The sequence below is a fragment of the Martes martes genome (assembly GCF_963455335.1).
Source record: "Martes martes genome assembly, chromosome: 3".
NCBI lineage: Eukaryota > Metazoa > Chordata > Mammalia > Carnivora > Mustelidae > Martes > Martes martes.
Window position 1 is genome coordinate 56,490,938 of NC_137890.1, and position 72,089 is coordinate 56,563,026.

Genomic DNA, 72,089 nt, shown 5'->3' on the forward strand with positions numbered 1-72,089 from the left:
TATTCCCCAAGCACTAGGAAAATCAATAGCATTAACTTCGGGGTGCCTAAGGTTGCTTTTGCATAAGCTTTTATCTCATTTTTAGCAACATTAAAAAAAAAAAAAGCACAAAAACACAGGATGTATATAACCTTGGCTCACCATTGCTCTGGCTTCCTTAATACAATCTGCTAAAAGAGCCAAAGTGTTGTGGTTTAGTTTCACAAGCTTCATCACATGGTTCTGCCAAACTGCAAAGCTAATGGGACAAATAAATAGGCTGACCATACTGCACAACAGGTAAAACAGACCCTTAAAATCTAAGACAGAGCTTTAGTCCTTAAAGAGACATGCGTTTTTTTCTAAAAGGAAAAAAAAATGAGGTAGTAACATTTTCAAAAATAGTAGAAAAAAAATAATTGAAATAAAAATACTAAAATAATACAAATTGAATGTAATTTGTGTTTTCTAAATCCAGTCTACATTTGTACATCGTTTCCATATTAAACAGCCCAAGGTTCTGCCTGGTACTTGCTAGAAGAGATCTGCAGGAAATGAAGTCGGGTGCCTGATTTCATATGTGACAAAGCACTTTTTTTTAAAATTATTGATAAGGACATTGCCTTGATTGTGACCATGAGTCACTAAACATAAATTTTAAAGGCCAAGCATTGTTCAGTAAAAGTATATCTCAATAGTTCTCATGGTTCCAGCAACTTTTGAGAACACAGGAACCTGACTAAATTTAAATATTGAAACACAGATTAAGTATGCAAAATATACATTTTTGCCTAAAAACATAAGCACTTTTCACGCTTACAAAATAAACACAACAAATATTATTTGAGACAAAACCTAGCAATCAGATCTGCCTATTGCTGTCAACTTTCTTGTTTTTCTGAGAGGCTAATCAATCTGCGGAGTAGACACAGGCAAAAGTGGTATAAATCCACACCAGCCGCCACAGTCTCATTGGGACTCAGTAATCCTACAAGGAAAAAGAAACCACGTGCTAATAATACTCTAAAGAAAAACAAGCTGCTATTTCCCAGAGTCTGATGAATTACTTATTTACTTGTCCACTTTTTTCATTAACTGCTTTAAAATATATGCTCGCTCCTAAGGAGAAAAAAAGGAAGACTTGGTTAGGGAGTAAATCTTTAAAGATCCCCAAAGCTAGGGAGATTTATGCAGAAGTCTCTCATCTTCCAACACCTGTTCCTAAAGTTCCTACACTTGCACTTAAGGGGGAAAAAATGAGACCGGGAGGAAGCTCCATCTGCTTTACTTTCTGAGCTGGGATTTACACACCTACCTGATGAGTTCTCTCTCACACTCGTTCTCCCTCCAATCTTCAGAGACACACGCACACACATGCAAACACAGACGATGTACCGACCACTGGATGTCCAGGTTCATCAACACCGTGACAGAGGAGACAAGCCATACTACGATAATCACATCACAGTTAACAGTGAGAAACGGGGTTCTTTTAAAACCCGTTTGGTCCCTTCATGTCCCTATTGCTACTCAGTTTCTCTTCATCCAGGAATTTGAAAGGATCGGAAAGAGAAAACAATTTGCATGAAAGGAAGAGAAAGAAAACAAGAGCGTTCGCTTTTCGGGGGTGGGGGGGTAACTACAAAATCAGCAACGGGACCGGCTGCGCCCAAGGACAGCATTAAAGACGGCCAGCCCAGCCCCTAGATACGTCGTGTAATCCAGAAGAGTAAATAAGTAAGAGTGGTCATTGTCATTAAGAATGAAAATAGTAATAACGATTGTCACCACGGGGTTCCGTACAGCAGGTGCACACGGAGCGGACTTCTCCTCCAGCCCCCACCGCGCGCAGCCTCCCGGCAGCCGGACGCCGCGGCCGAGAAAGGCCAGTGGGCTCCGCGCGCGCCGAGCCGAGTCGAAGGGCGGGACCGGCTCCCCGAGGCTCCTCGGGCACGCGCCCCGCCCGGCCCCGCCCGGCCCCGCCCTCCTCTCTAGCGCGTGCGAGACGGGCGGCCAGGGCGGCTTTATCGCTTCCGGTTGCTAGGGCCAGTCGCCGCGGCCTCTGTCCGCTTTGCCAGGGGACGAGGGTAACCTAGGGGCTTCCCGCGGGAAGACCCCCCACCTCCATTGACCATTACCTTGCTGCCTAAATTCCGAGGCAAAGAGGAAAGAGGAAAAGCCAGTTATTTTGAGAAGCAGCTGATTGCCTTAAAGGATGGACCGGTATTCTCCGATAATATGGAAGGAAAATTACCAGCATCAAGTGGACGTACTAACAGGGATAATACCTTGAGCCCTTGTGTGCGAAGTTATCTATTAGGGATAAAACGGCCCATTTATGCAGCTCCAAAGCATTCCCTTTTGGACTGTCAACGGAAGAGTGATGGGTCAGGCACTTTGATGCTGCCCTGAAAACTAAGGTCATGATTTGGGGGTCCATCTTCTGTCATCGTTTCTAAATAGTACTAATTGGAACAGAGATCCTGGAAAATCTAATTAGATTGAAGATCATCTTATTTTTTGATTAAATAGTATAACCCAACTAGTAGTGGTTGCAGTTTATAACAAGTCATTATTACAGAAAGAAAACAACTTACTTGTGAATGGTTAGGTATTGTGGGTCTTAAGAGGCTGTCATGGAGGGACTTCCTTATCTTTTTGACCAAATCTTTTTCCGAATATGTGAAGTGATAACATTTTGAAGGTAGAGGAAAAAAATGAGTGTTGTTTCTACTGCTCTGGAAAATCAGTATTCACTAGATGATATAAGACCGGCAGACTGAATATTTTTGCTAACATGGGAAATTTTAGAATGATCCTGATTGGTAATAGTAATTGTATGTTAAGATTCTGTGTGAATTGTAAACCTAAATTTTATCTAGATTCTTTCTAGAAGTTTTAAAGAATTTTCTTTCTTATCCTCTCTTTTATAGGAATTCTGCTTGGACTCAGTACAATATTAGCACAGAATGATTTTCACTAAGATGTAATCTAGACTCTAATGAATGATTTTTCAGCAACAGTTTAAGCATAATCAAAACGTTTGCAATTCTCACTTGATTAATAGCTGTGAAAAACAGTGCTTATTGTTCATTAAAATGCAAGAGCACCCACAACTACTTCGAAGACCTTTACCTCCCAAATTCCCTAAGCTGCCTTTAAGTAAGAAGAAAGTCCATACAGGTATGTGTATTAGTCAGACATGTTATTAAGTTTATTTAGTTTTCATAGAAATTCCTCAACCTGCACAGTTCAGAATCACCATAGTAAAAGAGACACCCACTAATAACCAGTAACTTACAAATGTTTGTTGTGAGATGATTACATCCAATTCAATTCTACAATTACAGTTGATCCTCATTGTTCATGGATTCTATAGGTGCAAATTTACCTAACTGCTAAAATTATTTCTGACCCCCAAAGCAGTACCCTGTGCTGTACTTCACCCTTTTGTAATTTTATTTATTTGTCAGAGAGAGAAAGAGGGAGGGAGAGCACAAGCAAGGAGAGATGGAGGGAGAAGCAGCCTCCCTGCTGAGCAAGGAGCCTTGATAGGGGACTCGATCCCACAACCCTGAGATCATGACCTGAGCCAAAGGCAGATGCCCAACCAACTGAGCCACCCAGGTGCCGCTGTAGTTTGTCTTTTTAACTCAATGATATGGGGAATACTTCAGAGCCGTAGAGAGAGCTCTTTCTCCTTTTATAATAGGTGAACTGTATGCAGGAGAGCAGTATATAGGGTGACTCTTGGTCCTTATGACCAGGATGGTGAAAACACACGCTCCCAGTGGACATCCAACAAGGGATATGCTCTGCCTTCTTATTTCAGCTCTCATACTGTAAACAACATCCCCTTGCTTAGTCTGTTTTCAGTCTTTTCTCAGTGCCACGTTTTTAAAATTTTTGTGCTTTTTGTTGGTGATTTTGCTGTCTAAAAGAGCCCCCTGGTGCATAGTGCTTTCTTGGGTTCCTAAGCACGAAGAAGGCCTGTGCCTTATGGACAAAAAACATATATGTTGGCTAAGCTTCCTTCAGGCATGAGTTGCAGTGTTGTTGGCTGTCTGTTCAATATTAAGGAATCAACAATATATATTAAAGTGTCTTTAGGAGCTCCTGGGTGGCTCAGTGGTTAAGCATCTGCCTTTGGCTCAGGTCATGGTCCCGGGCTCCTGGGATCAAGCCCCGCATCAGGCTCCCTGCTCAGCGGGAGGCCTGCTTCTTCCTCTCCCACTCCCCTGCTTGTATTCCCTCTCTTGCTCTCTCTCTCTCTCTCTCTCTCTGTGTAAAAAAAAATAAATAAAATCTTTAAAGTGTCTTTAAATAGAAACATGTATAAAACAAGATTGTGTATTGATTGGTTGCTGATACTGTTGAGAGCAGAGACCTAGAAGAACCTAATCCTGGATTTTTCCTAGAAGCAACAGCTCAGTGTTGGATAATTCAGTGTTCACTGAGATTTTTAGAACAGAACAGTCAGAAATAACAAGAATTGACCATACTTTTGAGCACAGTGCTAGGAATTGAGGGTGTAATAGTGAGCGAAAGAGACCCTGTCCATCCTCTTCATTGATTACCCTCTGGTTGCATCAAATGATCATATAAGTAAATATAAAATTATCCTGTGATAAGTGCTATGAGGTGAAGATGAGCCACTTGAATAACTATCACTTTATATAATATACCCGTAATCCTGTACTTCCGTGTGCGGTATATTGACTCCTTACTTATAGCAATGATAAAAGTAGCATAATTCTACTTCTTTCCCCTTTCAGTCTCCTCAACCATCTGATTTTCATTGATTGTGTTCATTATTTTATAATGTATTTCCTTATTTTAGTGTCAACATTTATACTGTTAAAATATGTCTAGTCCGTAACTTGATTTACAATGTTAAATTACTACCTTTGAATCAGGCTATTAAAGATGTATAAATCAACATGCCTATACTACCTCCAATCTCCTATCCCACTGTCCCTTTCAACTTTTGTTATGTTCTTTCTACATTTCTTTAGGTGTTCTACATTTCTACATTTACAACCTGTTCTATAAAAATAATACCCACACAGTTATGTGGATTTACTGCTCACCACCAGTTCTTTTGTTGTAGTTTTTTCATTCATCTTTTAGTTGAAGTTTATCTGCTGAGTACAGGACTGACTAATTCTTTTGGGGGGGTGGGAGGGGCCTCTCCTGCTTTTTGGCAACTCAGAGGTTCTATGACCTTGGCTGTTACTAATCCCATGTTTCCAAAGGCTTTTGGTAGAGTACTTTGCATATAATAGGTGTTTAAAATATTTGTTGAATGAATTCATTAATACTTAAAATGACTCAAGTACAGTTTATAAAAATGAATATTCAAACACATTTGAAGTAAAACCCTGAAATAAATATCTATAATTTGCATATGATTCTAGATACTATAGGGAATTAATAACCTGAATGATCTGGTGCAAGCCTTTTAGCACATTTTAAGACCTTTAATCAAGTTCTAAAGATGAGTTACACATAAAATCAGAACCTTAAATAACAGTATAAGGCAACATAGAATTTATGTCCAATTAATGGTACAGATAGTACTACATAGATATGAGAGAGCATTGGGGCAGGAATGGGGCTTGAACTAAGACTTGAGAAATTAGTAGAAGTGGAATGAAATATGTTTTATAGAGGAGACCTGTATAGTTTCTGATGGCAGAGGAGTCTTTTAGAAATGTAGAAATTTAATATATTAGGAAAAAAAAAAAGAAATCATGGGGAAATGTATCAAAAACTTGGGAAGTACAGAATTGAAAAGACAGATAGCATCTTCACTGGGAGGATTTTCCTCAGCATCTCTTCCCTCCTTGAGTCAGAGTACCTTCCTTTATGCTCGCATAGTATTCTACCATTACCCCACCAAGGACTTATTCTCTGGTGTAACAGTTTTGGTTTTGTTTGTTTGTTTAGTTGGTTGGTTCGGTTTGGTTTGTTGTTGTTGTTGTTGTTTAGATTTTATTTATTTATTTGAGAGAGAGAGCACACAAGCAGGGGGAAAGGCAGAGGAGGAGGGAGAAGCAGACTCCCTACTGAGCAGGGAACCAGATGTGGGACTTGATCCCAGGACTCTGGGATCATGACCTGAGCCAGAGGCAGATGTTTAACCCGCTGAGCTGTTCAGGTGCCCCCTCTAGTGTAACTGTTTACCTGCCTAGTTTCTATACTAATTTGTGAGATGTTTGCTGGTAATATGGTCTGTGCTAGGTGGTTGTACCCTCAGCACTGTGTACAGCTGGCATATGGCATGTGTTAAATGTTTATGGAATGAATGAAAATGGTTAAGTGTGGGCTATATTAATCAAGAAAAATGGATTGAATAAGGCTTAATGTAGACTTTGAAAGAAGAAAATGATTTCAGTTGGTTCATAAGAGAAGGTATTCCACACGGTGTGATCAACCTAAGAAATGAAATTACACATGAGTAGTGTGGGCTTTGTGGTTGTCAGTAATAATTAGAGTATCCGGAGGTTTCCACTGGAAGTTAATGAGTCATTACCCAGCAAGGTTAGGTGAAGTGGATCCAATTCACATAGGTTTTATTCACCAAACTAAGGAATCTGAGTTATCACTGATAAGATTCAGATAATTTGATGGAAATGTTATCAGGCTATGTCAGAAAATCAAGGTTGAAGTTAAATTGATGTCAAGTAAGATGATGGAAGTGAAAAATAGAAGGGAAAATCTGGGTTTAAAAAAAAAAATCACTTAACTGCAAGAGAAGAAGTTTAAAATGCAAGAGCCTGTGTGAAGGCACTTCATAAACTTTAGTATATGTGCTGCCGAAGCGAGCACGGCACTTCATAAACTTTAAAATCATTGTGTAGTTGTGAGACGTTACACTACTTGTAATACTTCTTACTTGGCCTGCAATTGTTTACTGACTTGCAGCAACTTGGAAAGTGCAGAAGGCCCTAGAGTGGGAGTCCAGGGATCTGAGTGCTGGGCGTAGTCCCAACACTGATATAATGCATGGCTTTGGGAATTCATTCAGTGGGTGGGTCTTATCTTTCTATTCTGAAACAGCAGAACTTAATTAGGTCAATGATTTTTCAATCCTTTTCTCCACTGTAAAACAAAGGAGATGGGACACGAATCCATCAGAACAATAGCTCACTTCCTCTTTGATTCTCATGATAGAAAAGGAGAGGGAAGTGGAGTGGGGGAGGAAAAGAAGTAGAGTATTAGAAGCTTTGGAGCTGACATATATAATTTGAGTATAGCCTGGAGGTGATTAATTGGGTGTGTTATATGTGAGGACTGAGGAATTGGAAGTATGTGGACTGAAAATTAACCCCATAAGAAGATATCAACATCCTAATCTCTACAGTTATCTTATATGGAAAAAAAAAAGTTATATGGGGTTACAGATAGAATCAAGTTAAGGATCTTGTGATGAAAGATTATTTTAGATTATCCAGGTGGGCTCAAAATGCAATCATATGTATCCTTATGAGAGAGAGGCAGAGGGAGATTATGCACACAAAGGAGAAGATGATATGAAAATGAAGCAAAGAGAGATTTGAAGATGCCGGCCTTGAGGATAAGCATGATGTGGCCACAAGCCACAGAATGCTAGCAGCACCAAAAGCTGGAAGAGGCAAGGAATGGATTCTCCATAAGAGAATCCAGAGAGAACATGGCCATGCTGACACCTGGATTTTTGGCTCAGTGATAAAATTTTGGCTTCTGGCCTCCAGAAGTGTAAGAGAGTCAATTTCTGTTGCTTTAAGCCACCAAGTTTGTGGTAATTTGTTACAGCAGCTAGAGGAAGCTAATTACAAGAGGAATCCAAGAATCCAGGATTCCAGTGTGTGTGTGTTGTGTGTGTATGCACATGTGCATGATGAGATAACAGTTGTACCTCTATGAGATAAAGAAGAACAGAAACTGTTGATGACTACACATGAGACGTTTGAGGTGCTTAGGGCTTCCAGACCCAGACTTAAGAATTACTGTATATAGAAAATTAATTAAAGTCAGATGAGGGATAATGATAGAACTTTTGGGAATACTAAATGGTAATTTGAGAAAGAAAGATTTGTCTAGAGAAAGATGAATAGCCAGGTGGCATTAATGGAAAAATGATGGTGTCCTCATGAGAGCCAAAGAAAGAGTGAATTTCATGGAGAAGAGAGTAGATTAAAGTATCAAATGCTAAAAAGAGGTCAAATAGTAATAATGTGTATCTATTAGGTTTAGCAACCAGGCATCAATAACTTTGTGATAACAGCTTTGGTAGTAGAGGTGGGAAGTTCCAAGTCATAATGGTTTGAAAAGTAAATGGGAGGACACTTTGAAAGGACAATAAAAGAAACTTTTATTATAAATTAAATATCCTTTCTAAATGCAGCACATCAAACTTAGGTTGTCTTGTTTTTTTGCATATCAAGGTAGCTGAAATTTAAAGTACTAATACCAATCAATAAAGTATATATCAACTAAAAATAAAAGAAAGTAGACTCAGATGAATTATCAGTGTATATCACAAACTTCAGGGAAACCCCTTAAAATTTTTTTTAAAAAAGTCCAATTGATATGCTAAGAGAGAAACTGAGAAACTGAATCATAAAATGCTCAGTTGAAACCAGAAAAAGAAGAAAAGGACGGGAAGATTTAAAAAAGCAGTAGCAGCAGCAGCAAAACAATAGTAAAGAATAGAAGACTTTATAAATGTGGCAGATATTAAGCCAATAATGTCCATAATTCATTACAAATTAATGGTCTAAGTATACCAATTAAAAGACAAACTGTTATAGCAGATAAACAAGACCCAACTCTCTGTTATCTATAAGAAATTTACTTTAAGTATAAAAACACAGATAGGTTAAAAGTAAAGGTGAAAAGAAAGATATACTGTACTAACACTAATTTTAAAAAAGCTGAAAAAGCTATATTGATTTCAGACAGAGCACATTCAGAACAATAAAAATTATCTGGGATAAATAGAGGTAATAATTATAAAAAAGTCAATTCTTTAAGAAGACATAATAATCTTTGACATGTATCCAAAAGAGGGAGTTAAAATATCTGAGGCAAAAACTGCTAGAATTGTTAGGAGAAATAGATAACTCCACTATTATAGTCTAAGAGTTCCACACTCCTTATCAGTAATTAGTAGATTTGCAGGTGGAAAATTAGTAAGGATATAGTTGAACCGAATAGTACCAACAATCAATAGGATCCAATTGTCTTCATCTAACAACAGCGGAAAACATCTTCCCAAACTCCTATAAGACACTCATCAAGCTAGACCACATTCTGGGCCATAAAACACACTTCCAAAGAACAGATATTGTACAATATTTGCTCTCAGAATACAATAGAGTTAAACTAAAAATTAATAACCGAAAGATATGTGGAAGTCTCAAAATATTTGGAGATTAAACAACACACTTAGCTAGGACATGGGTCAAAGAAGTCACAGAGATACTTTAAAATTGTTTGAACTAAATGAAAATAAAAATCCAACCTATCAAAATGTGTGGTACACAGCAAAAGTAGGGCTCAGAGGGTATGTATAGCCTTGAATGCATATATTAGGAAAAGAAGATTAATCTAAAACAAATACTCTAAGCTTTTACCCTGGGAAACTAGAAAAGGAGAAGACTAGGTACCCTAGTCAATCATTCAGAAGGAAATCTAGATGAACTCTAGAAGCAGAATGCCAATGCTGATGGATGCCTTCACGGGCACATTTCCGTGAATGATACGAATTCATTAAAAGATGAATAACTATCATACCACCCTCAACATGAATTTTCAGAAGTATCCAAAAGGCAAAACAATAACACAATAAAAAAAAAATGTCACTGGTTGCCAGAAGTTTGTTCAGGGAGAGGAGAAGTGTCGAACAGGTGAAGCACAGGGGAATTTTAAGGTCGTGCAATTATTTTTTAGGATATTGTAATAGTGAATGCATGACATGACGCATTTGTCAAAATCCATGGAACTGAACAACACAGAGAATGAACCCTAATGTAAACTATGGACTCTAATTAATTGTATGCCAACATTCGTTCATCAATTGTAATAAATGTACTACACTAATGCAAGATGTTAATAATAGATAAAACTGTGTGCAAGGGAGGGGAATGTATGGGAACTGTCTTCTTGTTTGTTTTTTTTAATCTAAAACTGTTCTAAAAATAAAGTCCATTAATTTAATTAAAAGTTAGATTAAATAAAGTGAAACAATAGAGAGGAGAAGAAAAGACATCAAACTGAGTGTAAATTACTTCCATTTGCCATTGAAGGGAAGGATAACTATGGTGAGATGGTGGTGTTCTGGAGTTTGTTGAGGATTTTGCTTGTGTTACCATGTTTGTTTTAATATGGGAGAGAGGGAAAAAAGGTGAAGATAGTGGTATAACCATTTTATTGAATGAGCTTGTTTTTATTAGTTTTATATAAGGAGGAAGGAAACATTCTTCTCCTCCTCCTACTGCCTTTCATACTCACATGGCACCGATCTCTCTTCCCAGGCTTTTCTCATCACTGTCCTTTATGAGCCTGGTTTCGTTTTCATATATTAAACAAATAGTTCAACCTAAATCATTACTTTTAACAAGCATGCACTCAAACCTTGCCCCTTCTCCCAGCTCAGACTAGGTCTGCTAATTTCTAAACAAGTCAAAGGAAACAGGGTCATAATAAGTTCTTCCATCTTGCTCTTTACTTCTTTTCCACAACTGATAGTTTCTGCTCCTCCATAGGTGGGGTTAGGGGTGGGGAAGAGTTAAGGAATGAAGGTAAGAATCACGCATCAGTCTCAGCACCCCCTGAAATGCCAGGAGATACAGATCAAGTAGTTTCAAGGATCCTCTTGCCTTGCTCCAACTGGAACACAGCCCTGGAAGGACTAATATTTTTTTTTTGCTACTCTGTATTAGTGGGGGGTGTGAGTAGGGGAGTAGTAAGATGTTATATTCTCCTTGTGGCATACACTCCTCTTTCTCCATAAATGCTTCTCTGAGAATTCCCCTCACATGGTTTGAGGTGTGGGAAAAATCATCCTCTTCCACCCTCCACAGGGAGGGGAAGGTCGGGAAAACACATACCACCCCAATAGTGCTATTCAGAAGTCCTCTCTCTGAATTCAGGCCAGTCTCCAGCAATCTCTTAAAAGGGTGAGAGTTGAACTTGTTTTGGCCATCTCTTTGCAAGCCTTGCCTTAATCAGTCTATCATCTCTTCCTTGGAATGCAGAGGTCCTCATCATTTATTGTACTCAACTGAGACAATAGAAAAAAAAGTCATTTCACATTCAGTCACAATGGAAAGAGAAAGCATATTTGTATAGTGAGGTACTGAAGAATGCAGGCACAGTTTATTTTCTGGACCTAAGAGAGAAAAGAACTTTTACCATTGTAACCTAACTGAACTTGTAGTACGTTGTAGCCAATATCAGGATGTTATCGTGTTTGGACATTGGTCTGCCATTTGGCATTGAAAAGAAATGTCTTTGCTTGAAGAAGTTTCAAATGAGGAAGAGAGAGATAAATAGCAAAACTTCATCCAAATCATTTTTGCCCACCCATGCTTCAGTTTTAGTAGTAACTGCTCAAAAACAAAACAAAACAAAACAAAACAAAAAACACCTCCCTTTATGTCCCATTATTCTATCAATTCTGTTGATAGAATAATATGTCCCATTATTCTATTCAGTTCCAAGAGTTTCTCCCTACCCTTTCTAAACCTAATACAATTTAGTCTTTCCACTTCTCCAGCTGATAACTCAAACTTAACCCCAGTCAGCTAAACAAAAGTCCTGATAGCTGAGCAAACATATACAGAAAATTTTAGAAGGCGAAAGAGGGGTGAGTAAATAAAGAAAAGCTATGAATGCTAACACATTAATAGTTTTGCCCCTGATACCTTGATAAATATAAACTAATTGTGTTTTCTTTTCTTTCTGGTTTAGCCAAGACTGGTAAAACTGAGCCAAAACATGTAACGTTCTTTCAAGATGAAACCACTTCAACTGAAAGAAAGAAAACTAGTTTTCCTGATGTTGTTTCAAGAAGTCAACCACAAACCCTTGTCAATATCCAAAATCTCTTTCTTGATCATTATATACAAGAAAGAGTGACTACTATTTCAATACCCAGAAAAACTTCTAAGAATGTGTATTGGCACATTCCAGAGACTGCTACTGGTTCCTTATTTTTTCCAACCTGTCATTCAGCCTCAAGTCGTGTTTTTGGGAAAGAAATAAGACAAATGAAAAGGTCAAGAAAATCCAAAGAAAAAGCATCAAAAATAAAAAATACGTATTTTGGTGACATGTTCAAAGACATTGTGATTTTCTCCTCAGAGTTCTCCAGACTTCCAAGTACCACTTCCCCAGCTATTTCTCCCAAACCCAAGGAAGTTCTATCTGCATCTACCTACACTTTTAGGCAATCTCTGATAGGTGCAAGAGCAACAGTGCCAAGCCCTATAACAAGATTTAGTCGTGTTAAAGGAGGAAGACAGTGGGCTAAACGTTTAAAACAAGATACTGCTATGGTACTAAGTATTACTCATTTTCCAGGTCCCATCTCCATACCAACACCAGTTTTGCCAAGAAAACCTCGAAGACAGTCTTTGTTAGGTAAATCCATCCTGAACATGGTTTGTAATAATGGGGTCAAGTAGAGCAAGGGAGAGAGATGGCATGAAAGCAAAGGGTGGTTATCCCTTGCGTTTGCAGTTTGGATGATGGGATCACTTTTGGTTTATACATTCAATGTATGAGCCAGAATTCAGTAGCAGAAATACTGACTTTGGAGGTCTCCCAAGGTCAAACTGGGTGCTCTACCCAGATGGTGGTAGTGGAAACCAGATGAGGAAGTTCAAAGAATCAGAAAAGTCAATATAAAAGAGCAGTGGGAATGAACAATCATTCAGAAGGTAATCTAGATGAACTCTGGAAGGAGAATGCCAATGCTGATTGATGGATGCCTTCATGGTCACATTTCCATGCATAATAGAAATTCATTAAAAGATGAATAATTATAATGAAATCACAATACCCTTAACACAAATTTTCACAGGAATCCAAAAGTTGGTTCATTTTTTTCTTTTTTCTAGAAACTCAGGTAGCAGAATCTGAAAATGTAGAAAGTACTCTGAGGCAAAGCACACCAAACCTGCCTGAAGGTAAATGCTATATCATTCTTTAAAAAACTGTGTACAAGTTTATCTCTCTATAAAAATATTCATGACTTTGTGTGTTAGTGTATGTGTGTGTGATTCATAAATATGTCTCACCTCATTTTTAGAGCCCAACTCAGCTCTTCAGGCCATTTACTTAGCAACTATTTTTTTTTTTACATTAACTTTAAACCAAACAGTCCAGATGTTGGGATCCTTAATAAAAAGGATCCTTAATCTGGGTGGGGCAGATAAACATGAAATAATGAAAATTAACTGCTTACCACATGCCAGTCACTGTTCTAAGTACTTTGGCTTTAGTTGCCCAGCAAAAACAAATGAAAAATAATCTTTAAAGAAAATTATATCATCCTAGACTCACATTATTTCTACAAATAATTTCACGAATACAGTGTGTAGTAAGCAATTCATAATTGTGAGGCACACAGAGAGAAACAAAATGAATGTGAACTAGCAAAAAAATAAACATACCAACAGGAGAACCAGATGTTAGAATTATCAGATACAGATTTTAAAATAACTTGAAGACTTTTGGTCTGTCTACAGTTGAGTAGCTTGTATTGGACAAATCCTCCCACCAAAATCAACTATTAAAGCTGCCCAAAATATAGAAAAAAGCTATTAAAGTATTGGAAAGTAACTACTATAGGCCTGACGTGAGTGACTACCATCTTTGAAATAAGGGAAGCTCATAAGTCAGCTCTCCATTTACCTTGGCTTTTGCCTGAGGTCGTTTGTGGTGTTAGAGTATAGAGCACAAGTAGAAAGGGGGAGTATAACAGAGTTGAGGAGATAGCCATCAGACTTCAGAGCTGTCAGTATAGCTGGGGCTTGATGCAAAATCTCAGAGAGGAGAGAAGTGAATCCAAATATCTGCATACATATCTGCTAATTTCTAATCTGTGCATGCGCAGGATAAAATGCTAAGAAACACAACAGAAAATACCAGCTGAGATGCAAAGGAAGTGAACATATATTTTCGTAGTGGCTTGGAAGACAATTATTGAAATTAAAGCTCTGCCAAAATGTAGGGGCCTTGTAAATACACTGAGCTTTTAGTTGAAGACCCAAAGGACCCATGTGTTAGAAATAAGGATGATGTTTTAGAAAAAGGCACAAAACTAAAGTAGATTATTCTAACAAGGCTCAAAACCAAGCCTTAATGAATCAAAGTGATACTTTTTGCCTAATCAAAGAAAATTTAACACTTGTTGGAGAGATATAGCATTAACCTGATCCTTTAAAATTCTCATCCACAATGTCCAGCATTAAATTTAAAAGAATCACAAGACATCCTAAAAACAGGATTAAAGTGAATCAGTAGAAAGGAACAGATAATAGAAACAGGCCGATAGAATCAGATACTGAAGTTTTCAAATGAGGATTTTAAAATAATTGTGACTACTGTGTTTAAGAAAATAAAGAATAGGGGCACCTGGGTGGTTCAGTTGGTAAGCGTCTGCCTTCAGCTCTGGTCATGATCCCAGGGTCCTGGGATCGAGCCCCACGTCGGGCTCCCTGCTTGGCGAGAAGCCTGCTTCTGTTTCTCCCTCTCCCACTCTCCCTGCTTGTGTTCCCTCTCTCACTGTGTCTCTTTCTGTCAAATAAATAAATAAAATCTTTAAAAAAAAATCTTAAAAAAAAAAGAAAAGAAAAGAAAGAATAAGTTGGAGAATTTTACTAGAGAACTAGAATTTTTGTTTTTAAAACCAAGAGTCAAAATTCTGGAACAGGGGGCACCTGGATGGCTCAGTGGGTTAAAGCCACTGCCTTCGGCTTGGGTCATGATCCCAGGGTCCTGGGATCGAGCCCCTCATCGGGCTCAGCAGGGAGCCTGTTTCCCTTCCTCTCTCTCTCTGCCTGCCTCTCTGCCTACTTGTGATCTCTATCTGATAAATAAAATCTTAAAAAAAAAATTCTGGAACAGAAAAAATAATATAATAAATTAATGATTCAATTAATGATTAAACATAGAACATTCCAACTATAGAACTTTCTCTTTTTTCCTAGTTTAATTTACTTATTGTGAAATGATTACCGCAAGAAAGTAATATCTATCACCCTACATTTTTCTTGTTATGAGAATTTTTAAGATTTCAAATATACAGAACAGTATTGTTAATTATAGCAACCATAGGACTCTCTTAGTGCGTTATCCCTCCCAATAGTTCTGTACCATTATCTGTGACATCAATTAACTTCTCAGTCTCCTCCACATCATAAGCTGAAACGAGTCATGCTGCTACTTCTGATTTATTGAGATTGTCCCACTCTGATGGTTCCTTCCTTGAAAAGTTTCAGGTGTGAGTTTAATGGTCTTCAGATCCTTCAGAGATCCATCAGGGAATTTGTACTTAATCTCTCCACCTCCATTTCCTTCATTTCCACTCAAAAACCAAAGGTTTGGACTAGTCCATGAGGATAGGTGAGCTGGGGGCAGGCCACAGACTTAGGTCTTAACTCACTCTCCTTTCCTTCTTGCTCCACTCTCTCCCAAAACAAGGACTCTATCATATCACACATCTTTGTGCTGCAGTTAACTTTCACACCTATTGATCTGAATGGGCACACAGGGCCCATTTTATAAATAGAAAATGAACACTGTTTCTCTGGTCTAAGATGCATTATTTCCTCTTGCTGAAACAGTGGCATAAGAATTACTGAGATTGTAAAATATGTTGCTGCAAATAATGCTGCAAGAATGGCTGTGAATATAAAATTTATATTACAAAATTTCAAAATATTTTCCTGCTGCACTTAGGTGCATAGTTGGATAGGACATTTTTGATAGAAAGTGAAGCCCACAAGGGTCATGATAAAGTAAATTTAGATGATCTCTGTTTGGCTAACTTCTGAGTTGTTCGGATTTTTCTTCTTGTATGGGGTCTTCAAACTGAGAGAAGGAAACTGAATTACATATGCACTTGAAACACGCATCAAGATGGTATTAGGAGAAAAAGCAAGGTTGTTCCTTGGGAGGTGATCTCTATCTGACTTAGATTATATGATGTCCTTTATTAGTTTTATGAAGCAAGAAGCTCCTTATGTAAATTAATAAAATTTAAAAAATACATTTTTACATACAACACAAAAAGACTGAGATTGGTGCCTTTCTTTTTGAAAGGCAATTGTACTATCTAATATGTGGAAAACATACACACACACACAACAACAACAACAACAACAACACCCAGTTTAGCAACAAGGTGAGATTGGGTGGGGGAAGGTTATGAGGAATCTCTTCCAGAGGATTTACACAGCTAACCTATTTATGATGATTCACTGTTATTATATCATCAATACTTTTTAACTTTCATTCTAAGTGCTAACACAGTTGAGTCTTGTGTTTTCTTCTGTTTACTTAGGTATTGTTAAATCTAGAAAACAAGAGGAATCACAGGTACATCTCATACGTGGTGGAGGTCTTAAGACTATTAATGCAACACGATATGAAACAATAATAGCCATGACCAACCTTGCCATAGTAAACTGTCAAATATATGGAAGAAATGCACTTAATCTTAAGGTATGCTAGATCTTTTTAATGGCAACTTCTTTTTGTATTACCTATTATTTTTACTTTAGGTTTCTTAATTTAGGTTAATTTCCATGTTATTGAAGGGATCTTTCCTGTTGCAATAGAGATTCTCCAGGAACACATTCAGATTTATCTCTAAACCTGTGTCTTAGTTTGCTTTCATTCCAGTTTCTTAAAATGTTAAGATCCAAAGCAATTATAGTGTTTTTTCATTATCTATCATGATTAAAAAAAAAGTAGGATTCAGAATTATCATATTTTAAAGTTATCAGCAATCTTTGACCCCTGTGCCAAATCTAGCAACAGGCTGACTTTTTGCTGAACATGAACCTGGTATGATGAATAGCAATAATAATAGTTACCATTTATTAAGCACCCACTATGTGCAAAGAAAATGTTACTCTTAAAATGGGTATTATAATCTTCATTGTGCAGATAGAAGCACTGAAGCCCAATGAAAATAGCTTGTGAAAGACTACACAGCAAACAAGTAGTAGAGCTAGGGTTTGAAGGCAGGCCTCTTTGACCTCAAAATCTATGCATTTTATTTTAAATTTTGTTTTGAAATAAGTTCAAACTCATAGAAAAATTGCAAAAATAGGAAAAGCTATAAGAGTTTCTTGGGGGAAATTAGGGATTCAAAAATGCCTCTGCATACTGGGGGATTTAAAAAGCTAGGTGCATAGGGCACCTGGGTGGCTCAGTGGGTTGAGCCGCTGCCTTCGGCTCGGGTCGTGATCTCAGGGTCCTGGGATCGAGTCCCGCATCGGGCTCTCTGCTCGGCAGGGAGCCTGCTTCCCTCTCTCTCTCTCTGCCTGCCTCTCTGTCTACTTGTGATCTCTCTCTGTCAAATAAATAAATAAAATCTTTAAAAAAAAAAAAAAAAAAAAGCTAGGTGCATGGCCAGCACAGGATGCATTCTCAGAAAGACCCAAGAAGATTCCAAGCTTTCACCACCTTTTAATGGTCTAGCTAAGCATTGAAAGGGTGCCCCTGAATAGAGCCAATCCGAAAAGACCAGAAGAAATATTATTCTCTCTCCTCCCAGTCCTGTTGTACAGGACTCTTTCAAAACACTAACTGAACACAAGCTAAAGGAGCACAGATTTCAAAGACAACATGTGAGAATGTAAAGACAACAAAAACAATTTAGAAAAATCACCAAACTAACAGCAACAGCCCACAGCAAGCAACAAAAATAAACACCGAGAAGGGGGATAGTATAGTTTTTGGAGTTACCACATTATAATATTCAAAGTATTTAGTTTTCAACAAAAAATATGTGACATGTGAAGAAACAATATGGCCTAGTCATTGTAGAAATTAATAGAAGCTGTCTCTGAGGAAGCACAGACATTGGACTTGCTAGAAAAAACCTTTAACTCAACAGTCTTAAATATGCTGAAGTAGCTAAAAAATGAAGAAGAGGAAGAATGATATGTGAGCAGAGATTTATCAAAAAAGAGATAGAAATTATAAAGGGGAGGGGTGCCTGGGTGGCTCAGTCATTAAGCGTCTGCCTTCGGCTCAGGTCATGATCCCAGGGTCCTGAGATCAAGCCCCACATTGGGCTCCCTACTTAGCAGGGAACCTGCTTCTTCCTCTTCCTCTGCTGCTCCCCTGGCTCATGCTCTCTCCCCTCACCACCCCACCCTGGCCCCGGCAAATAAATAAATAAAATCTTAAAAAAAAAAAAAAAGAAAAAGAAATTATAAAGGAGAAACAAAAAGAGCTGAAAATTATAATAACCAAAACATTGGAAGCTTTCAATAGTAGGATTGAGCAGGCAAAAGAAAGAATCACAGAACTGGAAGATAGGTCAATTGAAATCACCCAGTATGAGGAACAGAAGAAGAGGATGGGGAAGAAGAAGAAGGGGAAGAAGGATAAGAAGGAGAAAAAGGAGGAGGAGGAGGACGAGGGGAAGGGGAAGAACAAAGGGAAGGGGAAGAAGGAAAAGGAGAAGAAGAAAAAAAATGCACAGAGGCTAAGAGACCAGATACCATCAAGTGAGCCAAATAGAGGTAATGAAAGTCCTAGAAGAAGAGGAGAAAGAAGAGAGCAGAAAGAATATTTGAAGAAATAATGGCCAAAACCTTCCCAAATTTGATTAAAGCTACAAATCTATAGATCCAAGAAGCTTAACAAATTCCAAGAAGGGTAAACACAAAGAGATTCACAATGAGACACATTATAATCAAATTGTCAAAAACTGGAGAAAAATCTCGAGAACAGCAAGAGAGGAATGATTTGTCATGCATAAGGGATCCTAAAAATTAATAGCCAGTTTGTCAACAGAAACCACAGAAGCCAGAAAGGAATGGGATGACATTTTTAAAGTAATGAAAGAAAAGCAATTTCTCAGCCAAGAATCCTATATCCAGCAAAACTATCTTTTGAAAAACAAATGAGAAATTAAGATGTTCTAAGGTAACCAAAAGCTCAGGGAGTTCTTCAGGCTGTAATGAAAAGACATTAGACAGCAACTCAAAACCTTAGAAAGAAATAAAGGAATCTGGTAAAGGTAACTACACAGGTAAATATAAAACTCAGTATTATTCTATTTTTGGTTTGCAACACTTCTTTTTATTCCCTATGTGATTTAAAGATAAATACATAAAATAATAATTATAAATCTATGTTAATGGACACACAATGTATAAAGATGTCACTTTTGTGGGGCACCTGGGTGGCTCAGTGGGTTAAAGCCTCTGCCTTCAGCTTAGGTCATGATCTCTCAGGGTCCTGAGATCGAGCCCCGCATCAGGTTCTCTGCTCAGCGGGGAGCCTGCTTCCCCCTCTCTCTCTCGGCCTGCCTCTCTGTCTGCTTGTGATCTCTGTCTGTAAATAAATAAATAAAATCTTTAAAAAAATGTCACTTTTGACAATATATCATAAAGTAGGGCAGGGATGGAGTTGTATGGGAACAAAGATTTTACATGCTATTGAAATTAACTTGGTATCAATCCAAATTAGATTGTTAAAAATTAAAGATGCCAACTGTAATCCCCATGGTAACAACTACTAAGAAACTATCTTAAAAATATATACAAAAGAGAATGAGAAGAAAATCAATATGGCAGATCACAAAATAATTAAACTCCAAAAAGGCAGTAATCAAAGAACAACAATAAAAAAAATTTTGGAAAAGGCAAAATCATAAAGACAGTAAAAATAAACAGTGGCTGCCAGGAATGTTGGAGGAGGGAGGGAAGAATGAGCAGGAGGGGTATAGGGGATTTGGGGGACTATAAAATTTTTTTGTGTGGTACTGTGCTAATGGATTCATTTCATTATACATTTGTCAAAACCCATGGAATATTCAACACAAAGTTCGAACTCTAATGTAAATCATGGACTTGGGTTGATAATGATGTGTGTTAATGTTGGTTCATTGATTATAACAAATACATCATACTGGTGTATGGAATGTTGACATTGGGGACCAGGGGAATGTGAGTAAAAGGGAATGTGGAGAAGAAAAATCTCAGATCAATAACCTCACTCTACATCTTGAAGAACTTGAACAAAGGAGCAAAGTAAACCTTAAACTAGCAGCAAGAAGGAAGTAAGAAAGATTACAACAGAGATTAATGATATAGAGATAGAAAAGCAGTAGAATCGGGGCACCTGGGTGGCTCAGCGGGTTAAAGCCTCTGCCTTCGGCTCAGGACGTGGTCTCAGGGTCCTGGGATCAAGCCCTGCATCGGGGTCTCTGCTCGGCAGGGAGCCTGCTTCCTCCCTCTCCCTCTGCCTGCCTCTCTGCTTACTTATGATCTCTGTCAAATAAATAAATAAAATCTTAAAAAAAAAAAAAGAAAAAGAAAAGAAAAGCAGTAGAAGCAACAAAACCAAAAGTTAGTTCTTTAAAAGGATCAATGAAATTGACAAATCTTTAGCTAAACTAAGAAAAAAAAAAAAAGAGAGAGAGAAAGCAAATAACTAAAGCCAGAAATGAAAAGGAAGACATTACTACTGGCCTTATAGAAATAAAAGGGGTTATAACAGAATACTGTGAACAATTGTGTGCCAACAAATTAAATATCTTAGATGAAATGGCAAAATGTTTTAGAAAAGCACAAATTACCAAAACTGACTCAACAGCAAATAGAAATCTGAGTAGACCTATAATGAATAAAGAGATCGAATGAATAATCAAAAGCCTCCCAACAAAGAAAAGCCCAGGACCACAAGGTTTCATGGATGCATTCTGCAAAACAGTTAAAGAAAAATGAATACTTATACCTCTCAAAATCTTCTAAAAAAAACAATAAACACGGAGGGAATACCTCTAATGGTATTCTGAACCCAGTTCCACCATGGTGGCGGGAGTAGTTCCCCCACACCACCAGGCAATTCTTAGACACCAGCTGGGTGCCTACAATTCAACTCAATTTTGCCACTACTTAGAGCTAACACCAGATTCCATAGGTAAAATGCTCAGTCCCTCAAGACCGCCTTCCAACTCACAATGCCAATCACAAGCCCAGGTTGGTACCTGTACCGCTGACCACTGCACCGCTGTAAATTAGAGGTTCCCCAGAACCATTGCTTCAGTTCAATTAATTGGCTGGAGTGGCTCACAAAACTCAGGAATCCCATTTACTTACTAGATAACTGGTTTATTATAAAGGATATTAAAGGAATTAAAGGATAAGAGTCAACAGTCAGATGTAGAGATACATAGGACAAAGTATAGAAAAAGGATATGGAGATTCCATGCCCTCTCCAGGCACAACGACCCAAATCTCCACATATTTACCAACCTGGACACTCTCCAAACCCTGTCCTCTTGGTTTTTATGAAGGCTTTATTACATAGGCATAATTGATTAGACCATTGGCCTTTGGTGATTGAACTCAATATCCAACCCCTTTCCCCTCTCTGGAGGAATGGAGTTAGTGAGGCAGAAAGTGCCAACTCTCTAATCACATAGTTGGTTCCCCTAGAAACCAGCCTCCATCCTTCAGTGCTTTCCAAAAGTCACCTCATTAACATAAATCCAGTTGTGGAAAGGGACCTGTTATGCATTTCACCTTTATGGCTCTGAAGTGATTTCAGGAACTGAGGACAGGGGATCAAATATAATAAAAGATGTTCCCACTGCTCTTATGATTCCTTCAAGAATTTGGAGACCTGTGAGTCAGGAACTTCGAATGAAAACCAAATATACATGAGAGATATATTTTGGTCATCTGAGTGACCCAAATACATATTCTTTGAATTAGAATATCACAATCTCGGGACGCCTGGGTGGCTCAGTCAGTTAAGCGACTGCCTTCAGCTTGGGTCATGATTCCAGGGTCCGGGATTGAGTCCTGCATCAGGCTCCTTGCTCAGCTGGGAGCCCGCTTCTCCCTCTGCCTCTGCCTGCCACTCTGCCTGCTTGTACTCTCTCTCTCTCTCTGACAATTAAATAAATAAAACCTTTAAAAAAAAAAAAAGAATATCACAATCTCTAACACATTCTGTGTTGTCACTGTAACCTAGATGCCAAAGGAACAAAAGACACCAAAGAAAACCACAATCAACACCCCTTATGAATATAGATAAAAATCCTCAGCAAAATACTGAATCCAAAAATACTGATTCAGCAAACTGAATCCAAAAAATTAAAAGGATTATATGTAATAACAAAGGGACATTTATTCTTGAAATAAAAGGATGATTCAAAAAGAAAATCAATACACATTAAACATAATATGTATATATATACATATTATTATACATAAAAATACAATAGTCATAAAGAGAAAAAACATAATCATCTTAATTGATGCAGAAAAGGCATTTGACAAGACTTAGTTTTTTGAAAAGATTAATAAAATTTCTAAATCCATAATATGATTGATTAAGGAAAAACAAAAGAAAACTCTAAATATCAAATCAAAATTTTTAAAAAGGGGACATCACCACATGTCTCATAGACATCAAAATAGAAAATCTCAAAACACTAAGAACAACCTTAGTTGTGGCACGGCTGTGATGAAATGGAAAAATTCCTTGGAAAACAACCTGATAAAACAGATACAACAAGAAATAGAACACCAGTATAGTTTTGTGCCTGTAACAAAATCTAATTAAAATTTTAGTTAAGAGCCTTTACACAAAGAAAGTTCTAGGCACATAGGACTTCCCCGGTGAATCTATCAAATATTTAAGGAAGAAATAACACTAGTTTGCATGAACTCATTTTATGATACCTGTATAACTTCCACACCAAGGCCAGACAAGGATATTATAAGAAAGGAAAATTATAGACCACTATTTTTCATAAATTAAGTGCAAAAATTCTCAAGAAAATATTAGCAATCAAATTCAGCAATATCAAAAATTAAAAGTGAAGGATAATGTATCATGACTAAATGAAGCTTTCACAAGAAAAGATTTTCAACAATATCATCTCCATAAATGCCCATTTAAGATGAAATAAAGGGGCACCTGGGTGGCTCAGTTGGTTAAGCATCTGACTTCAGCTTAGGTCATGATCCTGGGGTCTTGGGTTGGAGCCTCCCGTTGGGGCTCCCAGCTCACAGAGGAGCCTGCTTCTGCCTCTCCTTCTGCGCCTCCCCCGGCTTGTGTTCTCTCTCTCTCTCTCTCAAATAAATAAAATCTTTTAAAAAAAGATGAAAGAAAACAAATATACCTCTAAGCAAACTAGGGTTAAAGGAAACCTTTCATAATTAAATAAACAGTATCTATGAAAACTCTGCCACCAACACCGTACATAATCAGTAAGGACTGAATACTTTCTCCCTAAGATAGGTGCAAGGCAAGAAAATTTTTTCCTTCACTTTTATCCTACGTTGTAATGATGATTTTAGCCACTTACATAAGATAAGAAAGATTAGGAAGAAGTAAAACTATCTTCAACTATATAGTTGAAATATGACACAACTGTTTATGTAGCGAATCTTAAGGAATCTCAAAACAATCCTACCAATAAGTAAATTTAGCTGGTTGCTGGAAACAAAGTCAAAAGTTTAAAAACTAACATAGGACTATCACCAGGGGCAAAGTCATAGAGGTCATCTAGAATTCTGCCACACACACACACGAAAAAGAAAAAGAGAAAGGACAGAAGACTTTGACAGATCTTTACAAAGGATGATATACTAAGGGCCAACCAGAACATGAAAATGTTCTCGTCATTGCTCATCAAGGATGGCAAATTGAAACCACAGTCAGATTGCACAGCATATTCTTTAGAAAGACTAAAATTAAAAAACTCAGGAGGGGGTCAGTTAAAAAAAAAAAACAAACAATCTCTGGTAGTATATTCCCTTATTTGTTTTTCATGTGGTGAGCGTTTTGATTTGCTGATTCTTTCCATTCTGTTTTTTATTTTATTAATTTTTGCTCTTTATTATTAATATCTTTCTTCTTTTGGAAGGATTTATTTGCTGTCTTTTTCTAACTTCTTTATATGAATGTGGGCATCACTGATTTTCAGCCTTTCCTCTTCTTGTTTATGTATTTAAGACTCCAAATTTTTCTGTAATCATAACTTTAACTCCATCCCCCAATGTTCAAAAATGTCATATTATTGAATATTTTAATTTTGAAATGATTTAAAAGTTACAGAGGTGTTGCAAGAAAAGTACAAAGGAAGCTCGCAGAAGTACTTCATTACCCCTGAATACTTAAGCACATATTCCGTGCAAGCAAGGACATTCTCCTACGTAACCATAGGGCAGCCTTAAAAATCGGGAAATTATTATTGATTCATTACTCTATTCAACCAAGAGATCCCATTTGAAGTTTGCTAATTTACCCCATAATGTTCTTTATCACAGAGGGATCTAATCCAGGGTCACAAGCTGAATACAGTTGTTTCAGTTTCTTTCAAGCTGGTATGTTTCCAGCTTTCTTTGACTTTCATGACTTGAAACTTAAAAATTACAGGCAAGTTATTTTGTAAAATGTGCATTATTGTGGGTTTTTCTTATATTTTCCAGTGATTAGATATAGGTCATTCAATGTTGGCATTAATATCTCAAAAGTTTTTCTTCAATTTTATCTTATCACATAGTACATGATTTCAATTTATCCCATTACTAATAGGGTTTACTTAGATTACTTGTTTAAAGTGGTATCTTTAGAGCTCCACTGTTACTCTTTCTTCCCCTTTGCACTTAATATGTAAAAACTATGCAAATAATCCTATTTATCATCAAATGTTCAATTTGTTTCATGTGGTGAGTATAATCTGTTATACTGTTACTGATTTTTATTCTTAAATTGTTCTAGATTTCATTAGTAAAAGCCATTCAAGTTGGTTTCTGTGTCCTTTTGACATTTACCTGTCTTTTGCTGTGGCTGGTATTGGCTGGGGATCCCAGAGCCCTCTGAGCTGGGGCTACCCTGGTGGGATGGTTGGAGTGGAAATGGATATGGGCTGGGGTGGTTCTAGGATTCTTTGCGCAGAGGGTTCTCTGACGGAACAGCTGGAGCTGAAGTGGGTGCAAGTGGTCCTAGCATGCTCAGTTCAGGGTCACTCTGATAGGGTGGCTGGAGCTGAGACGGGGCACAGACCAGGGTGTACTGGGGTGCTCTGTGCAGGGGGTGCTAATGGGGTGGCTGGAGCTGAGGCAGGGGGCACGCTGGGGGTTCCTTGGGATGTTTTGCATAGGGAATACCCTGGTGGGGCTGCTGGGGCCAAACAGGCATGAGCCAGGAAGTCCTACAGCACTCCACTAGGGGCGCCCTAACAAGCCATCTGGAGACAAAGTGGGTCACGCCTGGAGTGTTCTGGGGTGGTTCGCACCTGCACCACCTTGCCTTGATGGCTGGAGCTGTAGTGAGTATTGACTAGGAGTGTCCCAGTGTGTACCATCTTGGAGCTGCCTTAATGGGGTGGTTAGAGCTGGCGTGGGCTAGGGGACCAGGGCTCACTAAGACAAGCAGACTCACTCTGGTGCCCAGAGCCTGCTCCGGTCTGTTCTGTCCGTGGAGAGGAAATGTTAAATGTGGTGTTCACCAGCCCCTCCAGTCCGTAGAGTTCCAGCAGCTCCCCACCATTTGGCAGGGTTCTAGGGCTGCATCTTTTATATTCTAGTTGCTCTTTGAAACCATGGCTTTTTCCTCTGTGTAGATGAATCTGGTACTGGTCCCTCAGTACTGTCCCTTCCCACTGCAGTTCCAGAGGAAGTGTTGGTTGGGTGGGGTGGGGGGCTGCCTTACCGTGTTTCCATCTCTTCTGATGTTCTCTGCATGGTCTCTCTATCTTTTGTTGTGCAGAAGCCATTCAGTCAACCCTCAGTTCTTCAGGAGGAATTGCTCTGTAAATAGATGTAGAAGGGGCAAGTGCATGGAGAAGGTGAGTTCAGGGTCTCTCCATGTCACCATCTTGGACCAGAAACCTCAAAATGCTTTATTTTGATCCAAGCTTCAATCTCTATAGAGATTTCTGGTTAACTTTTTCTCCTAGGGCTGTAGCCTTTCAGCCCTTTCATACCAAGTCTGAGACCCCCTTGTCCTCGGTAAGCCGTGAATTCCAATTTTTACACTCTCTAGTCCTATTAGACTAGGTATAATTCTGCTCAACTTAGCTTGTCCACAGCTTTTGATTAGGCAAATGACTTAGGGAGAAAAGTAGTGTTCTGTCTACCATCCTGAGATTCTCTTCTTTCTAGAAGTTTGGCTTATTAAGACCTAGCTACCTTGGTAATTCTCCAAGCATTTATTGTGTTGTGTTTGTTTACCTTTTTGGTTTTAGTGAGAAGGTTGGTTTGAAATAAGGTCTTTAACCATTAGGATAAGTGAACAATCAGATTATCTGGTTTTGTAATGAACTACTTTTTTTTTTTTTTTAAAGATTTTGTTTTTGAGTAATCTGCACAGCTAACATGGGTCTTGAACTTACAACCCCGAGATCAAGAGTCACATACTCTATTGACTGAGCCAGCCAGGTGCCCTTTGAAGTGAATTACTTTATTACTTTATTTATTTATTCATTCATTTATTTCTTCATTCATTCATTCATTCATTCATTACATGGGGCTTGAACTCACAACACTGAGATCAACACCTGAGTTGAGATCAAGAGTAGGATGCTTAACCGACTGAGATATTCAGATGCCCCAGGAATTAATTACTTTAAATCAGAGATTGGTGAGTTTTTCTGCAAAGGGTTGGATATAAAATCTTAGACTTTGAGGATTGCATGGTCTCTGTCACTCAAGTCTGTTATATAATGCAAAAGCAGCTATATACAATACTTAAACTTAGGAGCATGGCTATGTTCCAGTAAAACCTTAACTTAGAAAAACAGGTGGCAGAGTGTAATTTGCTAATCCTTGCTTTAGATGGAGACGAATGTAGCTTTTAAAGAGTTGGATGGAGCTAGTGAAGAAAAACTTTATTTCCACAGCTATTATAATATTATTTTTAAAAAATTTTCACTCTGGAGTAGAATCTTAAGCTCTGTGGGGGTGATATAAAAGAATTAAAAGTCATAATTCCTGATCTAATTCAGGGCCTTATTAAAAGAAGTAGACTTTCTATGAACAAAAACCTACACAAAACAAGTGTATTGATTAATCTAATACAGACCCAAGATATAAGTACTTAATGGTTGCTAGAGCAGTTCAAGAGATTGGGAAGACCTCCACATTCTTAGTGCTTAGTACTTTGTTCCCCCCTTATTTTGAAATTTAATTTAATTTTACTTTATTTTTTATTATTAACATATAATTTATTACCTGTTTCAGGGGTACAGGTCTGTAATTCATTGGTCTTACACAATACACACTACTCACCATAACACAAACCTTCAATGTCCATCACCTAGATGCCCCATCCCTTCCAGGTGTGGAAGGGTCCACTCCAGCACCTCAGTTTGTTTTCTGAGGTTAAGAGTCTCTTATGGTTTATCACCCTGTCTGGTTTTGTCTTGTTTCATTTTTCCTCTCTTCCCCTATCATCCTCTGCCTTATTTCTCAAATTCCACATATCAGCAAGATCATATAATTGTCTTTCTCTGATTGACTTATTTCACTTAGCATAATACCCTTTAGTTCCATCCACATTGTTGCAAATGGCAAGATTTCATATTTTTGATGACTCCTCTGATCTTTATTATTTCTCTTCTCCTGCTGGGTTTAGGCTTTATTTGCTCTCCTTTCTCTAAGAGACCTTCCTTGTTTCTTGAGAAAGGCTTGTACTGCTATATATTTTCCTCTTAGGACTGCTTTTGCTGCATCCCATATATTTTGAACAGTTGTGTTTTCGTTTTCATTTGTTTCCGTGAATTTTTTTAAATTCTCCTTTAATTTCCTGGTTGACACATTTATTCTTTACTAGGATGCTCTTTAGACTCAATGTATTTGAGTTCTTTCCACCTTTCCTGTTGTTATTGAGTTTGAGTTCCAAAGCATTGTGGTCTGAAAATATGCAGGGAATGATCCCAATTTTTGGTACCAGTTGAGACCTGATTTATGACCCAGGATGTGATCTATTCTGGATAATGTTCCGCATGCACTAGAGAAGAATGTGTATTCTGTTATTTTGGGATGGAATGTTCCAAATATATCTGTGATGTCCATCTGGTCCAGTGTGTCCTGTGTGTTGATCTTTTGCTTGGATGATCTGTCCATTTCAGTGAAGGAGATGTTAAAGTTCCCTACTACGACTGTATTGTTCATGTGTTTCTTTGATTTTTTTTTTTTTTTTTTTATTAACTGGCTTATATGCTTGGCTGCTCCCATGTTAGGGGTATAGATATTTTAAATTGCTAGATCTTCTTGTTGGATAGACTCTTTAAGTATGATATGGTGTCCTTCCTCATCTCTTTTTATAATCTTTGGTTTAAAACCTAATTTGTCTGATATAAGGATTGTCATCCTAGCTTTCTTTTGATGTCCCTTAGCATGGTAAGTGGTCTTCCACCCCCTCACTTTAAATCTGGTGGCTTCTTTGGGTCTAAAATGAGTTTTTTTGAGACAGCATATCAATGGGTCTTGTTTTTTTATCCATTCTGATAACCTGTGTCTTTTGATTGGGGCATTTAGCCCATTTACATTCAGGGTAACTGAATGTGACTTTAGTGCCATTGTATTACCTGTAAGGTGACTGTTACTGTATATTGTCTCTGTTCTTTTCTGGTCTGTTACTTTTAGGCTCTCTCTTTGCTCTCTTTGCTTAGCTAACCCTTTCAATATTTCCTGTAAGGCTGGTTTGGTGTTTGGAAATTCTTTTAGTTTTTGTCTGTCCTGGAAGCTTTTTGTCCTCCTGCTATTTTCAATGACAGCCTAGCTGAATATAGTATTCTTGGCTGCATACTTTTCTCATTTGGTGCTCTGAATATATCATGCCAGTCCTTTTTGGCCTGCCAGGTCTCTGTGGATAGGTCTGCTACCAATCTAACGTTTCTACCTTTGTAGGCTACAGACCTCTTGTGCTGAGCTGCTTTCAGGATTTTCTCTTTATCTCTAAGACTTGATTTACTATTAGATGATGGGGTGTGGACCTATTTTTATTGATTTTGAGGGGGGTTCTCTGTGCCTCCTGGATTTTGATTCCTGTTTCTTCCCCCACATTGTGGAAGTTCTCCACTATAATTTGCTCCAAAATACCTTCTGCCCCTCTTTCTCTTTCTTCTTCTTCCAGGATCGTAATTCTTCTAATAATTGTTTCATCTTACGGTCTCACTTATCTCTCTAATTCTCCCCTCGTCATCCAGTAGCTGTTTATCTTTTGCTCAGCTTCTTTATTCTCCATCATTTGGTCTTCTATATCAGTAATTCTCTCTTCTGCCTCATTTATCCTAGCAGTTAGAGCCTCCATTTTTTATTGCACCTCATTAATAGTCTTTCTGATTTCAACTTGGTTAGACTTTACTTCTCCAGAAAGGAATTCTCTAGTGTCTTCTATGCTTTTTTCAAGACAAGCTCATATCTTTATAATTGTCATTCTGAACTCTAGATCCAACATCTTACTAGCGTTCATATTGACTAGGCCCCTGGCATCAGTACTGCCTCTTGCTCTTTTTTTTGAGGTGAGTTTTCCCATTTTGTCCAGAGAAGAATAGATGAACAAGAGAACAACATGCTAAAAGGGTAACAATGACCCCATAGAAATATACACTAAACAATCAGAGGAGACCCAAAACTGGGGGGAAAAGAAAAAAAAAAAAAACACAATATGATCAGGCTGGTGAATAGAATAGAGCCATACACTAGATTTTGGGTGTATTTTGGTCTGTTAGAAGAAACAGCAACCCAAAATTTTAAAGAAAGAAAAACTTATATATATACACAAAAAATAAGGTTAAATACAATAAGGTTAAATAAATAAATAAACAAATAGAGTTAAATACAATGAAGGGATAGAATAGTAAAGACAGTAAAGTTGAAAATTAAAAGATATTCTAAAAAAAGAATTGACAAGCTAAGAAATTGGTTGAAAAAGGAAAGAAGAAAAATTCAAAAAAAGAAAAAAAATAAAGAAAAATTTAAAATTAAAGTTGAAAGACTAAAGCATCATGGGGAAAAAGCCATGAATTCTATGTGCTGTATTCCCCTAGCACAGATGAAGTGTTCTCATTGATCAGTAAACTTTGTCTTGGCTGGATGTTCTTGCTGAACTCTGGGGAAGGGGCCTGTTGCAGTGATTCTCAAATGTCTTTGCCCAAGGCAGAATTGCACCGCCTTTGCCAGAGGACAGGCTAAGCAATCTGCTCAAAGATTTTGCTCTTGGGAGCTTTTGTTCCTTGAATGCTTTCCATAGAGCTTTGGAGTACAGGAATGAAGATGGCAGCCTCCTAGTCTCTGGTCAGGAGGAGCCAAGAGCTTGGGGCCCCACTCCTCAGTGCACCCTCGGAGAAAAGCAGTCAGTCACTCCTATCCCCCTGGTCTCCAGCCACGCTCCGTGCTCACCTGGCCTGCAACCAAGCGTTTCCATCTCAGGCGCACGCCCCGTTTGGAGGCTCCAAACCTAGCCAATTCCTGCAGTGCGTTCCGAAGCCACTCCTCCTGGGGGTAAGAAAGGGAGTTTCCCTGTTCTTTCACTTGTTGAACCCCTCCTCTAAGAACAGTGGCCCAACTGTGCCTCGGATCATAGTTTAAGGTAACCCTGAGCTGAAAGCCCACTCCTTGGCTCTTTCTCTGTGGCCAGCTTCTCCACCCCATATCTGGGAACTCTGCCACCCTCAGACGACCCTGGTCTTTCTGCAACCCCGAGGGTCCTGAAACCACGCTGTCCCCATGAGGGCTCCACTCTCTGCTTAGCCTCTGGAGCAACGTCCCTCAGTGGAGCAAACTTCTAAAAGTTACGATTTTGTGCTCCATTGCTCCACGGCTTGCCTGGAGCCGGCCCCTCCCCCTGCGGTCTTTCATCCCATATATCGCCTCCATTCACTTCTCCGCATGTCCTACCTTGCAGAAGGTGGTTGCTTTTCTGTTCCTAAGGTTGTTGCTATTCTTTTCTTTGATCTCCTGTTGAGTTCATAGGTGTTCAGAGTGAACTCCTGGCACCAGATGAAATCTAGGTCTCATACTCCTCCGCCATCTTGGACCACACTCCTCTAAGGCTTAGTTCCACACAGCCTTTGCATGATAACCACCGCAAACGGGTTTTATGATGGGATGGTAAAAGAGAGATCCAGGGTACCTGTGGTGGGCCAGCCTCCTAGTGATGGTCCTGGGGATTACATGAGGCAACATGAAGTTTCTGGATATTCACTCATTCAGCCAATATTTATTAAGAACCCCCCATGTGCCAGGGGTAAACTATGTATTTTAACCATATATCAGTGTGCAAAACAGAAGAGAATGCCTATTTCATTGAGCTTATTAAAGTTTAGTGGTGTGAGATCAGACATATATTTGTACATAGTCTGTGCTATTATTATAAGAACTATGAAGAAAAATAAGGCAAGTGACAGGGACAGGGAATCATCACTGGAGCACTGGTTTAAGAGGTTGTTATCTTTCATAGGTTGGTTAGGAAGGCCTCTCTGGCCAGATGACATATGAGTAGACAGCTGACTCTGTGCTGGCCCCTGATGAGGTGAGACTATATAGTTCATGGGATGACATGAGGGAAGAAATTTCCAGGCAGAAGGAAATGTAAAGGCATCTAGTTGTCTGAGCACACTAAGTGAAATGATTAGAGACTATGATAAACACATTTCTGCTCTGTAAGTACAGCACCAGTCCTGCAGAGAAAAGTGTTTATGACAGGAAAAAAAGACCACCTACTTTTGTCTATATGCACATTAACAAATAGTAATACTTCAGTAAGAGGTTAGTCTCGAAACCAGTACTCAACTTCAAGGTTCTTTAGCCATGAGCCTTTCATTCTCATATGATATGTGGCGTAGTCTAACGCACCTGCAACGATGTCCCTCTTTTCTACAAGCTGAGGTCTGATCATCCAACAATGGTGTCCCTTGGTCCATTCAGTTGACCACTACTGATCCTAAGACCCTTAAGAAACAAATGTTTCAATTATCCTGGAGTATTAAAGATACTGGGGACACCAAACACGTCTTAATCAATTTTGACTGCTATGACAAAACATCATTAATTTCTCACAGTTCTGGCAGCCCTGGAGTCCAACATTGAGGGGTGTCAGCTGATTTGTCTCCTGGTTAGAGATCTCTTGCTCACACCTACTTTCTTCCTATATCCTTACCTGGTGGAAAAAGAGAGCTCTGGCCCCTTCTTCTTCTTTTATGGGCACTAATCCCATTATAAGGGCTCCACCCTTAAGACCTCATCTAACCCTAATTACCTCACAAAGGCCTCACCTCTAAATGCCATCACACTGGGGTTTGGGACTTTAACATAAAGGTTTGTGGGCAGCAGGCAAACATTTAGTTCACAGCAGCGCATAGTTTTCCTCAATCAGAATTGGCATATTTAAACAAGAAGTTTTAGATAGACATTAGATTAATAGGATGATAACAGAAAAAGAGGTAGAAACGTGAAAAAATAAGATAAAAGAGATAATTAAATATAAAATGTATTTACTTACGTTTCAGCATACAATGGATACTCCATTAATGTTTGTTTACCATTAATTGAAATAATTCCTGTCACACATCTAACACTAAACTTATTATAAACATGAATACTTAGCAGAGTTTCTATTTGGTTTCTATCCTTTCCATATTTAGGGAATTATTATTATGGCAGACTAACATAAATGAATGGAAGGTGAGTATAGCCTTGTTAGTGTACTGTGTCAAGCACTGTCACTCAGTTATGTGCTCATTTATTTTTACTTTGGTATAAAATATTTTGTGCATTGTTAATTAACCTCTTATCACTTGTCGCTTTCTTTTAGGGCTTTTTTATCACAAATTGTCCAGACTTAACGATTTTGGCTTCCCAATTGGTATATCTTAACTTATCCTTCAATGACATCAGTAACTTCCCCACAGAAGTGAGTCCATTTTTATCATTGTGTATATTGCACTAATTTCTTATTAATAATAATTACAATAAAAAATAGACATTTGTGATACCCTGGAAAAGAGCAAAAAAAGAGACATGATACAACCAATCAATGTTCATTTATTGATTCTACTACATTAGTTCAAAGGGTTTATAAAATGTACCAACTAGAGATCTGTGATACTTGATCATTCTACTTATGTTTGTTTCTCTTTTCTTCAGATACTTTGTCTTAAAAATTTACAAATACTATTACTAAGAAATAATCCTATCAAAGAAATCTCTTCTGAAATTCAGCAACTTAAGCTCCTTAGAGTTTTCAGCATTGCCTTTAATTTGATTACTACTCTTCCACCTGGGTAAGGTCAATGGCTTGAGATTATGAGCACAGAAAATAAAGAGCTTATAATTTAGAAAGAGATCAATTTCCCTTTTGAAAGCAGCTAGCAACTGAATGATTCCCATTCTCTTCTTGCTTCTTATCATTGTGTTAAAAGCAATCCTAGCAGCTACATAGATGGTAGCTAGTGAGGGGCTAGTGAATGCTCATCTAGAGATCCATTATTTGAGTATGGATTAAATGAACACCAATTACAGAAAAAGGCTCGAGTGAGAAACTTGCACTGATCTCTTGATAGCCTTTGTGCATTTGGAAAGGACACTGCATATGGAATTAAGAAATCTAGACTTTTAACTTCAAAATTGATAATGATCTGTTTTATCTGGGGAATCACTTAACCTTCTTGGTCTCAATTTCCTAATCTATAAATCAAGAAATTAGCCAATATGATATGTATCATCCTTTAATAAGAATGTTGATATTTGGGCATAAAAGAGATGGAATTTTTCCAGACTTATGGACTGGTGATTATTTAATTCTGAAACCAAAACCTTAGCCAAATGCAAAACGACATACATCTTTCAGTTAAACAAATTGGATGTGGGTTAAGGGCAAAGAGACAGGGACTCTTACACAGTTGAACATTTTTTAAAGAAGATTCTCACCGAAATTAAGGAAATGCATCAAAATTCATTTATAAAGTTGTTCACCTGGCATTGTTTATATTTCTCAATCCAACAAATTCTGCATTAATAAACTGTAAAACTATTCTGTCATTTAAAAGAATAAAAAAGCATGTAAAACTTATACCATTCTCGTATATATACGCATTTCACATTACACGTATTATATATATATAACAAATCAACACTAAAAGTAAGAATATTGCATTGTGTGTATTTTATTTCTATTTAAATCATCTATTTTTTCAACAGTAATAAAAATTATATTTTCCCTGCCTTGATTCTAGAAGCAGCTGTTTCTCTAAGCAAACTCTACTTCCCTTTTATTGGAAGATGGTATTTAAAACCAAGATCTGGGTGCTAGAAGTCCCAGTGCTACTGGGATAACACTGCTTCTAGACACCCTGGGAACAGAGCTAAGTAATACATGTGTGTCTACTAATCTGTGTGTACACATGTATCTATATTTTTCTGTGTGTTTGTGTGTGTATGTGTGTGTGTGTGTGTATATATATGCATATATATATATTTGTAAATATACACACACACATATAACCCTGTGTATATATACACATATAGACACACAGCTACATATATGTATGCATATAGAGACCCATATATATGTAAATATGCATATATGCATATGTACATCTAAATAAAATTTATATTTAATAATCTGTAAAATTGTAATTATGACCTTTAATAACTATAACTGTCATTTAAACAAAATGTAAAAATTCCTAAAGGAACTACAACTTGTTCATAGCTACAGGGTCAACATTGTTCACTATTTAGAGATTGAGCAAATTAGTTTGAACTATTGGTTAACTATTGGTTATACTCAAAAAGTTTTAAGGAGCTATTTCTAAAAAAATATTAGAGTTTCTAAAATAAAGCAGTATATATATATTTTTCAAGATTTTATTTATTTACTTGACAGAAAGAGAGAGCTCAGGCAGGGGGAGCAGGAGAGGGAGAAGCAGGCTCCCTGTAGAGCAGGGAGCCTGAGACAGGGCTCAATCCCAGAACACTAGGATCACGCCCTGAGCCAGAGGCAGACACTCAACCAGCTAAGTCACCCAGGCCCCTCCGAAGCAGTATATATTTTTTTAATCAAATAACATAGGTTATGTATGCATATCAAGGGGAGATCGACAGCACAAAGTCAACTGAGGTCTAAGTTTTTGTTGCTACTGTTTTTGCCCTGAGCTGCTTGGGGCATAAGCTATGCAAATGCAGATACGAAAGCCCAGGTTCTGGAGGCACAAAGAACTGGGTTCTCATCCTAGCTATGACCCTTACAGCTAGGCCTTCACAGTTATGCCCTTGATTATACTATGGAAAGGTATAATCAATGCTCTCAGATTAAATGTTTGAAGTTATGTGACCACGAAAAGGTCTATTTAGTTTTCTTGTAAAATAAAGACAATAGATCACTTAAAAAATCCAAAAGGTTTCTTCTTTTTCCCAAAGCTTTAGGATAGCATTTATTCATGAAATACACGGGATTTTTTTGTTCCTTTAAGAGGTAATGATGTCACCAGAATGTGTCTCTCTCTTGACTTGTTTTTTGGTTTTTGGGATTTTTTTTCCCCTTTCTTTTCTGTTTCTTGTCTTTTTCATCCCAGAGCCTAACTGGAGGGCCCTGACAGACTCCAGAAAGAACTGACTCCGCTAACACCACTAACACCTTGATTTTGGACTTCCGGCCTCCAGAACTGTGAGGGAATAAGTGTCCGTGGCTCTAAGCCACCTGGCTTGTGGTCATTGGTTACATCAGCCCTAGGAAACAAATACGGCAACCAAGAAAGGATTATCTCTAAATGTGTTAGAAATTTCTCAGGCGGCTTTTTCTGTATGGGATTTTATCTGCTTCAAATGTTTCAAAGCCGTCTTAAAGGATAGAAGAATCATTTTAGGAACTTCGATTGTCATTAAGCCACCTATAATGAAAAGAAGTCCATAAATTTCAAGATTGTAGGAAAATGTAGTTTCTAAACTACGTTTCTAAAAATGTAGTTTCTCCGTATTTCTACCTCTTTGCTCAAGTATTTAATTCTTTATTCATGCCTAGTAATGACAAGCAGGTAATCATTTTTAATTCCATTTTCTCTTTCTGTCTAAGGTTATTTCTTTTGTCCCATCTTGAGGAACTTGATATTTCCTACAATAGTATTGCTTCCATTCCTAATGACATCCAGAAACTCAGGTATTCTGAAAGTTGTAAGTACACAAAGTCATATGCCCTGTCAGGACATATTTGGTGATGACTGTGTTGGAGAAAACTGAATTCGTTCATACATTTAATAGCCACAAAATGTAATATATGACATATCACATTTATGAAAACGTAACTTGAATGACTGGCATTTTTAAGACATAACATTTTCAGTAATTATTTAAAAGTTGTACTGATGGCTTCTTAATAGAATGACATGCTTCATTTTGTCCATTTTTCTGGGTGTACACCTGTAGTTCTATCAGTTTTATTTATTTGGGATAAGGAAATACATATAACAGTGTAAGCCTAATACCAAGCCCTGATTCTTTCTCACACTGATTTTTAAAATCTCACATCTGAAGTTCATCTATGTCCTTACAGATCTGTACTCTTTTGATTATGACTTTAGAATAATTTTTAATAATTAGGAGGGAGGTTGTTTTTCAATAATAGCCTTTTAACTCTTCTCCTTAGATCATGAGTTTTAAGAGCATTTAATATACTTCCAAGCCCCTATACCCCCCAAAAATACACACAAAATTGAGATTTCAATTGGAATTGTCTTGAGTTTACATATAGGTTTCGAAGAATTTGCATTTCTGATGTTAATAAATATTTTCATCCTAAAATAGAGCATATTTTTTCATTTGTTCAGATCTTGTTTTATGTGCTTCATAGGAATTTATGACTTGGGGTGCCTAGGTGTCTCAGTTGGCTGAGGGGTTGACTCTTGCTTTCAGCTCAGGTCATGATTTCAGGGTTGTGAGATCGAACCCCATCCAGACCCAAATCAGGCTCTGCACAGAGTCTGCTTGAGATTCTCTCCCTCTCCTTCTCCCTCCTTCTCTGCCCTTTCCACCCCCGCCCCCCGCTCTCTCTAAAATAAATAAATAAAATCTTTTAAAAGATTTATGACTCGCTTCACATTAAGTCCTTTATCTTTATTACTAACCTTCTCTAAGTATTCTATAATTGTGTTGCTATTATGAATGTAACATTTTCTATAATTTTCATTTCTAGCCAACTATTGCCTGTACAGAATAGACAAAAGCTATGTCCTTCCTTACATGAATTTAAAATTAAGCTATATAACCCAAAATATCTTCATTCTGGCTCAGTTTGACTGGATTTCATTTGGTTTTCTAGGAGCATAGTCTTATCTACAGTAAAGTGAGATGATTTTATCTCTGGTTTTCTATGTGACAGTCTTGCAGAATTCAACCTCTTCACCTTTGTTATGGCCGATATATTCAGGTTTTTTCTTCCATTTTACTTTGCATTTACTGTTTATTTACTTTTCTCTTTTCCTATTTGCCTTGTGTGTGTGTGTGTGTGTGTGCGCGCGCGAATTTTATTAAGTGTTTCTCCTGCTTCCACCCCAACTTCTCTGCCTCCCAGAGCATGATTTCCTCAAGAGCACCGCTCTGTGTGTTTGTCAGTTTTTCTCTTCTGGCCACTCTGCCTTCTGCTCAGGACCAAAGGCAGTCACAAGAGCACCATTCAGAGAGCGTCAGCGAGGTAATGGGAGGAAGTTTCTCTGCTCCCTGTGATGCTCAGCTCTTCCAGCTTTAGAGACTGCTGAGCCTATCGAACTCCGCAGACCTCATCAGAGGAAGGATGAGCCCAGACTGCTGAAGCCTCCAAGATAAAGCAACTCAGGAAGGGGCAGCCTCCCCGAAGGGGCATTTGGGGACCCCCGCTGGCATCTCCCTAGAGTCCACCACACTTATTCTGGCTGTCCATTGGGCTCTCTGCTGCGGGTCCCAAGGCTCCCTAGAGGGCGCAGAGTGAGCATGCCAGCTCTCTCCTTTGGGACCACAGTAAAGCCTGGGGTCTTGCTTCCCTTTTCCAGACCGTGACAAGTGCAGTAGTCAGGCTGTGGCTGTGGGATGAAGACAGGTGAGGGGCCATGTTCCTAGCCCCATTGTTTCAAATCCCACCAAAGAATTTAAATTGTGTGAGGAGGAAACTACACTGCACATGAGAACCTAGAGTTCCCAGCAACTTTTGACCTACAGCCTGCATGTCATCCTTTTCACTCCTAGCATCTTTGACAAGTTGGACTAGACTTTGATTTGTTTTTGTGTCCCTCATAAACAGATACTTTTCTGCCTGTCTCTAGCACTAAGTAGAAAGATGAGTTACTGGGGAAAAAAAAAAAAAACCACCCCCCCAACACACAAAACAAAAACAACACAAAAAAAACACCATCAAGGCAAGTAGTATAAAATGAGAAAATCAGTAATATTTGTTCTCTTCGAACAAAGGAATCGCTGTTATCAGAAACAAATGACACAGTAAAAACCAAGGGGATTCAGGTGATGAAAAATCAGAACTGCAACATAACACATGATATTTTTTGCTAGTGGTAATTTCACTGTTTTGATTAGACTTGAAGGAAAAAATGTGTACTGGTGTTCAGTTTGTCTATGAAAATATATTCTATCATTATACCATACTAGAATTTTTCTTTTTCCATAATGATATGTTGCAGAGACCCAAAGTACATGCTTTAACTCTCCTATTCACACAAATGCACTGATCTGCATAATAACAAACTGTGTCATTTGCTTTGTAATTCTCCGGTTCTAAGGAAATACTTAAATACTTGGACATTATTGTTACTTCCTTTGATGCCAATTTGCAGGAACACAGGGACAAAAAATTTTACTTTGGTTTTATAAATTGCATAAATACCTTTTAAATTTGGTTTCCTTTATTTGCAGATCACTTGAAAAACTGAATGTCGATGGGAACGAACTGATGACTTTTCCATCTGCAATTTTGAAGCTTAACCTGAAAAAAATCCTCTTTGAGAATACTTTCACTCATCCTATGTTTTGGAAAGAGAATTCTTTGAATAGCCCACCATCCCTTACTCAAATTGCTTCTTTTTTCTTTTTAAAAAATAATCTACGTGAATATTATAATGTGATCCCAGCGGAAATTCAAAAGCTACTCAAATGGTGAGCAGATTCTGACACCCTTTTAATGAAAATACACCTTTAAGCATTTAAAATGTTGTTCCTTAGAGGCCAGATGACGGTTCTACTATTAACACATCCATATCGCAGCCTCGAACATACATAAAATTCTTTAAATTTCTTCTTCTGTCTCTTCTGCATAATAATGGAATCTGAATTCAGCCTATTTCCTAATATTCTCAAGTTATTACTTAATTCCAGTGTGAGTTACAAATTGCTGAGGCGTGGCCAGCAACATCTATACGCTGTGATTTTAATCTTTTTTGTGAATTACTAAGGACACAGAAGTGGTTTCTTCCAAAAAAGAGTTCTTTGGTGTCCGGCAGACTATGCGGGGAAACACTTTGTACTCTAAATTCCTAGAGACCAGGAAGAGAGCAGCCTTATTTAGAGCATTTTCTCCTCCTCAGGGATTAATGGACAGTGTGAGAATCATTACCTAATCTCAGGACCGGGGTTTCTTTTTTTTTTTTTTTTAAAGATTTTATTTATTTATTTGACAGACAGAGATCACAAGTAGGCAGAGAGGCAGGCAGAGAGAGCGGAGAAAGCAGGCACCCTGCTGAGCAGAGAGCCCTATGCGGGGCTTGATCCCAGGACCCTGGGATCATGACCTGAGCTGAAGGCAGAGGCTTTAACCCACTGAGCCACCTAGGCGCCCCGAGGACCAGGGTTTCTAAAGCCCATGCACTAGGAGTCCACTCAGCTTCTCTCATATTTTCTTCAGATGGTATAAAACTATTTTTACACTCACCATTCCTTATATTATTGATTTAACAGATCCTTGTTGTCTGCCTAAGTAAATTTCCCAGCAGTGTATAAATTACCAGTATTGACTCCATAAAAGGCAGGAAGCCTAAACAGATAGTAATCATCAAAGAAATTGAAAATGTGATTAATAATCTACCAATAGAAAAGGGCCCAGGACCTGAAGCATATTAAATCTTACTAGTAATCAAGGAAATGCAACATCAATGGCAAAAACAGGTATTTTACCTGTTTTCTTAAGATTAAAAAGATTGACCTTAGGGGCGCCTGGGTGGCTCAGTTGGTTAAGCCACTGCCTTCAGCTCAGGTCATGATCCCAGGACCCTGGGATCGAGCCCCGCATCGGGCTCTCTGCTCAGCAGGGAGCCTGCTTCCCCTCCCCCTCTCTCTGCCTACTTGTGGTCTCTGTCTGTCAAATAAGTGAACAAAATCTTAAAAAAAAAAAAAAAAAAGATTGACCTTAAACTTTGTCATTGGATGCCCCAAACCTGGATCACTATATACCAGTAGTAGTGCTGTAAATTGGCAAAAGCTTTGTGGAAGGCAACTGGACAGTATCCTACTTACCCCTTGAAACAGAAATGTAAATCGTCAGAATCCATCTCATAGAAATAGTTACACGTGAACACAAAGTTAGGACTAGGGATGATAACTGCAGCATCAGTGTGCATCAATTAAAAAGTGGTAAAATAAATTATGGTGTATCCATATTATGGAATATTATGATGCTATTACTATGAAGCAAAACAAAATGTATTGCAATAAAAAGTTGTCCAAGACATTTCGTTAAATCACTTTTGAGATTTTATACATAGACTTTAACATGTATACATTTTTATATTAAGTTTTATTTTTTAAATCTAAAATTGGCAAATTATACCAATTGCTACACCACCAAGAAAGTATGAGTGTCCCCGATGATTCCCATCCTCACCAAACGTCGTACTGTCAGACTTTTCCATTTTGCCCATCTGATGATTATGAAATGGTATCTGTCCTCTCTGATTACTGAGATTGAGAAGCTCCCCTTCTCAATGTTCTCTAGACATTCAAGTTTCTTCTTCTGTGAATAGTCTGTTCATGTGCTAATGTCAGTGGACTAATGGGGTTGATGTCTTTTTTTTTTTAACTGATTCTGGAGCATTTAAAAATACATACAGACACTAATCCTGTACAAAGCTATGAGATAGTCCCTTTATTTTTTTAAATAGTATCATTATTTTGAATTATAAAATAATGCATAATTATTATGGAAAGTTTGGAAAATACAGAAAAAGATTACAAAGGTATATAAAATTTCCTGCCATCACACTGACCAAGAATAATTACTGTTTTCTACTTGGAATCTATCCGTAAGAGTGTTTCCTGCTATGCATCTATACTTTTTTGTTTTAGAAAACCAAGATTGCTTTATATACATTTATCCACTTTATTTTTTAGCATTTACTTTTTACTTATGTATGTCTTAGCTCCTCAATTAGAAGGTAAGACCAATAATGACAAAGGCCCTATTTTACACTACTGTGAGTCTCACATAACATCAAGCACAACAGTCTTTTCTTCAGTAGAGATTTACTAAATATTGACTTGATGTGTCTTCCCTTGCAGCACATCTCGGTGTGAATGGTGTCAAGGTCCCATGTTCGGTGAAGGTTTCCGAGTCATCCGATCCTATGACAGTTTTGGAACAACACACCTTCCTATTTTGTTTCTTGTGTGTTCTTCTTCCTGCTATAGAGAAGTAAAGGAACGCAGTTTTATTTCAGGTAGTATCCCTAGTGGAAAAATAACTCTGAATTCTGAGTTGATAAGTCAGGCGATGATTTAGGAGTCCCACTTTAAAAGCCATTAGAGTTTATGTCTACAGTAATTAATTTCTTTGAGAGTACAGCTTCTTTCTTCTGTGGCTCCTCTTTGTAATCCCAGCTCCTTAGGAAAGTTTGTGACTGTTGGGGAATGGTTGCAGAATGATTACTTAAGAAGGATTAGTAAAAGGTCTTCGGATTTCAGCGGAAATCTAGAAAATTTCTTTTACAGCATGTTTACTGTAGAATGAGAAATGATGGAAAACTTTGCAGAAAAGGATTTACTTTACAACGGGTACTTTCATGCATCCATTCCAAGTGAAAAGATAGCATTTCAAAGTCATCAGTGGGGTTCATGTCTCAGATGAGTTCAAAGTCATGTACCCAAGTTCTCTTTGTTAATTTCTGTGGAAATCCGTCCAGTGCCAACCATCTCAATTGTGGATTGTTTTAGGGAATAAAAGATTCATTCCAGTCCTATATTTAGTTGTTTGAATTCATTACCCAGGCTCTTAGAAAACTGGTACAATCTCTCAGTTATCCTGACCCTCATCTCACAAAGCCTGATTCCATAGACCGCTGCCAGCATTCAACAGGCCTTCAGTGAGAGCCTGGCAAAAAAATAAAGTAAATTACACAAAATTACATTGCAAAGCAACATACAAATACAGTAGAACTTGAGGCTTTAAGAATTAGTGTTTGGTAAGAGAAAGGTAAAAGCATTTTGATATACAAACAAGGAAATTTTAGAGTGGCACAGAATTGTCTCATATTTGATATATTTTTTATGTGCACTTAAATCCAAAACGTCATTGCTAATGACAAAACTTGATAAAATCAAATGATTGAAATTTATATATATATATCTTATCTTTAGATAATGTCAGAAAATACACATTATGTCAGGGGTGTGTGTGTGTGTTTCGTTTAGTACTATTTAAATCAAAGACAAAATAAACCAGACAAAATTTTTTCTGACTGTTGATTTCAATAAATTGGGGTACTCATACTCTCCTCCTTGAGACTCAGTTTGATTTTATTTTATTTTATTATTATTTTTTTTTACTCAGTTTGATTTTAAACAGAAATAAGAAAATGTTGTTTGAGAAGTATACACTATATTATCCAGCAAAAGAATAAAGTTATTTATATAGAAGTAACTACTATATCATGCAAGTAATCCAGAGGAGATATTTATAGCATAATAATAAATACATGTATTAAAATGCAATATATCCATACTTCTAAAAAAAGATAAAAAATAAGATTACATCCTACTGGCATGTAGCCTATTAATACTCACCTTTGTCTCTGAAATGCTTGTTGGAGGAAGAAGTACATTTATTTTTTAATTTTTAAAATGTTGATTTTTGCTTTGAATAACAAGGTGATGTGATATTGAGATAGGAAATAAAATAAATTGAGATAGGGAAGAAAGAACAGTTTTCAAAGGAAATTACAATATCTTAGTGATGCTGCAGAAAAATGAATATACCTAGATATTTGAACAAATACAAAAAACACTTAGAGCCCAATCTCATTATTTCCTCATGGTTAGTGTAAACCTTGAATCTAAGTGATCTAAAACATACTTATTACACAAACACTTGAAAACAGAACTAAACCTAGGAAGAAAACAAAGTTCTCCTTGTAATGCCCCTCAATGAAAACCAGAGATAACCATCTCGACATGTATATTGTATATGTGCACATTTATATATTGCCTTTTTAAAAATATGTATTTATTTTAGAGAGAGAGGGAGAGCATGAGCAGGGGGAGGGGCAGAGGAGGAGAATCTCACGCAGACTCTCACCTGAGCGCAGAGCCTGACCCAGGGCTTGACCTCAGGACCCTGAGATCATGACCCAAGTCCAAATCAAGAGGCTGTCGCTTAACCGCCTATCCACCCAGACGCCCGATATTACTCTTTTGTTAAAGAGGTAATTATCTGCCTCACACCACACACAACAATTTCTAGATTCCTCAAAGGTCTAAATTGAAAATATAAATAGATAAATAGGGTCTTAAATAATTAGAACGAGAAGGACCTTTTTAAGCAGGAAATGCAGCCCAAAAGAAAGGATGAACAGATTCAATATGTAAAAATTTTTTAAATTCCTGGACAGCCAAGATCCTCATACATAAGGTCAAAAGACAAGCAACACATGGGAAAATACCTGTAATACATATAACTGACCAACAGGAGTTGTGATTGTAAATGACAGAAACCCACGGTAAGGAAATGTAACCGTATTTGTTTGTGTGTGTCTTCAGGCACAGCCAATTCAGGAACTCAGACGTCGTGAAGGCAGTTTTTCTGCCTATCGATCTAGTTATCATCTATCTCTGAGCAACACTTTTAAGTTTGCCTCATTTCCAGGTAGCAAGGATGGCCACGGACGATTCCAGGTTCATGTTCTGGAATGTCAGGAACCTTAGAGAAAAGTGCACTATCTAACCCCAACCATTACACTGAAACACATTAGGGATGATTTTCTTTGGCTCAACTTGGTTCACATGTTCATATATGAACACAACCGTTGTAGCTTCATGGATGGGATGCTCTGATTGGCCAGGACTGAGTCACATGCCCATCTCTGGAACTGGGAAAGGGGGAATTCGCTCTTCCTGAAACACATGAGTCAGATTCTCTCCAAGAAAGAGTTCTGGGACTGAAAATTGAGGGAAGTTTCTCCAGCCCTCTTGTATGTGATGCACGTTCACACACGCACTTGCTGTTATAGGACCACTTCGGGATTATTTTTATTCAAAGTGGGGAGTTTTTTGACATGAAGATTTTAAATTTTAGTTTATAAAAATCATGGATAAGCCTGGAGGACATTATGCTAAGTGAAATAAGCCAGACACAGAATGAAAAATACTGCCTGGTCTCTCATATATGCAGGGTCTGAAAAGGTCAAGGTCACAGAAGTAGGGAGTAGAATCATGTTACCGGGGGCTGGGGTTTAGGGAAAATGGGTAGATGGATGTTGGTCAAAATCAATCTATTCCCTTATGTTGTTATCTTTTATTGCTAAGCTTAGCAAGTCTGTCTTTCTCCCCAAATTACATAAATATCTATCTGTAGTTTACTTATTTTACATTTTAATGCTGGTGCATCTCAAAATTACTTTAGTATGGAATGTGAGGTGTGGTTCCAAATTCAAGTCTTTCTAGAATGCTGGGAAGTTGTGCCCCTTCCTGTCCATTTCCTACTGAAGCTTTACCCTACCAACTCGGAATACCACCTTTATGACACACTGAATTCTGACATAATTAGGCCTATTTCTGTTTCTTTTTTAACTTTCTACTCTATTCCATTAACTTGTCTATGTGATGCCAACACCATATTGTTTTAATTATTTTAACTGAAACTACATCTTAATATATCTTATTCAAGTTCCCACTCATTGCTATTTTTGTTCAGTACTTTTTTTCCCCCAAAGATGGATTTATCTACTTGAGAGAAAGAGAGCAAGAGTGAGTCAGGGGAGGAGCAGAGGGAGAGGGAGAGAGAGAATCCTAAGCCGACTCCAAGCTGAGTGTGGAGCGCAAAGCGAGGCTCGACCCCACGACCCTCAGATCACAACCTGAACCAAAATGGAGAGTCAAATGCTCAACCAGCTGGGACACCCAGGCTCCCCTGTTCAATACATTTTTGCTATTCTTATACCTTTATTTTTATACAATACTTATTAAAATCTTTAAAATTACTTCGTATTTTCTTCCCCCCGTTCACCAAATAAACTACTTTGGATTTTTGTTAGCAGCTGAAGGAAACTGATAACCACACGATACAGAACACACACTGTATGACTTCATTTATGGACTAATAATGGTAATGATATTAATTCAGCTATTGGGAGATTTTTTTCTATATGACCTGCATTGTTTATGACAAAGCGCTGGCCTCTTATTGGGAGCAGTGATCATGAATATTGTTGTTCATGCACTTATTTAAAAAGTAGAATTTTTAAGCTCAAAGGTTTGATCGGTGTAGCTCTGAGGAGGACTCTACCTTGCTCAGGAAAACTGGATGCCAGCTCTGGCTGCTCTCTGCTTTGTCCTCGGTTCTCTCTGTGGAATCTGCATGCTTAGTTGGCTGGGGCAAAAGGTGGGGGTGGGCCAGCAGGGTCTCCACAGCCCCCTGTGCTGGGGATTGTCCTTTCCTGCTTGGAACCTAAGGAGGGAGAAGTATGTGCCATGTCCTGGGCCCCGGGTGCTCAGAGGTCACTTACTGGTGTCCCTGCTTCAGCATCCCCTTAACCCACAGAGGAAATGCTTTACTTTCACACACCCGACGTCATACCTCCTGAGCCTGTACCCTTGACAATCTCTTTCCCAGGAACTGCCCCTCCAACAACACACCGTAAGTGACAATTTGAAGGCATTCCATGGTGTCACTGTCTGCCAGAGATGCCGGGGGTGGAAATGCGGCAGCACCCGACCTCAGCCGAGGCAGCCCGGAGCATTCCCCAGCTTAGGCTGGTGCAGCTGCAGTGAGCTTGCCAGGTGGTCCTGCTGGGGGGAGTTGGGGGGGGTCCCTCACCTTCAGGTTCTGGGGTCAGGGCCTGAGATCCCAGAGTTGATTGCTCAGGAAGCCAAAGGAATGTCTTGTTTCAAAGTGGTGACTGGACCCTTTTATAGGCCCACCACTCTCTGGGAATGTTCCGTCCCTACCAAACTCCCAGACTCAGGGTCCTTACTTCCAATAAGGTCAAGGAAAGCAGAGATGGAGTCATGTGGCTGAAGCGCCTCGGTGCATTGTGGGACCAACTGACAAGGTACCTAGTGCAGAACTTGGCCCCGAGCCAGGGCTCTGAAAAGGATAGCTCATATCTTTAGTGTCAGAAAGTGTATTTTCCCAGCCTCAGCCCAATTCTCCCTTCTCCTATACCATGATGGCTGCCTTCAAAGGCATTATAGTTTGTCTTTTTACATAGATTTTAAACACCTAGTTCTCCAGTTTCTCCTCTTTTTAAATTACCAGCACAAGGACATTTCCAATGGATTGAATATCAGTTGAAGATCTCTGATTTTTGTTGTTGTTTGAATCACAATTAAGGGGGAGGGGAGGATGTAGAGATTAATGACAAAATTGATTCTTTTTTTCTATTTTTCCCAAGTTGTGCTTAGTTAAGCACTTCTAATCTTTAAATAGGATTCCTTTGGCTAGCAAACAACGCCACCGTTCCAAATGCAATTAATCTCAGAAATCCATAACTGTGCAAATCAACAATGCCAACCCATTTTGACGATCTAGCCACTCTTTTCTGAAACGTCAGGAATTCCTGTTTTTCACCAATAAGAAATGCTGTATGTTTGATCAGAAAATGGTAGTTGGAGGACATACGTGTGAGAGGTCCAAGAGCCCTTCTGCTGCATACCTCTGGGGAGACCTGAAGATGCTTTGTTTTGTAGTGAAAGAAAGAAAAATAATAATCACATCAGCATTATTTGAGTAAAACTTAGAAACTAGTGTTCCCTGGAGATCTTTTTTTTTTTTTTTTCAGTTGAGTTCAATTCACCAGTGATTTATTGAGCACCTACTAGATGCCAGGAGCCATGAAATATAGGTTCTTCGGATCTAGTATCATGTGGAATGTTCTATGATAGAGATGTGAGCATGGTGGGAATGCAGTGAAGCATCACAGAGCCACTTACAGAGATCAAGGAAGCTTTCGTGAGGGCATATTTGTCAAGCCAAGTGAGCAGGGTTAATGTTGTCAAGTTTACAGCAGCGAATTTTGGGAGATGAGGCTTAAGGCTAGAGAAATAAACTGGATGGGTCATGAGGCTCTCACGTGATGTGCTAAGAAGTGTTATTAGCTGCTGAAGAGTCATTGAAGATTTTAACGGAAGAATAACATGATCAAATGTGTATTTTGAATAGACTGGAAAATTCAGAGAAGGTGCTGGGGTTTCCAACCAGGCAGGACAGTAGTAGTAGGGAGGAAAATTTTCCAGAAATATTTAGAAGGTAAAATTGGCAGAAAGGATGTTGGGCATGAGGGAGAAGGGGAGCCTCTGGAATGATTTCCCTTGATCTCCATTTCAGGGGAGGAAAAAGTTTTGAAAAAAATCTCAACTTCATTTAATTCACCAAGCCTATAACTGTGTCATAGAAAAAAAAAGTTTTATAGAACTGATATGATATTTTTAAACTGCATATTGGTTTTAATTCATATTCTGTTCTCTTCCAGACACTAAAGTGGAGTTGAGGTTATTTTATGTCAATGCCACTTTTTAAAAATCTAGATCTGTCCAAAAACACAAGAGTGATTATTCTCTCTATAAAAGGATTCTTCGTTTCATAAAATAAATCTTTATATGACACTTTTAAATGATCAGCTTTAGGGGCTCCTGAGTGGCTCAGTTGGTTAAGCATCTGCCTTCGGTTCAGGTCATGATCTCAGAGTCCTGGGGTCAAGTCCCACATTGGCTCCCTACTCAGTAGGGAGTCTGCTTTTCCCTCTGCCTCTCTTCCTCCTCTCGCTCCTCTCTCCCCACGCTGCCCTGCCACCACTTGTGCTCTCCTCTCACTCTCTCTCAGATAAATAAAGGAAATCTTTAAAAATAAAGAGCTCTAAATGTGATTTAATATTCTGCTCCTCAGAAATATACCTATTTTATAAAAACAGACGTATACATACTTTTGAGTTGATTTGTGGATTTTTTTTTCTAAGACAGTTTTTTGTTGTTTGATTTGTTTGTTTTAGAGTAAGTGGCAGGTCAGTATTTTCTCAGATGACTTTAGGAGAAAAAAGACACTAAGATTTGAATACTCCTAATTTGCTTACTTAATCTCTCAGCAAATAGTGGACTGTCTTGCCATCACTTCAGACTCTTACATACAATTCACTGTAAAGCAGATTACATTGCCTAAATATTTTATAATTTGCTGAGCACTTTCACATACTGAAGGAAAGGAGGGATTTTAAAGCCATCGTGTTTTTAGTATTACCTGTGTGGCATGGAAGATGGATTACCCAGCACATTTCCTTTTTCTTTTTCCTCCTTTGGAATAAAATCGTGCTTTTTAATTAGGCACGACTGCCTCACAATATAAAAATACCACGTTTCCCAGGGTCTCTTGAAGCCAGATCTAGCCACTAACTTATGGCCATGAAATGTCAGTGAAAGCAATGGCAGGATACCAGGAAGGCCGGTTAAAGGGAACAGGTGGATTTGAGAGAAGATCCTCTTTGCCCTTTGATCTCTCCCCTTTCCTCCAGCCTAGAATGCAGACAGGATGGCTGGAGTTCCAGTAGCCATTTTGGGCCATGAGGTGACCTTGAAAATAGAAAGTAGGAGCCTCGGTCCTTCGTGACACCATAACCCACAGTATCAGACTCGTGTGCTCACCTCATACATGAAAAGAACCTAATTTCTACCTCGTTTTAGCCACCAACCACCAATATTTTGGGCTTTTCTGTTGTCTCCAGCCAAACTTAATCTCAACAAATATAGCTTGTAATACACTCCAATCCACTGCATCAGGAAAGAGTCATATACTCCCTCTACTGGAGTAATGTGTTTTTAGCTCCTTTCAAGCTGCTCTTAACTTCTTTTTTTTTTTTTTAAAAGATTTGTTTATTTTAATTTTAGGGGGGGCAGAGGGATAGCAAGGGAGAGTCTTTTTTTTTTTAAGATTTTATTTATCTATTTGACAGAGAGAGAGAGATCACAAGTAGGCAGAGAGGCAGGCAGAGAGAGAGGGGGAAGTAGGCTCCCCGCTGAGCAGACAGCCTGATGCAGGGCTCGATCCCAGGACCCTGAGACCATGACCTGAGCCGAAGGCAAAGACTTAACCCACTGAGCCACCCAGGCACCCCAGCAAGGGAGAGTCTTAAGCAGACTCCTGACAGAGCGTGGAACCCGATGTGGGGCTCCATCTTAAGACCCCAAGATCATGACCTGAGCCAAACCAAGAGTTGGACGCCCAACCTCATCAGACACGGGTCTATATGACCTATGGGCAAGGAAGAAATCAACCACTTCGGGTCAAATTATTTTCTTTTTTGTACCTGTGTGTACCTCTAAAAAGGAAAAACAAAGTCTTCGAAACCAGCAAACCAAGAAAACCTAGGAATAGCATTGCAAGCATGTCAGATCTGCTCTGTCATTGAGTGTCCAACATCTACCGGGATAGAAATGCCTAGCCCCACCTCACCATAGTTCCTGCTTGGCGCAGACACTGCTAAGCCACCCTTAGGCTCTGACCCTTTTCCACCTCTGAATCCTTGTTCAAATAATTCACCAGACGGGGCTTCTCTTTGTCGACATGTTAGCATCTCATACATGTATTTGCTATCACTTTTTCTTGCGTTGCTATGCTATTGTTTGGTGCTGGTTAGCCACTGTTACAGGAGGCTAAAATGAGACTCTTGCTGTTTCCATTTTAAATGCTCAAATGTTAAGTTTCCAAATTGAGTTATCATACAGAACATTCCAAATCAAAGTTCTAGGAAAGGAGGTGGACAAAACTAGTTTTGGGGTGCCTGGGTGGCTCGGTGGTTGAACATCTGCTTTGGGCTCAGCTGGTGATCCCCAGGTCCTGGGATCGAACCCTGCATCACATCAGTCTCCCTGCTCAGCAGGGAGCCTGCATCTCCCTCTCCCTTTTCCACTGCCTCTGCTTGTGCACTCTCTCTCCCTCTCTCTGTCAAAGAAATAAAATCTTTAAAAACCAAACCAAACTGGTTTTGTGACAGCGAGTTCCAGCTGCAGAGACAGATTCCTACTGACTGGGGGACTCTCCAAGAAAGCCACAAAACTGCCCCAGACAGAATTAACTTTGAGCATCCACCAAGGCCAGAAGGCACAATGCCTGATCACGACAGGGCCAGTGACAAAAACTGTGTCCTCTTCTCCCTATCCCTTTCGGAAAGAGTCAGAAATTGCCACTAAGTGATGGGAGAGCTCGCTGGGCACGGGCAGCCAGGGGACAGAGGGTGACCAGCACTGTCGACGGGGCCCTTCCCCCACTGTGGGTTTCATGCCTGAGCCAATGCTCTTCTCACTTGCTTAAGAGCTTCCCGTGTGATTGTCACACTGGACTGGATGCTTTGCTGTTACCGTGATGCTGCTTTTCTGACCCAAAAGTGCAGGAGGGACTTCTGGCATCTACCAGAGATTTCGTGCAGAGGCAGGAAAGAACCTTCCTTGGAAGAGGTCCTAAAGGGCCGGGGAAAGAAAGAGTCAAGTTATGGGGGTGCCTGGGTGGTTCAGTCAGTTAAGCGTCTACCTTTGGCTCAGGTCGTGATCCTGGAGTCCTGGGATCGAGCCCCACATCAGGTTTCCTGAAAAGAGGGAGTCTGCTCCTCCCTCTGACCTTCCCCCTCTCACCGGTGCTCTCTCTCTTATTCTCTCTCAAATAAATAAATAAAATCTTTAAAAAAAAAAAAAAGAAAGAAAGGTATTTTTTTTAAAAAAAAAAAAGAAAGAAATGTATTTTTTAAGAAAAAAAAAGAAAGAAAGAGCCAAGTGACTCCGTGCTGCCACCAGCTGCCTCCATCCCCTCTTCATCGGGTCTCACCTCCTCAGAAAAGCAGCCACACCAGCTTCACCCTCTGGCCCCTCATGGCCCACAGGCAGTGCTTGAGTCCAGGGCACTGGAACTATCTGCCCCTGTGGAGAACATTTCTGTCCCAGCTGCTTCTGAAAATTGGAAAGGATGTTTCCTGACAACCTGGAACGTGAGAAGAAGAGAGGTCAGTGTCCTCAAAGTGTCACATCAAGTTTGAAATGTCTGACCCTCCTCAACATTTCCACATCAACTCCCTGGATATGTTTCATCATGAGGAAAATCTGAACCAGTTACATTTCCAGTATGTTTCAAATACACAATGCTGATGTTTAGAAATTCTGCAGGATCCGAGGATATGCCCAGAATAGGACTATGGCTAGATTTCTCTTAAGGTGATCTTTTTGGGGGCAAATGGGCCTATTCCTCAGGAACTCAGCCAAGGCACTTATAATTTTTTTAAAGCTTGGTGAGAACAATGGGCTTACTCAGAACTACAGAAATAATAACTTGATGTGCTTCGTTTACTTTTCTCTAGCTCGGTTTCCCATAGCTTAGGGGTCGTATACATTTTTGTATTAAAAAGAGATGCACATTAATTGCATTTTTTGGTCCCTGAGTCACTCTTGCTTCTGCCATACACTTTTAATTGGAAAAGTGAGGCACTAAAAAGTAAGAATTACCCAAGTCATTTATAGTAATGCAAAATTTGGCTCAGCAACCAGATCAATAGTCTCCATAATGCTTAGGACAACTACAGAGACAGTCACAAAAAGTCATTATCTAATTGGGAAATATCTGCTCGGACACCAGATTTCTAATTGACCTTAACCGAGGCTTCTCTTGGCCCAGAAAGCATGATAATAGACAGTCCTTAAAACAGCATCCAGACAAAGGCATTTCTTCGTAACTTCATACATCATAGAAAGCATTGCCTTAACTCAAACTTTCCAATTTCATTTCCCCTTCTATTTGGCAATATGCCAAAAAAGAGACCCAAAATGATCTACTGTATTCCTTTTGGCAAAGCTCAAGGAGCCCTCCACTGTCCCTGGATTTGGATTCCAACTGCGTTCATTCCATTAGAATAATAGAGGGTGTTTGTTATCATGACTATTGGATCCAGCTCCTTGCTCGCCCCTCCCCCCTTTGACTGAGCAAGTAGAATTACAGCCCTTCCTAGTTCTCCGGGACACGGCAGATAGCATTTCCTGTGTAGAGACAAACAAACTTAAGAGAAGTAGGAAAATATTATTATATTGTAAAGGTAACAGGCATGCCATTAGGCACTATCTCAGCCTCGGGGTCTAGATCTTGCTCTGTTTGGCAGGACCCCTGCCTGAGCACAGCAGAGGGGGCTCCCCCGACGCTTCTTTTGGGTTTACAGGTAGCCTGGGACGTTGTGCGGAGGTGTCTGCACAGGGCAGTGGGACAGAACCAGGCCTGTGTCATTGCTAGGGGTCACTAGTCTGGCAGCTGGTATGGCACTGGGGCAAGTGCGGCCCAGGGATGGAGGGGATGGTGGTCTCCACATGGGCTAAGGGTGGATGGTCAATGATGAAGACACCATTCAAGGTGGCTTCTGGGTGCACGTGAGGGACCCGGCACAGACCTACCAGTCTACTCCTCCCGACCTTCCTCTCACCCCTGCCCCCCAACAGTCTCTCCTCCCCATTCTGACCACTCTCTCCATCCCATAACCATGAGAGCTCTCTTTTCTCTATTCTCTGTGAGTTCCTGGGACACACCATCTTTACCGCCCTCCCAAACAGCTATATTCTCTTTCCTTTTCATTAGAGAACGTGATTTCCTTATCTAAACCACAGCCCACACTTCTCAGCCAAAGCCAATCTGGAGCCCCTTTCTCCAGGGGCCCAGAAAGTTCCGTCTTCAAAGCTCTTCGAAAATCTTCAAATAGACCTAGCTCTAAAGCAGTGTCTGCTGAGAAAGGTTGGTAAGCCCACGCTAAACACGCAATTCCAGGAACAGGGTGCTCACCAGAATGTTCCCTCAAGAGAACACTAAGTTGGCACGGAAGTATCCCATAAAAATAATATGTGCAGTTTTCTTATGTCAAAGAAGTCCTTACCCCTTTTTTATGACACTATGTCTGAATTAAATCAAGATCTCCAATTTACATAACTTTGAGACATCTTAAGAGATCTATTTCAAGAGCTGAATGGGAAGTGGGTGAGCCAAAGCTCTCTTTCTAAGGTGTTTTTTAGACTTGCTCAAGCACAGGGCACGATCGATGCCTGAAATTTCTCTGCTGCCACGTTGCAGTAATTTTTATCTGGAAACAGTCTTTTTTTCATCGCTTATGATGCCTCATGATTGCCATGTACACTCTGTGCAACAGTTCTCCGTGATTTTGTTTCTCACATCACTCCTCAGATTCTCTTAATAGCTTGCTTTTACAGGTGAGGAAACAGAAAGCCTGAGTTTTAAAGGGTTGGATCCTGAACAGTATACTTTCAGGCTTCTAAACGTGAACATGCTCAGGGCTCCTGATACAGGAAGCCTATTTGCTTTCTGGAAAATCTGTACCTCCCACCTGTGTACACACCACACACTCACCAACACAGTGAGGAATGTCTCTTGAAATACTTAATCAGTCAGTAGAGGAAAACAGTCCCCTCTTGTGGTTATTTCAATGGTCTTTATTTGAAATTCCCTATTCTCGAGTAGTTTGACTTTGTGATCCTTCTGAATTTTGCGGAGAGCCAACATGACAGAAATCCTCAACGAAAATGATGAAATGCTTCACTCTTCTACCAGGAGTCAGCCTGAGCCAGCCTTAGCTATTTTCATTTTTAAAAGGAAAGGAACAATTTAGAAAAAGGAGAAGCTAAAAGTAACTCACGCTTCCACAGCTCGTTCCAGAAGTAGGAACAGCTTGTTTACTCTGAGAAACCAGGAGGAAGTTTGCTCTGTGTCCCCCATCTGGAGAGCCCAGGTCAGGGCCCGCATCAGCACCAGCAGCCCTGGAGGGGAAGTTGAGAGCGCTGACCCACGTGACTGGAAGCCTGCGGGTACGGAGAGACTCCCAGAAACTAGGTAGAGACTTGTTCTGCTTTCTCTCCTTCTATAAACTCATCACTGGCAATGATCATGTCATGGTGTCTCTGCATGCTGAGAATCGTATGTAACTTCATGAACACATGCTTGTCAAACCTGCAAATCCCAATAGCTGTACTTGGGTACAAGGGAAGTGGGTCAAACGGAGGCACTCGCTCCTGCTACAGTGGCTTTCACACTGCATCAAAGGGTTGTGTCAAACAGGATGATGGGTGTTGCAAGGGGCAGAGACCACAAACCGTCTGCCACCACCACCAGTCACCACGGAAGCTCATTGTTGCCTCTCTCTTAACCCTTTCCGGGCAAATAACATCTGACACCTTGCAAGAGGGCAGCACTTTCTGGAAAGACGGCAGCTCTAACCAGAATGTCTGATCAGGCACGAGAAAAAAAATATCAGATTACCAGCTATTTCAGAGTACATTTTCATTCCCAAGTATGATGGGTCCCAAATGCAAACCCTTGCTTTTGATTCAGCGCTAATCCAAGTAGCTAAAAGGAATGAGAAGCAGCAAGAGAGAGGCTACACCCTCCAAAGAAGCAGCCTTTCTGCTTGGGTTGGCTTGTTTTAAGAGCAGAGTCTGCTAAAGAATACCATGATGAGGCGTGTCCTCCAAAAAGCTACATCTTCCAAAAGCCAATGACAATGACGTAGACAGAGACCACTCTGGGGAGTGGGAACAATGTTCAGATGAAAGGTCTGTTCATTTCCTACAGCTGCTGGAATAGCTGCTGTAACAGATTACCATGGGTCAGTGGCTTAAAACAATATAATTGTATTATCTTCGTGTTCTGGAGTTCTGAAGTCCACAACGGGTTTTACTGGGTTGATGTCAAGGTGTCAGCCAAGGTGTTTTCCTTCTGGTGGCTCTAGGGATGAGTCCATTTTCTTGTCTTTCCCAGCTTCCAAAGGCTGCCTACATCCCTTGTTCACGGCCCTACTCTTCCGTTTTTGAAACCAGCAGTGGCAGGCTCGGTGATGTTCACACTGCCGTCTCTCTGATTCTTCCTCTTGTATGTCCTTCTTCTAAGAAAGAAGGACATAGACGATAAGGACATAAGAACATAATGTCCCTTATGTTTATACTGGGCCATCCAGATAATGCAGGATTATCTCCCTGAGATCAACTGATTAGCAACCTTAATTTCCTCTGAAATCTTAACCGCCTCATTGCCAGGTGACATCACGTAGTCGCTGGTTCCAGGAAATCAAAGGGAGACATTTCTGGGGGACCATTATTCTGCCAGAAAAAAATGGGAACACCAGAGAGTTCAGTTATGTATCTCTAATCCTCCTAGCAACCTTGGAAATGGAATGTTTACCAAGAAACTTTGAGAATTTAAGTACTTTGTACTTTTTCCAAAGATATTCTGCTAGTAAGAGATAGAGCTGGAACGTGACCCAGATCTGTTCTGAAAGCCTGTGCTCATCCATGCGGTGTTCCTCCCCAGCGGGCAGCCTGGGCCCTCTACTGAGTCTCTACACCACAAGGAGCCTAAAGATTCTTTAGCAGGAATCTCAGAGAAAATTCATCTTCGTTCAGGCATTTCAAAGAAGTGACAAAGAGTCAGGACAATTGGCCTCTACTTCATGTAATGTCTGCATTACAACCACCGCAGAGCTGGGCAGTGTGCTAAAACACGCAGGTTCTTGGGATCTTTGACTGTTAAACCAAAGATTTGAACTGTATGATGTCCAAGACACCTTCTAGCTCTAAAATTCCATGACTGACTAACGGTACTGGCGAAACTATGTTGCAGAAACAGGTCCACTCAATGGATGACTAAGTGTTCCAAATGCCCCTTATTATTATGATGGGCTCATCAGTAACATTTTCTAGGCATCAAACCAATCAGCTACTTTTAGTGTTTCTCCCTGGAGCCCTGTTCTCTTGCTCCAAGAGGGCCTGTCTCCCACCCATGCTTGCTGCGTCTCAACCCGCCATTTTTGTTGACCACCATGTCGGGACTTCCTGTTTGCCATTCTCCTGTGTTCAATCTTCTCTTTTCTGGACTGCATCTTCCTCTTTCATGCTTTATTCCTTTGTTTTGATGGACCATGGACTCTGGTTGTTTCCTAGGAAAGTATAAAAGGAAGACAATTCTTTTGAGGGCTTCAAGAATGCTTTTGTTCTAACCTCAATGTTTGTAGCTTATAGAATTCAGGGTAGAAGAGTACCGTCCTTCAGCATGGCTCCTTGCCTTGTCTACTGCCTCTGGTGTGGCTGGTCGGCAGTATGATGCTGGTCTGACTCATGAGCCTTTGCAGACTGTTGTTGTTGCTTTTTCTCTCCCTCTCTCTCTCCAGAAGCTTTTAACCATGAGAGACTATGGACTCTGAAAAACAACCTGAGGGTTTTGAAGGGGCGGGGTGGGAGGGTGGGGGAACCAGGTGGTGGGTATTAGGGAGGGCACAGATTGCATGGAGCACTGGGTGTGGTGAAAAAACAATGAATACTGTTACGCTGAAAATAAATAAAAAATTTAAAAAAAAAAAAAGAATCTTTATCTCTTGTGTTGTGCTACTACATAATGACAAGTTTTGGTGTGACTCTTTCTTCAGTTGTTGTGTGGGGCAGTCAGTGAGCCCTGTCACCTGGAACCCAGTCCTTTGGTTCCAAGAGCTTATCTCATTGCTTTATCTCGTTTCACTAGTTCCTCCTCCTGTTTTCTGTCTTCTCCTGTATGAAAGTCATATTAGACATTCTAGACAGATCTATTGCCCTTATTTTTCTCCTGTGTTTTCCACTGCTGTAATTTTGTTTCTATTTTATGTGAGATCTCTTCAATATTATCTTGCAATCTTTTTTTTTAAAGATTTTATTTATTTATTGGACAGAGATCACAAGTAGGCAGAGAGGCAGGCAGAGACAGAGGAGGAAGCAGGCTCCCCGCTGAGCAGAGAGCCAGACGCGGGGCTCGATCCCAGGACCCTGGGATCATGACCTGAGCTGAAGGCAGAGGCTTTAACCCACTGAGCCACCCAGGTGCCCCGCAATCTTTTAATTTTGTTGGAAAAGTACCATTTTTAACCTCAAAGAAATGTTTCATCTTTTGCTTTCTTTTATAGTATCTCATTCTTGTTTTGGATGCAATATTCTCTCTTAACTCATTGCTGATACTAATTTTTTAACTTTTTGTTCTGAAATAATTCTAGAATTGGCAGGAAGTTCCAAAGACAATACAGGGAGGTCCCAAGCACCCCTTACCCTTTTGCCTAGTTTCCCCCTATGGTCACATCTTACATACTTAGAGTATCAAAACCAAGGAACTGATATGGGTGCAAGGTGTGTTATAATTGTCATTTTATGACATAAAATACATTGCCTCTCGGAACCCCCTTTATAACCCCATCCTTCCTCCTTCACCGCAGAATATTGATTTTTTTTTAAGTTGTATTTTCCTATTTTCAGCATGATCTCTTTCCTCAATGTCCTCTCTCTCTTTCTCTCTCATCTCTTTCATTCTGGAAGCTACTCACAAATGGCTGACAGTGTTGCCCATTCATTCATGGTTGAGCAGGAAGCTCGGCTGTGGTATTTGGGGGTCTCACCCCAGTGAGATCACCAGCAAGTTTGTTTTTTCATTGGGGGACCCTCCAATGGCAGCGCCTGGGATCTTTGCTATAGGTTCACTGGGAGGCTCCAGTGAAGAATCCTCTGATCTTCGCCTCAGGGACAGGGAGGACTGTAAGCCTGGCTGCCAACTTCTGGAAAGCAGAGTGTGGGGAGGGAGTGGAGAGCGTACGATTCCACGGGCAGACTTTCCCTTAATCCCCTTGTCTTCAGCTTGCCTCCCATCTCTCCTTACACCCCTTCACTGTGATCTCCCAAGTTTCTTGAGTTCAATTTTTGTAGAAAATAAGCTTCCAGTCAATGAGAGCAAGCCTCCAGTCTCTCGGTCCAGTGAGAAGGTAGTTGCCCAACTTCACGAGGATTGGGGGGAGCGTCTAACGGCTCCCCACAGATTTCCACGAAATTCTTTGTTCTTAGTCCTTTGCCTCATGGCACTTCACATTTTTGCAGAGCCTCTCTGTGGGTCTAAAAAGGAACCCCTGACTTCCCGTCAGTGTTCCTCTCACCAGCCACCAACCTTAGTCACAAATCCTCTAGCAACCAGAATTCTGTTGAAGTGTCTTTCCTCTGATGCTGTTTCTTATCCAATTCACTCAGTCCTCTTAGGATAATTTTTGTATTTTCTTACTTCCTTTACAGTCATTTTAATAGGATTCTGGGAGGGAAGGGGATAGGAGTATGCGGTTGACCTGTCATGCGTAAACAGCATTCAGTAGTTGCTTTTTAGAACAACACTTAAAGTATAGGGTGAAAGCTGAATTTGTGTTCTAGTGAATTTTAAATACAGAAGTTACATGGTAGAATATTTCAGAAAATTATCACACACAAAAAATTGTGATCACTTCTACTACTTCTCATTTGTCTTTAAAAGTTTGTTGGGTGATAGAAGGCTGTATCTTTCAGGTACCTTTACCCTCATTTCCTGCTATTGCAATACCAGTGTTGTGAAATTTGACAGCATATGTGAGAGAAGGCTAAAGTGGAAATGAGCTCCAGACAGTATGTAACTTTTGCCTCTAGAGTTAATCACCTCTAACAAAGGACACGGACCCACAGAGCTCTTTCTCTGGGTTCTTTACAGATAACTTGAATGAATGATGGCTTTGTTTGCTCTTACCTTCTTTGCCTTCTAGAATCCAGACTGCTTCTGACTGACCATTGCCTGAGTAGATGCCAAACAGGGTGGGAAGGAGCTGGGTACAGGCGAAGTTGGCTTTGAAGGATGTGGGTAAGGTCTCCTGAAGGTTGAAAACCTGCAACTAGTGTGGAAGCAAGAGAGAGACCTTGTCAAGAAGAGAGAATTTAGCTGAGAAGGAGAACAAAGAGAAAAGTGGACGGTAATGGGAAGAAAGACAGTGGAGAAGGTATGAGAGGAGACTGAAAGAGATACGAAAGAGGGGCATGAACCCAACATGAAGAGAGCAAGCGCCATTAACCAGCAAATACTGATCTGAACAGAATTGAAGTTAGCCCATTCATTCACTTAACAAATATTCAGTAAATCTATTAAGCGGCTACAGTATACAAGCCCTGGGTCGGAAGGAATAAAAAGTACCAAGAAACATATTTTTTAAAAAGAAGGAAAAGAAAATATCAGATAGTAAGAATTAAAATAAAGTGTAGTTGAGTGACAAAGGTGTCTCTAGGTGGTGGTCTTTTTTTTTTTTTTTTAATAAACATATAATGTGTTATTAGCCCCAGGGGTACAGGTCTGTGAATCACCAGGTTTACAACTTTACAGCACTCACCATATCACATACCCTCCCCAATGTCCATAACCCCACCACCCTCTCCCTACCCCCCCTTCCCCGGTCACCCTCAGTTTGTTTTGTGACAGTGAGAGTCTCTTATGGTTTGTCTCCCTCCCGATCCCCTCTTGTTTCATTTATGCTTTTCCTACCCCCCACCCCACCCCCATGTTGCATCTCCACTTCCTCATATCAGGGAGATCATATGATAGGTGTCTTTCTATGATTGACTTAATTCACTAAGCATAATACCCTCTAGTTCCAACCACATTGTCGCAAATGGCAAGATTTCATTTATTTTGATGGCTGCATAGTATTCCATTGTATGTATGTATGTATATATACATATATATTATATATACATATGTATATAATATATATGTATACATATATGTATACATATATAATATATATGTATTATATACATGTATATGTATATATGTGTGTGTATATATACATATATACATATGTGGTATATATATATATTATATCTATATATAATATATATAAAACTGTATTGTTTAGACATACAAGCAAACAAACCATAAAGAAAAGCAAGAGCAGGGGTGCCTGGGTGGTTCAATGGGTTAATATATATATGCATATATATTTTATATATATATATATATATATATATATATCACCTCTTCTTTATCCATTTATCTGTTGATGGACATCTAGGTTCTTTCCATAGTTTGGCTATTGTGGACATTGCTGCTATAAACATTCAGGTGCACATGCCCCTTCGGATCACTACGTTTGTATCTTTAGGGTAAATACCCAGTAGTACAATTGCTGGGTTGTAAGGTAGCTCTATTTTCAACTTTTTGAGGAACCTCCATGCTGTTTTCCAGAGTGGTTGCACCAGCTTGCACTCCCACGAACAGTGTAGGAGGGTTCCCCTTTCTCTGCATCCTCACCAGCATCTGTCATTTCCTGACTTGTTAATTTTAGCCATTCTCACTGGTGTGAGGTGGTATCTTATTGTGGTTTTGATTTGTATTTTCCTGATGCCAAGTGATGTGGAGCACTTTTTCATGTGTCTCTTGGCCATCTGAATATCTTCTTGGAAGAAATGTCTGTTCATGTCCTCTGCCCATTTCTTGATTGGATTATTTGTTCTTTGGGTGTTGAGTTTGATAAGTTCTTTATAGATTTTGGATGCCCTTTATCTGACATGTTGTTTGCAAATATCTTCTCCCATTCTGTCAGTTGCCTTTTGGTTTTGTTAACTGTTTCCTTTGCTGTGCAAAAGCTTTTGATCTTGATGAAGTCCCAATAGTTCATTTTTACCCTTGCTTCCCTTGCCTTTGGTGATGTTCCTAGGAAGAAGTTGCTGTGGCTGAGGTTGAAGAGGTTGCTGCCTGTGTTCTCCTCAAGGATTTTGATGTATTCCTTTCTCACGTTGAGGTCCTTCATCCATTTTGAGTCTATTTTCATGTGTGGTGTGAGGAAATGGTCCAGTTTCATTTTTCTGCATGTGGCTGTCCAATTTTCCCAACTAGGTGGTAGTCATTTAAGCTCAAATTTGAGTGACAAGAGGGAATAAGCCTGCAGAGATCAGGGCAAGTAACCAGCAAAGTGCAAATTGAAAATGTAACGAGCTATCATTTTACACCTGTTGGACTGGCAACAAGTTAGATTAGAAGTTAGTGATGCCAGATATTGGCAAGGATATAGAGCAACAGGAATTCTTATTCGCTGTTGGAGAGGGTGCACACTGGTACAACCACTTTGAAAACAACGATGTGCTACCTAGAAAATGTTGTGTTACCTAGAAAATGTTGTATATATAGAATAGAAATGTTGTATATATAGAATATATAGAATATTGTATATATAGAATATAATTATATTCTAGAAACTACTAGTCCACACCTAAGTATGTACTGCAGAGAAATTTTTACCTGTGTATTAGGAGGTATGTCCGAGAAACTTAGGAGTTTTGTTGTAATAGCAAAAAGTGGGATAGGCTCAAAGGTCCACCAATCGTAGAATATAAAATTGCTATTTTAATGAAATCTTGATATTTTAATGAAATAAAATGCTATATAGCAGCGAAAAGGAATGCATTACAACCTCATTCAGCAACATGATAAACTTCAGCAACATGGAGTAGAGTGAAAAAAACAAATGGCCAAAGTAACATGATTTCGTTAACATGCAATGTAAACCCTGTATTGTTTAGACATACAAGCAAACAAACCATAAAGAAAAGCAAGAGCAGGGGTGCCTGGGTGGTTCAATGGGTTAAAGCCTCTGCCTTCGGCTCAGGTCATGATCTCAGAGTCCTGGAATCGAGCCCTACATCGGGCTCTCTGCTCAGCAGGGAGCCTGCTTCCCCCTCTCTCCCTGCCTAACTCTCTGCCTACTTGTCATTTCTGTCTGTCAAATAAATAAAATTTTTTTTAAAAATCTTTAAAAAAAGAAAAGCAAGAGCATGCTCCATACAAAATTCAGGCAAGCATTTATCTCAGAGTGGGGAGGACAAGGGCTGGGATCAAGGACGATCTCCCAGAGTTGACAGTAAATGACAGATGACTCGTGGGTACATGAATATAAGGGATGTTGTTTTTCTGTAAACATGCTATTTATTTTACAAATATTGCATGTATCCATCAAAGACTGCTTTTAGTTAAAAACAAAAAGCGGGGAGATATTGTAGACAGAGGCAAACACAAAGGCTTTAAAGTGGGAAAAGCTAGGTGTTTTCCAGGGTATGGGAGGAGGCCCATGTGGCTGCAGCACAGCCCTTGGGGGCAAGGTAGAGAGAGATGAGGTGTCAGAGAGGTTAAATATTGGCCCAATATTAATATTAATATTGTTAAAACGAGAGAGGCAGGATTTGAACCCAGGCCCACGTGTCTCCAAATCTATGCTCTTTACCATTCTCTGGCAGCCAGAGAAGGAATGTTCTTCTACCGGGTTCTGAAGGCTGAGTGGGAATTTTCCAGGAAAGAGGAGAAGGGACGGGGTGGGGAAGTGGCAGCAGGCAGAGGAGAGCACGGGTGAGCAGAGCCTGGAAGTGTGAGGTGCTGAGGTGGTGAGGTCTTTCTCTCTCTCTCTCTTTCTCTTTTATAAAATCTTTCAACAAATATTTCTTGAGCAGCCATATCTTCCAGATCCTGGGATGGACACAGTCCCTGCCCTCATGGCCTTAGCTCCTGGCAGAGGCCCAGGGGAAAGCCTTGGGGTGGTGGGATGGGGCAGTGGGAGGGGCAAAGGGCCACAGATGCTTCCTGGTTTGGGGCAAAGAGGTCCCAGGATGGGAGGAGAGGCAGCCTGAATCCCCGTCCTGTCCTTTCTGGGGAGGAGGGCTGCCGTCTCCCTGCTGGGTCCATCTCCCTGACACAGCGTGCTGAGTGCCTACAGGGCACAGGGCCTCGGGTTCAGGGGCCCAGCCAGGCCAGGCAGCGAGCTGGAGCAGAGGCCCAGCGAGGGGAGCGGGGAGCCTGGTGGCCAGCCCCTATAGAGGAGGGAGGGACTTGGGGGCTCTCAGAGGCCTGTCTGAGGGGGGCCGGGCTGGTGGGGGCGCCTCTCTGGGGGACAAAGGAGTGAGAACGCCGTTGGAAAGACCTGCAGTGGGTCCCGGGCTGGGGCGGGGGTGCTCCTTCACCGCGTGGGGGGAGGGTTGTGTCAGAATCCCCGGGGTTGGGGGGGCGCGGATACCTGTCCTAAGAGTCCGGGGTGCTCTGCCTCCCTCCATCCCCCCCTGCTGAGAGAGGTGTCAAGCCGGGCAACCACAGAGGAGAGGGGAAGGACAAAAATGTTGTTGAGACACTGAGCTACCCTGGGGGAGCTCCGGAGGGAGCAGCTGAGGAAGAGCACTGCTCCTGGAGCCCGGTGGCTGTGGGGTTGGTCAACCGCCCTCTGGAGATGGGGGGGACTCTTTGGGGCATCAGAAGGATGGCTGGGAACCCCTGTGGCGGCAGCGGTGGTGACCAGGACCTCGGGGCGGGGGAATAGAGCCCAGAGGTGAGCGATGGTGCCGTGGGCAGGCTTCTGCGGAGCCCACACGAGATGACCAGCAGCTCCCCAGCGCAATACACTTTCTCACCCCCAAGTGTGCGAGCTATTTCCTCCCTCCAGAATTACTTCCCCTCCGTCTTTATCTCAAAGCTTTTTCTTATTCTTCACAACTTATTTCAAGGGCTGATTCTTCCAGGAAGCCCAGCTTATGCTCCAGCAAAGTGCTAGGCTGCGTCTTCCCCGCAGCAGAGAAAGGAGGGCGAGGGTCTCCCTGATTGAGCCGCACACACCCTCACTTCCGAGATATTCCTGCCCCAATGCAGAACGTGATGGCGCCTGAGAGAAAACAAACCCGGATGCAGGAACATTCTACAGAAGCAGCAGACTGCCAAGGTCAAGGGAGAACTGACCCAAACTGAAGGAGATGAAGGGCTGTGACAAATAAATGCTATGTATGACTCGGGAGTAGAATACCAGTGGCAAATTTTGAATACAGTTTATAGGTTTTTGAGACCAGAACACCATGTATCAATATTCATTTTCTGATTTTTCGTCACTGACCTCTCATTATGTAAGAGAATGTCCTTATTTATTTATTTATTTATTTATTTTTTGAAACTATCCATGGCAAAGCTTGGAGGTAAAAAGGGCATCATTTCTGCAATTATTCACCAGCGTCTCCAAGAACTGTTGGTAGAATGCCAACATTTGGGGAAGCTAGGCAAGGGAGAATGGGAATTCTTTGTACTGTTTTTGCAACTTCTGTAATTCTTGAAACTATTGCAAAATAGAAAGGGTTTTACTGTTAGAGCTAAGAAGGAAGAGAAAGCAAAGGAGGAAAGAGAAAGAGGAAAAGGAGGGGGGAGGGGTGGGAGAAGGGGGGAGGAGGAGAAGGAAGAGGAGGAAGTGGGTGAGAAGGAGGAGCATCTCCTGCTCCTCTCAATACTCAGGCATCCCTGCAGGCTCGCTTGCAATGAACTTCACTCCTTAAACACACGCCTTCGGTGTTGCCTTCGTCATCTGATAGGGCCTTCAGAACTTCCTTGTCTTCATTAAGCAATTCAGTTGCAGAAAACTATAGAGACCCAAATTGCTTTAAAAAAAAAAAAAAAAAAAAAGGTGTAGGAGTTTTGTACCAGCAGCCCTGCACTTCTCTCAGGCGCTCCAAAGGCATAGGGTCTCCTCTCCGGCCCCTGGGCTATAGCAATGGCTTCTCTTCCTTTCAGCCTGGCGTTGCTGTGAATCCAGTTGATGTCTTCCTGGCTTCCAGAAAAACAGAGTTTCTGTCCTGCCATCCAAGTCCACAGAGAATGTACCTGAAGTTGATTTTCCTACGTTGGTTTCCTAAGTCACATTCATGGGCTCCACCTTTAACCTCCCCTGTGGCTTAAAATTGCAAAATCTGATAATTGGATTATATCCTCCACAGGGTTTCTTCCAGCTCTGCACTGTGTGGTTCCGTGGCTCTTGAGAAGTCAGACCTAGGAGACCCCAGAGCGGCCTGGCCTTCCAAGGATATTTGACAAACTCTCCTGTCAAGGCTGTGTTGCTGGTGCCCTCTTGTGGGCAGATCTGACCCCTACCTAACATAGCTGGGAAATTGCATTATCAGGAAATGACAAAATCAAAATAACACCAAAATGCTTAATAGTAATGATTGACATTAGTTGGAGGGCTTGGATGTTGACCAGCAAACTGCACGTATGACCTCCCACCACCCTTCCAACTGCCCTATGCGGTGAGCGGTGCTACTTCCGCCATTTTCGAAGTCACTTGTCCAAAGTCCTCCCAGACCCCCAGCACCAACCCAGGCAGCGGGATTCCAAGCTTTTTTCAGAAACCAGCATCATGCTGCCTCATCAGAGGAAAATGTCTTTATTTTTTTTAAAAGATTTTATTTATTTTTCAGAGAGAGAGAGAGAGTGAAAGGCGAGCGAGATCACAGAGGGAGAGGAAGAAGCAGACTCACTGCTGACAAGGAGCCCGGACCCTGACGTCATGACCCCAGCTGAAGGCAGATGCTTAAACTACTGAGCCCACCCAGGCGTCCTGGACAATGTCTTTAAATGGTTTTTACAATGGAAAACAACTTTAGGGATCATCTAGCCAGCATTTCCCCATATGATCCACTGTCTAGAGGCAGTTTCACAGAAGGATAGTAAGGTTGTGAGTGTATGTTGGTGGGGGTAGAGAGACAGAGTGTTCCAAGATCAAACCAGTTCGACAAATACCCACTTAAAGAAAATTTATGGTGACACATCTCCCTGCATTCATTATGCTAAAGTGGAAGAAAGAATGAGATAGAATAATGAGAAGGAAAGTGATAGAATATGGCACATACATTCCCACATATATCCCCCACTCATTAGTTTCTTGTTTGTTCCTCTACCTCGGAACACTTTGGGCCACATAGTTCATTGCTGTGGGAACTTTCTTGTGATGTTTAGCAGCATCTCTGGTCTCTACAGTTGTAACATCTCCCCTCCCCCCACACCGTGACCACCCCAAATGGCTCCAGACATTGCGAAATGTCATGTGAGCAGCAAAAACGCACCTGGTGAATCCCCCAGTTTAGGCCACAGAATTCTTTTCTTCGCAGAGCAACCCAAAGGACTAATGTTGCAGGAAACTCACTTCTGGAAACACTGCTTCCATTCACTAGGCTCACCTGTAGGAGAGGACATGAAGACCCAGGGAGGTGAGGTGACTTGCTCACACCAGTTATATAACTTGTGTGATGCATTTCCATATGGGTTTCAACCCTATCCTAGCATCCCTTGGGTGACTCTGACAATGGGGGCTGAGGGTAGGATATGGAAGCAGGCCTCACTCAGCCCAGCAAAGCCCTGTCTTGGTCCCTGCTACTGTTTCACAGATACTCAAATTCTCTAACCATGTTTTTTCCTCCTTTTGAGGGAGCTCATGGACCCGGGGCACTTAGACACTCGTCAAAAGAAAGACCAGCTCATGGCTGACCCTGCGGTCAAGGTCATACTGTAATGAATTTCTGTTTTCCAACAAAAGAACGGGGAGGCTAAGTTCAGAGGAATCCCTTTTTCTTAATGAATTTCCCCAAAGTCCCCTTTGCTTAAGGATTTCCCAACAATGGTAGTTGACCTCTTGGGTCTCTTTTCCCCGAAGAACTCTTGGAACGGAGACAGATTCCCATTTATTGAGGCAGACATGAAGTGGAATTAGGATCAGGGGTATAAACGATAAGGGGTCAGATGGAGTCTTAGAGACCAATTGCTGTGCTTTCTAGAGTGTTCAAGCAGAGGCCAAATCCTGAGGCCAGAAGGACCCACGGGAGGGGGGAAGTTGGGCTAGGTACAAATTTAGTACACACCCTGCCTCTGCGTGGGCTTGCCGACGGATCTAGAAGCAGGGGCACACCTTATGCCTTTCTCAGTCCACCGCAGCATTGGGTTTCAACCACGTCGACTCTAACCTTGTTAGACTAAGGAGATAGTCTGGGGCCAGTTGCTTCTGGCCTGGGGCGATAAGCACTCTGTGCTCTGCAAAGCTGTTCTCACCCACCAAGCAAGCACGCACACAGTGTTGACAATGTTAGCCATCACCCCTCCTGCGCTTGCCACAGGGCTGACACTGCCCTGCGGGCTTTATCCTTATGATAACTCCTTTCATCTCCACAACCTCCCATGGAGGCACGGTTATTGTGCCATTTACAGATGAGAAAACTGAAACACAAGAGTTGCACAAGGTCACAGATCAGGTGAGTGTAACAACCAGCTTTGAAATCCAAGTGGTCTGGATCGGGAGGCTCTCAAACTTGGTGCTACCAAACCCCTCTGCCCCCCCATGCCTGACAACGCAGCTTCGAGAGCCCCGCAGTGAAAGGGATAAAGACCCTATGGGCTTGTCAGGGAACTGCCCAGGGCACAGTGTGTGATTTGTAATGACTGGAAAGACAGGAAAAACCAACTCTTCCTTTGAAAAAGGCCTTATGGGTGAATGACATAGTTAAAACAGAATCTGATCAACCGTCTTCCTAAAGGGTGGTGTTTTAGTGATAAAGACTGATGAGCTGCTTCTCGCGCCCCGTGGACAGCAAGGTGAGCTGGGAACAGCGGAGTTTGGTGGCACTGATGGGCGTGCTTCTTTGCTTGAGGAGCCGGATGGGTGGAACTGAAAGCTATGCTGCCACCTGCTGGACAAATGGATAATTTCGCCCGTCCTCCTAAACAATTTAACAGTTGGGGAAATAAAGGAGAGAGAGAGAGAGGAGATTTCAGTCTCAGCCCATCTCCCCTGGGCTGAGTTGGTGCCTACTTAGTAGGCCTTCGGCTCAGGTCATGATCCCAGGGTCCTGGGATCAAGCCCTACCTTGGCAGGAAGGCTGCTTCTCCCTCTCTCACTCCCCCTGCTTATGTTCCTGCTCTTTCTATCTCAAATAAATAAATGAACTCTTTAAAAAACAGGGAAAAAAACCCACAAAAACCCTCAGTCTCTACTACATAAGCGATAGGTGATAAATGTTAATTTCCTCTTTTTACCGGACAGCACAGGCTTTGGGACTGTTGACACAAACAAAGCCATGAGCGTAAAGAATTACTGTTTGCACTCTTCACCTGCCCCCAGCTCTGAAGCTGGTACAAGACTGAGAAAAGGCATCACCGGTTAGCTTAAGTTCACTTAGCTGGGAAGCCCAAGGGAATCATTAGAAGTGGCCGAGATTGGCTTGTGTCCCCCACTGCCCATACACACACCACCATACGAATAAGCCATTTCTTGTTGGCTACTGATAGAGAAGCTGTCCCCCAGAGCCTTCCACCTTCAGTGGTAAGGCAACGTGCTCTTGTTTGACGCTCGTGGAATCCGTAAGAAGCAGAGTACCGGGGAAAGACTTCAGATCCATAGTCCAGCCTTTTGCCAAAGGCATCTTGATGGCAATAGTACGTCCTCAATAAATGACCTACTGCCTGGCTTCGTTATTTTGTCTTTAACATTGCAGTTTGCTCAAGTGAATGGGCCTGAGGATAGGATCAATGTAATATGGGTGGGGAGGTGGCAGAAGGGGACACTCCTCAAATGAGCAACTAGAAGCTTCTCTATCCCTGCCTGGGGTGGTGGCAAAGTTTGTGAGTGGCAAGCTAGAGTGCAGGGGCACTCTGGCCCCCGGGGCTGGTGATCTAATGTCTCCACGCATCGCCCCCTCCCACCCCGCCCCACACCCTGGCTGAAAGAACCTTGCAGACATGACCGGGAGGAACTGGGATCTCAGGTCTCTGTTGGTTTGACATCAGCCCAACACGGCACAGAGAAAGCCTCGGTCATGAGCCTTCTCCGGTCATCTCCGAAAGAGGATGAAATCAAGAATTACCGTGTCTCCTTTGTCAACATCCTTCATAAGCCCGCTTCCTTAAAATGAACATTGAAGGATCTCTATCTTTAGATAAGCAAGTCTCCCAGCTGGTGTGAAAAGAGAAACGGCCCTTTTCACTTCACCAGAAACTAAACTAGGGCTTTCGTGATGGGTGTCACAGCAGGTAGGCTGCAAACACAATTGGGAAACCTCAGCGTAAAACTGAGAAGAGCCGTCTCTTCTGCTTCCGCACTTAGGGGCAGCTCTTAGTCAAGAGGACTAAGAATCCAAGAAATTAGCCACAGAGCTTAGAGGAATTCTGCTCTTTCCTCTGCACTTTCCAGGCCTCTGTCTGTGCCTCCAGGCTTCTAGGTCCCAGGGCTGCCCCTCCCCCTCATCTTGCCCCACCTTCCCCCCACCTGGGGTCACTGTGCTTAGATCCAGTGCTCTGTGCACCCCAGAATTGCCTGCCCTGTGGCCCCAGACCACTTACAGTAGACAGTCTGGACCTTGCCCTTGGTCCAGTCTCTTGAAGGTGGACTGTGCTGCCCCCACCAAGACCAGGGAGCAGCAGCCAGTGGGATGGAACCAGGGAGGGGAAGGGAAAGAGGCCAGGCCTCAGCTAGCCCTGAGTCCTCGAGTTCCAGAGCAGGGCACCAAGGAGTCGGAGGTTCTCAATTCAAACCTGTCTTCCCGGGTCCTGATGAAGAGCTATGCATCGCGGTAGGAGAACAAAATAAATCTAGTGTAATTTTTACATATTTAAGTATCTGGTAGGAGGGCCTGCATTTGCTTTCTGGCATGGGCTCTGCAAAGGTTTGTGGGGCCTTTCCCCTCCTACCTCCCGCCCAGCCGCCTCAGTTCTCAACATATTGCCGGTGGCCACAGTGTCTCCTGTGTCCCTCCACCCTCCCCCCCAACCCTGGCTGGGGTTCGGGCAGATGCATGGGGCCGAGGTGAGCCCAGGCATGGTGAGATCCTGTCTTTATTTGAAATGTTGATATTTTATTCAACATTAATTTTTTGACATTAATTTCTAAAAATATTGCACAAAACGTGATTTCTCTTGAATCTTGAGTTTTCAGGGTCCCCCAAATTCTATGTCTGAGAGGGAGGGCCTCGTTCCCCTCCTGCCAGTTCTTCCTCTCCCTTTTCGAGCATCTTTCCTTTCCTGTTTCTTCCATGGCAGCCCGGGTTCTGTCTTGTCAGCTGGTCAGCCTCTAACTCCTGGCTCCCATCCATCCTCAACCCGGACCCAGCACTACCTTCCTGCGTATAGGCTGAGTTGTGAGCCTCTCTCAAAACCCTTCAAAGCTTCCCCGCCTCCTGCAGAGTCCAAAGCCTGCCATATGCACCAGGCTCCATGTTCTGGGTCCTGCTAACCTTCCTGGCTTCCTCTCCAGCCAAACCCCTCAGTTCTGTGCTCGTCTACCACACTGCCTCTGGGCTGCTCCAGTTCGTAATTTGACACACGTTCTGCTTATCTCCTTCCTGGCCTTTGCAATGGATCTTTCTCCCCAGCAACATGGATCTTCTCCCCTGCCTCACGGGTGTCCCGGTGATGTCTCAGACCTGATCTGAAGTTGGAGCCTTAGGCTGACTCTCTAAGCAGCTACAGCAAAGAGCTACAGAAGTGACCTCCTTTGTCCCCAACCAGTTACTCCACAGGACACCCCAACATCTTCTATTTGACAGTCTCTCTCCCCCTCTGAGGTCCTCCACAGGGACCTGGGATGGGGCAGGGCCGCTAGACACCATCCCCATTACACGCAGACCCCATATGTGTGGCCAGCAGCGAGCGCCAGTGCCCCTCCAGCCTGTGTAGGCAACGAGGGAAAGGAGGGCCTTTTGAACGCTCGCCATCAATGCCCCCTCGAGATGGGTCTGAAGGTATATTCTGATTTCTGTGAAATCTGAAAATCAAGATGGATTCATTTTTTTTTTTAAAGATTTTATTTATTTATTTGACAGACAGATCACAGGTAGGCAGAGAGGCAGGCAGAGAGAGAGAGGGAGAAGCAGGCTCCCCGCTGAGCGGAGAGCCCGATGCGGGGCTTGATCCCAGGACCCTGGGATCATGACCTGAGCCGAAGGCAGAGGCTTTAACCCACTGAGCCACCCAGGCGCCCCAGATTCATTTGCTTTTTATTTTTTTATTTTTTTTTAGATTTTATTTATTTATTTGACAGACAGAGATCACAAGTAGGCAGAGAGGCAGGCAGAGAGAGAGGAGGAAGCAGGCTCCCTGCTGAGCAGAGAACCTGATGCGGGGCTCGATCCCAGGACCCTGGGATCATGACCTGAGCCGAAGGCAGAGGCTTTAACCCACTGAGCCACCCAGGCGCCCCTCATTTGCTTTTTAATGTGAGGTAAGAGCCGCTTCCCCCTGCCACCCCCACGACAATTCAAACCAGCACCTTCAAAGCTCATGGCTTTCCCCGGGCACCTGAGGTCCGTGGTTCTCTCCAGTTCTCAAGGGTCGGAGTAGGAGAAGTGACAGTGGTGCTCAGTCCCCCTTGCCATGTGTGTGGGGATCTCTATCCGTACAGACACCCACAGGTCGAGAGATGCTATAGTTTGCACGCCATTGTTACCGTTCAGGTCTTGACGCCTGAACGGAAGAGATGGAGAACTGGAGGACATCCGAAACCATGACGCTCACTCACCATCTAGCCCTCCTGATGCCCCCAAATGTTGGTGCATTGGTCTCCCAGGGCTGTGGCAACAAATGACCACAAATTGAGTGGTTAAGACAACAGGCATTTATTCTTTCACCATTCTGGAAGTTAGAAGTCCAAAGTCAAGGTGTCTGCAGGGTAGGGTTCCTTCTTGAGGCTTCGAGGGAGAACCTGCTCCATGCCTTCCTTCTAGGGTCTGCTGCTTGCCTGCAGGCCTCCATGTTCCTTGGCTTATAGACACATGGCCCCATGACAGGCATTCTCCCTGGGACTTCTGTGT

At 40.8% G+C, this 72,089-nt stretch overlaps 1 protein-coding gene across 1 annotated transcript; it reads left to right on the top strand.

Annotated features, from left to right (window-relative positions):
• Nucleotides 1-3,077: 3,077 nt before the first annotated feature.
• LRRC63 (leucine rich repeat containing 63) lies at nucleotides 3,078-41,934 on the top strand (the record flags this gene model as incomplete). Its single annotated transcript, XM_080799385.1, has 9 exons — nucleotides 3,078-3,162; nucleotides 11,938-12,609; nucleotides 13,089-13,157; nucleotides 16,538-16,698; nucleotides 33,001-33,099; nucleotides 33,333-33,469; nucleotides 36,259-36,342; nucleotides 39,081-39,320; nucleotides 41,715-41,934. 9 exons carry the CDS (start codon nucleotides 3,078-3,080, stop codon nucleotides 41,932-41,934), a joined length of 1,767 nt encoding a protein of 588 aa, XP_080655511.1.
• Between the last annotated feature and the right edge of the window lie 30,155 nt (nucleotides 41,935-72,089).